Consider the following 72,089-nt stretch of genomic DNA (forward strand, 5'->3'; position numbering starts at 1 on the left):
TATAAATATTGTCCCCAGGACACCGGGGAGAACTCCCCCTGCTCTTCTTCGAAATAGTGGCCATGAGATCTTTTACGTCCACCTGAGAGAGCAGACAGGGCCTCGGTTTAACGTCTCATCCGAAAGACGGCACCTCCGATAATGCGGCGCTCCCTCAGCACTGCACTGGGAGTGTCAGCCTGGATTTTTTATGCTCAAGTCCCTGGAGTGGGATCTGAACTTACAACCTGCTGACCCTGGAGGCGTGAGTGATACCCACTGAGCCATGTGGCTGACACCTGGTTGGGGAAGGACTGGGCAAACGAATTGTCAGGAGACCCGGCTTTGTTTCACAGCAATGTTTCTCAGCTTGCTCCAATGAACATTTCAAAGAGATGAAAATCTCTGGAAGAGGCATTATTCAGATATGTTTTTCCGTGTACAGCTGAGCTGATAATGGTAATTTTCAGGGCAAGGATATTTCGCAGAGTAGCACAGTGATGCCGGGTTCATTTTTGGCAGCATTACTGACACAAATGATTGTACTTCTTTGGCTTTGAGCACCCCTGGTAATTGACGAGGGCTCCCGAATTTAAAATGCCAATTACGCCAAAACTACCACTTTAGGACTTTATATTTTGCTCCCTATGTGCAATAATTATAATTCGAAGCAGGTCTAATTGCTGCAACATCACACATCATTCTAAAACATCCTGGCATTTGAGGAAGAAGTTGCAGTTGCCAGAGATCAGCAAGACCATGAAGACAAGGAGGAACAAAGCCCAGAACTAAGGCGATTTAGCTGAAGAATTAACGACCTAGCATTACCTAGCACGCGATAGTCAAGTGCAGACAGCGGAAGGAGTGTACGACAGACCAGACTCCCCACCCGCCCATCCCTTCAACCACCATCTGCCCCACCTGTGACAGAGACTGTAGGTCCCGCATTGCTCTCATCAGTCACCTTAGAACTTAGAACTTATGGTTAGTGTGGAAGCAAGTCATCCTCAACTCCGGGGGACTGCCTATGAAGAAGATTATTTGAGGGACAATATGTATGGAGCCTCAGTCTCACGAGGGAAGTATTCATTGCAATTTGAAAAACACTGCCTATAGATTTAAAAGGGGTCATTTTGACTTTCTGTGCTTGTGCATGTAATGTATGAACCTGTGAGTATGCTCACGGGTTTGTAGAGCTGTTGCATTGTGAGTGGCTTAGCCAGTCACAAGGTATTCACAAGACTCAATAAAACCCCAGCCAGTTGGGTCGAGGGGATCCATGATGAGGCAGGTGGTTGTGAGCCTGGTGGATGAATTGGTAACATGTAGTGTGATTGTTAATAAACCAACTAGTCAATTTGCGTACAGCAAGCTCCCACAAACAGCAATGTGATGATGGCCAGATAATCTGATTTTGTTCTGTTGATTGAGGGATAAATATTGGCCCCAGGACACCGGGGCTAACTCCCCTGCTCTTCCTCAAAATAGTGCCGTGGGATCTTTTACATCCACCTGAGAGAGCAGATGGGGCCTCGGTTTAACATCTCATCTGAAAGACAGCCCCTTCGACAATGCGGCACTCCCTCAGCACTGCACTAGGAGTGTCAGATTAGATTTATGTGCTCAAGTCTCTAGAGTGGGACTTGAACCCACAACCTTCTGACTCTAGAGGTTTAGGGTGCTACCCACTGATCCATAGCGCTGTCATATGTTCAACTATCATTGTAACCCATGTATAAGCTGACCTAAGTTGTATACCTTGAGAACACTGACCACCGGGGGTGAACTTGTGGGAGACACTCCAAACCTGGACTTTCCGGTATAAAAGGGGACGCTCCACTCACCGTCTGCCTCTTAAGGCTTTGGTAATAAAGGTAACTGGTCACAGAGTGATCTTTTCTCAAGTATGGGCCTCGTGTGCATTTATACTGTATAGTAAGGACATATAAAGCTCTGTAGAAGGGGCAGCTAGATTGATATCGCCCATTTTACACTGATGCACAAAGTCAAAGTTACACATTTTTTTTGCCACACATTCTGTCCAAGTGTCTCGATGAGACAACAGTGCTGCTCGAAGCCCCGAGCCCATCTGAATTCGGGAAGTGACAGATGCAGTGCTTTGATTGCTGGCAGGTTGATCCATTTCTCTAGCAGTGCAGAGCAGCAGATGTACTTGGTATATTTTGTGCTTTAGCTGGATTCCCAAGAGTACCAGTATGACGATGGTTGTACCGGCATCAAAATGTGGACTCAATCAGTCAACCCAAAGGCGTGCATCAAGGGTCACAGTCTTAGAATAAGGGGTCGGCCATTTAAGACTGAGATGAGAAGAAATTTCTTCATCAGAGATTGGTAAATCTTTGGAATTCTCTGCCCCAGAGGGCTGTGGAGGCTCAGTCGTTGAGAATATTCAAGATAGAGATCGATAGATTTTTGGATATTAAGGGAAGCAAGGGATGTGGGGATCGGGCGGGAAAGTGGAGTTGAGATCGAAGATCAGCCGTGATCTTATTGAATGGCGGAGCAGGCTCGAGGGGCCGAATGGCCTACTCCTGCTCCTATTTCTTATGTTCTTATTATCAACCACATGGATTTTCAATTGGCTTAAATTATAGAGTTTGTGATGTCAAAGTGACAGAGTAATTTCTGGGTTAAACCGTAAACTCTTTCACCTGATCCAGTTCTTTGAGCCTTGAAACAGGAGGTCCATCTGCAACTGGGGATGATTTTAACCTGAATCGCTCAGCAGAGACCTGGCAGGCGGGCAGTTAAAACCGCCCTGGCTCTTTACCTGTCCGAAAGCCGCCACATTCGCAACATCTTATTGAATTTTAACCTGCTCTCCTGAGCGGGCAGCAAGGACAGGCGCCCGGAGCCAACAGGGTCCTTCTTTACATGTGCATGTCGCGTGCCGATGACATCATTGAGACCTGACTGTAATTTTAACTCAGGTCTGAGTAAGGAATCCGCCTGGGGTTAAAATCGGGGCTTGGGGACCAAGGATACGGATAGAAAGAGACAGAACTTGCATTTCTGTATCGCCTTTCATGACCTCAGGGTGCCTCAAACCACTTTGCAGTCGACGGAGTACTTTGGAAGCCAATTTGCACACAGTAAGATCCCATAAACAGCGAAGAGACAATGACCAGATAATCTGGGGGGGGGGGGGGTTTGGAAGTCTTAGCAAAAGCGCATGAATCCTCAAAACTGATTGAACACCAACTGGACCAGGTAGACACACACAAAGGACTAATGTTCCTCTATGGACACCATGCTGATCACTCAGTGAGTGCAGCAAATCTCCACAATGCCTGTCCTGTGCTCAGCGGGCTCCCATGGACGATAATTATACGAGATTACGGTCATTTAAAAAAGAGTAATCAAAACAGTTTGCTAAAGAAAGAAAGACTTGCATTTATATATCATCATCATAGGCAGTCCCTCGGAACTGAGGAAGACTTGCTTCCACTCTAAAAGTGAGTTCTCAGGTGACTGAACAGTCAAATACGGGAATTACAGTCTCTGTCACAGGTGGGACAGACAGTGGTTGAAGGAAAGGGAGGGTGGGACTGGTTTGCCGCACGCTCCTTCCGCTGCCTGTGCTTGCTTTCTGCATGCTCTCAGCAACGAGACTCGAGGTGCAGATATAGTGCCTTTCATGACCACCGGACGTCTCAAAGAGCTTCACAGACAATTAAGTGCTTTTGGAGTGCAGTCACTGTTGTAATGTTGGAAACGCGGCAGCCAATTTGTACACAGCAAGCTCCCATAAACAGCAATGTGATAATGACCAGATAATGTTTTTTTGGTTATGTCGATTGAGGAATAAATATTGCCTAGGGTACCGGGGAAAACTCCCCTGCTCTTCTTCGAAATAGTGCCATGGAATCTTTTACATCCACCTGAGGGAGCAGACTGAGCCTCAGTTTAACATCTCGTCCAGATGACGGCACCTCCGACAGTGCGGCGCTCCCTCAGTACTGCCCCTCCGACTGTGCGGCGCTCCCTCAGTACTGCCCCTCCGACAGTGCAGCGCTCCCTCAGTACTGCCCCTCCGACAGTGCGGCGCTCCCTCAGTACTGCCCCTCCGACAGTGCGGCGCTCCCTCAGTACTGCCCCTCCGACAGTGCGGCGCTCCCTCAGTACTGCCCCTCCGACAGTGCGGCGCTCCCTCAGTACTGCCCCTCCAACAGTGCGGCGCTCCCTCAGTACTGCCCCTCCGACAGTGCGGCACTCCCTCAGCACCGCACTAGGAGTGCCAGCCGAGATTTATGGGCTCAAGTCGCTGGAGTGGGACTTGAACCCACAACCTTCTGACTCAGAGGCGAAGGTGCTGCCCACTGAGCCATGGCTGGCACTCGGAAGGTTGTGAACCCGTGCTGGAGGTGAGGGTAAAGATTGGAGAGTCCAAGTGGGGACGGAAATCGGACAGACTCTACAACGAGCGGGCGATGTGCTCCACACAACCGATGAAGGTGACAATTATCCCCCACCTGCTACCCCTCCCAGCAGTCTCACCCTTAGCAGAGAAAGAGTGGGAAAAAATAAATCCAGAGATTGTTTACACTTTGCTGTTAGTGTTTGTGGCATCATCAGAATCTTTAATTGAATTCGAATCATTGCCAGTCAGCTAATACTCAACTCGAAGTAAATCAGCCAGTCAGCCAATTGGTCTCAGTGTTGTGCATTACAAGGTCAGATTTCCAAAAGAACAATTATTTTCTAATGAGGTTGCCGTTTTTTTACTTCACACGGAGTCTTGGGGACTTGGAGCTGAGCGCAGCACAAAACTAAGTTCTGGGATTAACCATCAATCGTGCTGCAGTATTTCCCATTACCTTAACACGTAGGCGACTGGGGGGAAAAGTTATTTTCGCGGCGAGCGGTTAGGATCTGGAATGAACTGCCGGAGTGGGAACGCCTGGGAAAGCGGGCAGTCTGAGCTGTCCCGGCGGCGGTGACGGAAGGAATGTCCGCGTGAGCTAAGCGTGATTGCGTTTTTTTTTTTTGTTTCGTTTTTTGCGATTTATCTTTACATCGGGTGAGCAAGGTCTTGGGAACGTTTTTTGGTGTTTTTTTAGGCAATTTTTTTTCACCCCCGGGGAAGCCTCTCTCAGGGCCCTCCCAGGCCGGCTGTTTAGCTCGGGGATTTTCAGTCGCTCAGCCGGCCTAGCGCCCGAAGAGAGGTGTGTAATGCCCCCGCCCCACACTCAGGGCCCAGCTGCTGAATTTTGTGGCTGCCGTTGTAAATCATTTCCCGGCGCAAAATTTACCGCCCCGCCGCCATTATCGCCCGAAAAAGCCTCCATCCGAAAATCCAGCCTTAGTGGTTTATGCCTACGCAGCAAGGCCACGATGTTTCTCTGTGTTGTTGTTGATGTAGACTTGTGTCTCTGGACTATGCAGTAGCCTGCTCCAGTGAGATAAGGAAATAGTGTATCAATGTAAACCTTTTCCTTTGTCCGAGAGTACAGAGATATCCGTGCCTCGGTACACCTGTTCCACCTGTGACTGTACTCTGCTTGCAAATTGCTTTTTATGCTGAAGTTAAAGAATAAAAGTTCTGATAACCTGAAGACTGAACTTGTTGCTGCTCAAGTGAACAAACAGAAGTTTGTTTGAAGGCAACAGATACCACAACAAGATCTCAGATTGGATGGTTCCTGGATTGTTTGCAAGGCTGGTTGGGTTAATGTTTGAATGAAACCTGTGACTGGCAGAACAAGCTGGGGAGTTGCCATTTTACTGTCAGCATTTCCCCCTGAATGCGTGGGTGTTTACGGGAGTGGCAGTGTCGTGGTTGCGTTACTGGACCAGTAATGCAGGGGCATGGACTAATGATCTGGAGATCCGTGTTCAAATCCCACCACGGCAGCTGGGGAATTTAAATTCAGTTCATTAAATAAATCTGGAATTTATTTTTTTGAAAAGCTACTATCAGTAATGGTGACCATGAAACTGTCGGAAAATCCCACTGGTTCACGAATGTCCTTTAGAGAAAGGAAATCTGCCATCCTTACCACTTAACGTACTTACCCGGTCTGGCCAATATGTGACTCCAGACCCACAACAACATGATTAATAATTAATGTAATGTATTTGTTTCTTTGCTTAAGAATTCATAGCAACACATTGCTATTAAGAACGAGTTGGTTTATTAACAAAGGTTTAACAATCACACGACACATTACCAGTTCATCCACCAGGCTCACAACTGCATACCTCATCGTGGATGACCTAGACCCAACTGGTTGGGGTTTTATTGAGTCTTGTGAACATCACATGACTGGCTAAACCACTCCCAACTCAACAGCTCTACAACTATTTTAGTGTAAAACAATACACCAAGTGCCCCCGTGTTAAAGGGACACTAAAACCAACAAATTAAACTTTTAACAGTAAATGGATCAAATTAAAATTTGGTTTCCAGGGGTGATGATGCACTCCAGTCCCTCCGGCACCCAACTCTCGCGGAAGGCCGCGAGCGTACCGGTGGACACCGCGTGCTCCATCTCTAGGGACACCCTGGCTCGGATATAACCGCGGAAGAGAGGCAGGCAGTCGGGCTGAACGACCCACTCGACCGCCCGTTGCCTGGACCGATTAATGCCCAGGAGCAGTCCTACGAGGAGGCCTTCCGACCTGCCCGCTCCCCTCCGCACAGGATGCCCAAAGATTAGGAACGTGGGACTGAAGTGCAACCAGAATTTGAGGAGTAGCCCCTTCAGATATTGGAGGAGGGGCTGCAACCTGACACATTCAATAAAAACATTTAACACGGACTCTTCCAGACCGCAGAAATTGCAAGCAGCCTGGGAGCCCTTGAACTGACTTAAAAACTTATTGCACGGGACTGCTCCGTGAACCACCCTCCAGGCCAAATCCCCAATAAATAGAGGGAGGACTCCCGCGTAGAGTGCACTCCATTGGGGACCCCCTGCCTCCTCCGGACGGCAAGATGGTGCGCCATGGCGTGTCCGGATGCAGACGAGGATGGCAACGTAAAGAGTGTGCAAGAGCAGTCAGTACAGGAATCCCCTCCGTGCAGAACTGAAAGGCACGGAGGGGATTTAGAAACATAGAAAATAGGTGCAGGAGCAGGCCATTCAGCCCCTTCGAGCCTGCACCACCATTCAATAAGATCATGGCTGATCATTCACTTCAGGACCCCTTTCCTGCTTTCTCTCCATAGCCTTTTAGCCGTAAGGGCCACATCCAAATCCCTCTTGAATATATCCAACGAACTGGCATCAACAACTCTCCTGCGGCAGGGAATTCCACAGGTTAACAACTCTCTGACTGAAGAAGCTTCTCCTCATCTCTGACCTAAATGGCTTACCCCTTATCCTTAGACTGTGACCCCTGGTTCTGGACTTCCCCAACATCGGGAACATTCTTCCTGCATCTAACCTGTCCAGTCCCGTCAGAATTTTGTATGTTTCTATGAGATCCCCTTTCATCCTTCTAAACTCCAGTGAATAAAGGCCCAGTCGATCCAGTCTCTCCTCATATGTCAGTCCAGCCATCCCGGGAATCAGTCTGGTGAACCTTCGCTGCACTCCCTCAATAGCAAGAACGTCCTTCCTCAAATTAGGCGATTAAAACTGAACACACTATTCCAGGTGAGGCCTCACTAAGGCCCTGTACAACTGCAGTAAGACCTCCCTGCTCCTATACTCAAATCCTCTAGCTATGAAGGCCAACATACCATTTGCCTTCTTCACCACCTGCTGTACCTGCTTGCCAACTTTCAATGACTGATGTACCATGACACCCAGGCCTCGTTGCACCTCCCCTTTTCCTAATCTGCCGCCATTCAGATAATATTCTGCCTTCGTGCTTTTGCCCCCAAAGTGGATAACCTCACATTTATCGACATTATATTGCATCTGCCATGCATTTACCCACTCACCTAACCTGTCCAAGTCACCCTGCAGCCTCTTAGTGTCCTCCTCACAGCTCACACCACCACCCAGCTTAGTGTCATCTGCAAACTTGGAGATATTACACTCAATTCCTTCATCTAAATCGTTAATGTATATTGTAAAGAGCTGGGGTCCCAGCACTGAGCCCTGCGGCACTCCACTAGTCATTGTCTGCCATTCTGAAAAGGACCCGTTTATCCCGACTCGCGGCTTCCTGTCTGCCAACCTGTTCCCCATCCACGTCAGTACATTACCCCCAATACCATGTGCTTTAATTTTGCGCACCAATCTCTTCCCGGAGGAGGCTCAAGGTGTGAGGCGCCGGCTCCCGACGGAGGTTTTCGGGGCGTGGCGCCGATGAGTAATTCTGTCCGGAAGGGGGTCAGTTCGGACGGGATCGCCCCCACGTGCTTGAGCCTCCTCGACGCTCCGAACGGAGCAAGGGCCCAGTGCTGTTTTTATCGACTCGATGGCATTGGCCGCGAGCTGGACATCGGCCCAGGAGAGGCGCCGTGCCCGCTCTTCCAGCGCCTCAATGGCTCTACAACGGCTGTGCGCATACTCACCGGTGCACACATTACACTGGCCGGGGTTTTATTGAGTTTTGTGAACATCACGTGACTGCCTAAGCCACTCCCAACTCAACAGCCCGGCAAACCTGTGAGCATACACTTAACTGCCCTCTGAATTGTACCAAACTGCCACAGAGAGGTATCACCACACGGACTGTCGCAATTCAAGGCGGCGGCTCACCACCACCTTCTCGAGGGCAAGTAGCGATGGGCAATAAATGCCGGCCTTGCCGGTGACATCCACATCCCGTGAATTCATCTTTTTTTAAACATCTGTGATTATTAAGCTGGAGGATAACAGGTCTGCAGAATGAAATGTTGTGCGTTGACTAAGCTCAGCTCAGGCATGGCATGGCCCCATATGCTTTGCGGGTGCGGAGACACCCTTTTATGTTTCCTCGACCAGCACAAAACTCCCCAATTCTCAGCTGGCCAAATAGCCTCTCTATCTCAGCATGTGGCTCTTCCAATTCCCCAAATACCTATTCCCGTGGCCTCCCTGACCCAGATTTCAGTGTTATGCCTAATGTGCAGAAGCGATAAAGGCAATTTTGTGCTGGAGATTCACTTTCAGTTTAAGCTGTAACCGGTTAATCAGGCGAGATGTAAATGGGAAAGTGCTCACCGCACATTTAATGTCGGCTAATAGAAAACAGAACTGGAGATAGGCGGAACAATTATTAACACTTTGAGGATGGCAGTGGCCTTCTTCTCGTCAATTTAAAATGTTGCTCTTCATTGAGAGAACACTGTCTCACTCTTTGATGCATTTTATACTTTTTTTGCTTATTCTCAAGATGTGGGCTTCATTGGCAGGGTAAGGTCATTGGTAAGGTGTAAGGACACTACATTTGGCGACGAGAAACGGGAATCAACGACCCACGAGGATGGCCACCGGTAGCAGAGAAACGGTACTGTGTTGGTAAGGACTGGGACGATTTCATTGAGAGGTTCCAGCAGAGCTTTGCCACGAAGGACTGGCTGGGAGATGCAGTGGCTGACAAGCGAAGGATGCATCTACTGACCAGTTGTGGATCCGAGACGTACGCGCTGATGAAAGACCTGCTCGCACCCGAGAAGCCGGCGGACAAGTCCTTTGAAGAGCTCAGCACACTGATTGGTGAGCACCTCAAACCAGCGAGCAGTATACACATGGCCCGGCACCGGTTCTATACACACCGGTGTCGGGAGGGACAAAGCATATCGGACTTCGTTGCAGACCATCGGCGTTTGGCCAACCTCTGTAAGTTCACAGATGCCTGCAGGGGGGAGATGTTAAGGGATTTCTTTATTGAGGGTATTGGTCATGCCGGGATTTTCAGGAAGCTTATTGAGACCAAGGACTTGACTTTGGAATGGGCAGCGTTGATAGCTCAGACCTTCATGGCAGGGGAAGAGGAGACCAAGATCATTTATGCGCGCGGCCCTGGTTCCAACGTGGCGATGGACCAGGGAGTTAACATTGTAAAAGCGACTCAGAACCCCCCCAGGCAGGCAAGGGCAGTTCGACACCGCCCAGGCAGCAACAGACTCGAGGGTGGGCCAACAACAGAGACAATGGCATGGGGATCAGCAATTCATGCCATCACAAGGGACAATGCATCCTGGGATGGGACCATTGACACTCACCAACAGAGTGCTCAGGAGTAATCAGAGGGACAATCAGAGAGGAATGCCTGGTAACAGTTCCTTTGTTCACAACAATCTCAGCTCATGCTGGAGGTGCGGTGGCAGACATGCTGCGAAAACCTCTAGGTTTCAACAATTTATCTGTAGAAACTGTAACTTCAGTGGACATTTGGCCAGAATGTGCAGAAAGCCCAAAGCGAGGCTAGTTTACGAGGCAGAGGAACCAGATGAGGGGTCTGCAAGGCAGGTTGATGCTTGGGGCAAAACTATGGATGCTGAAGTCCAGCGGGTTCATGTGGCAGATGTCCACAGCTCGTATACCAAAACGCCACCTATCATGATGGAAGTCCTATTAAATGGCATCCCGGTACGCATGGAGCTGGACACATCCATGGAGAGATCATCCCAATGCTAGGCAGTGCAAACTTGGTGGTCACATACAACGGATCGGAGAACCGGCTGCCACTCTAGATTGTCCCAGGGAATGGTCCCGCGCTCTTGGGGAGGAGCTGGTTAGCTGAGATGAACTGGAAATGGGGGGATATGTATGCCATTTCATCTGTGGAGCGAAGTTCATGCTCACACGTCCTACAGAAATTCGAGTCACTTTTTCAACCAGGTGTCGGGACTTTTAAGGGCATCACCCCGGATGCCAGACCAGTGCACCACAAGGCCAGAGTAGTGCCGTATGTGATGTGTGAGAGAATTGAGAGTGAGTTGGACAGGCTGCTAAGAGAGGGCATAATTTCGCCTGTTGAATACAGTGACTGGGCAAGCTCCATCGTTCCTGTCCTCATGGCTCGGTCAGGATTTGTGGCGACTACAAGGCCACCATCAACCGAGTGTCACTACAGGACCAATACCCACTTCCGAGAGCGGAGGATTTTTTGCCACGCTGGCAGGTGGCAAGCTGTTCACCAAGTTGGACCTCACTTCAGCCTACATGACTCAGGAACTGGCTGAAGAATCCAAGCTTCTGACCACCATCACGACACATAAGGGGCTATTTGTCTACAACAGGTGTCCGTTTGGCATTCGTTCAGCGGCCGCTATCTTCCAGAGGAACATGGAAAGCTTGCTTAAATCCATTCCTGGAACAATCGTATTCCAAGATGACATCCTAATCACGGGTCGAGACACCGAGGAACACCTCCACAACCTGGAGGAGGCGCTACGCTGACAGGACCGGGTAGGCTTGCGACTAAAGAAGTCCAAGTGCGTGTTTTTGGCCCCAGAGGTCGAGTTTTTGGGCAGGAGGGTTGCCGCAGACGGGATCTGGCCTACCGAATCCAAAACGGAGGCGATCCATCGTGTGCCCAGGCCCAGCAACACATCGGAGTTGCGGTCATTCCTGTGACTCTTGAAATACTTCGGGAACTTTCTGCCGAACTTAAGCACATTGTTGGAGCCACTACATGTGCTCCTGCGTAAGGGTTGCGAATGGTTTAGGGGGGACTGTCAAGAACGGGTTTTCAATCGGGCACGGAACCTGCTTTGTTCTAACAAGTTGACCATGTACAACCCCTGGTTTTAACATGTGATGCATCATCCTATGGGGTTGGGTGTGTGTTGCAGCAGAGTAATGATGAGGGCCAACTCCAACCTGTGGCTTATGCCTCCAGGTCGCTCTCCCAGACAGAACGGGGATATGGAATGGTTGAAAAGGAAGCACTCGCATGTGTCTACGGGGTGAAAAAGATGCACCATAGAAACATAGAAACATAGAAAAATAGGTGCAGGAGTAGGCCATTTGGCCCTTCGAGCCTGCACCACCATTCAATAAGATCATGGCTGATCATTCCTTCAGTACCCCTTTCCTGCTTTCTCTCCATACCCCTTGATCCCCTTAACCGTAAGAGCCATATCTAACTCCCTCTTGAATATATCCAGTGAACTGGCATCAACAACTCTCTGCGGCATGGAATTCCACAGGTTAACAACTCTCTGAGTGAAGAAGTTTCTCCTCATCTCAGTCCTAAATAGCCTACCCCTTATCTTAAGACAATGTCCCCTGGTTCTGGACTTCCCCAACATCGGGAACATTCTTCTCGCATCTAACCTGTCCAATCCCGTCAGAATCTTATATGTTTCTATGAGATCCCCTCTCATCCTTCTAAACTCCAGTGAATAAAGGCCCAGTTGATCCAGTCTCTCCTCATATGACAGCCCAGCCATCCCTGGAATCAGTCTGGTGAATCTTCGCTGCACTCCCTCAATAGCAAGAACATCTTTCCTCAGATTAGGAAACCAAAACTGAACACAATATTCTAGGTGAGGTCTCACCAAGGCCCTGTCCAACTGCAGTAAGACCTTCCTGCTTCTATATTCAAATCCCCTAGCTATGAAGGCCAACATACCATTTGCCTTTTTTACCGCCTGCTGTACCTGCGTGCCCAATTTCAGTGACTGATGAACCATGACACCCAGGTCTCGTTGCACCTCCCCTTTTCCTAGTCTGCCGCCATTCAGATAATATTCTGCCTTTGTGTTTTTGCCCCCAAAATGGATAACCTCACATTTATCCACATTATACTGCATCTGCCATGCATTTGCCCACTCACCTAACCTGTTCAAATCACCCTGCAGCCTCTTAACGTCCTCCTCACAGCTCACACCGCCACCCAGTTTAGTGTCATCTACAAACTTGGAGATATTACACTCAATTCTACATCCAAATCGTTAATGTATACTGTAAAGAGCTGGGGTCCCAGCACTGAGCCCTGCGGCACTCCACTAGTCACTGCCTGCCATTCTGAAAAGGACCCGTTTATCCCGACTCTCTGCTTCCTATCTGCCAACTAGTTCTCTATCCACATCAGTATATTACCCCCAGTACCATGTGCTTTGATTTTGCACAACAATCTCTTGTGCGGGACCTTGTCAAAAGCCTTCTGGAAGTCCAAATACACCACATCCATTGGTTCTCCCTTGTCCACTCTGCTAGTTACATCCTCAAAAAATTCCAGAAGATTCGTCAAGCATGATTTCCCTTTCATAAATCCATGCTGACTTGGACCGATCCTGTCACTGCTTTCCAAATGCGCTGCTATTTCGTCCTTCATGATCGATTCCAACATTTTCCCCACTACTGATGTCAAGCTAACCGGTCTATAATTACGCGTTTTCTCTCTCCGTCCTTTTTTAAAAAGTGGTGTTACATTAACTACCCTCCAGTCCATGGGAACTGATCCAGAGTCGATATACTGTTGGAAAATGATCACCAATGCATCCACTATTTCGAGGGCCACTTCCTTGAGAACTCTGGGATGCAGACTATCGGGCCCCGGGGATTTATCGGCCTTCAATCCGTTGAGGCTTTCGACACCGCAGGCTCCCCCATCACAGGCCACCAGATCAAAATCTGGACCAACAGAGATCTCCTCCTATCCCTGATAAAGAAATGTGTCCTGACTGGGGATTGGGCGCTCGCACACGGAGCATGCCCCGACGAGCTCCGACCGTTTCACAGACGGACGGACGAGCTCTCCATCCAAGCCGACTGCCTGCTATGGGGCAGCCGGGTAGTCATGCCACAGAAAGGAAGGGAAGCATTCATCATGGAACTCCACAGCGAGCACCCAGGCATCGTGCTAATGAAGGCCATTGCCCGGTCACATGTATGGTGGCCAGGAATTGACTCAGACCTGGAACACTGGGTTCGCAGGTGCACGACGTGTGCTCAGCTGGGAAATGCCCCCAGGGAGGCCCCACTCAGCCTGTGGCCCTGGCCCACCAAGCCATGGTCACGTATTCACATAGACTATGTGGGCCCGTTCATGGGGAAAATGTTCCTGATTGTTGTCAATGCATACTCGAAATGGATCGAGTGCATCATGTTGAATGCGTGCACGACATCCACCACTGTGGAATGTCTGCGTACGGTCTTTGCGACCCACGGCTTGCCGGACATCCTGGTTAGCGACAATGGCCCGTGTTTCACTAGCTATGAGTTCCAGGAGTTTATGTCGGGTAATGGTATCAAGCACGTCAGGACAACACCGTTCAAGCCGGCTTCCAATGGCCAGGCGGAACGTGCGGTTCAAATCATAAAACAGGGCATGTTCCGGATTCAAGGACCCTCCCTTCAGTACCGCCTATCGCGCCTCCTGCTGGCCTATAGGTCCCGCCCGCATTCGCTCACGGGAGTCCCGTTCATGGAACTACTCATGAAACACACGCTTAAAACGCAGCTGTCCCTCGTTCATCCAGCCCTGTCAGACATTGTTGAGGGCACGCGCCAATCCCAAATCGAGTGCCACGATCGCAACTCAGTGGGGAGATGCATAGAAATTGATGACCCTGTATTTGTTCTCAATCATGCTTTGGGACCCAAGTGGCTTGAGGGTACTGTAATTGGCAAAGAGGGGAATAGAGTCATAGTGGTCAGACTTAACAATGGCCAGATATGCCGCAAACATCTGGACCAAGTAAAGAAAAGGTTCAGCATGGACACTGAGGAACCTGAGGAAGATCATGAGATGTTACCTACACCACTGCCAGTGAACGAGCAACAAGGACATTCAACAGCATGCAGAGTCCCTGCGGCCAGCCCGGACAGGCCGGAATCACCTCAGGCGACAGAGATGCATGCCAAGGCTCAACCACCAGAGCCCCAACTGCGGCGCTCCACGAGAGAGCGTCGACCGCCTGAAAGACTCAATCTTTGACCCAAAGATGTTGGGGGGAGGGTGATGTCATGTTTGTACCCTTCACATAACTGTAACCTTTATTAACAACACTGTACACTGTATACACCTGAGTAATGCACACCTTGGCCACAGGGGGTGAACTTGTGCGAGACACTCCTCACCTGGTCATCCAGGAATATAAAAGGAGGTCCCACGCAGGGTCATCACTTCTTGGTCCTGGGAATAAAGGTTCAGGTCACGTAGTGACCTTGTCTGCAGTACATGCCTCGTGTGATTCTATAGTAAGGTGTAAGGACAGTACAAAGAGCGTCCCTGATAATAAGGTGTTGTGACAGAAAAGGCCACATTGCAGGAAGGCAACATATTGCAAGTCACTGAGAGTCCAGGTGAGATAAACAAGGTTAGAAATGCCTTTTTAAGATCATTTGCAACAATCTTATTTTGAAAGCAAGAGCATACGTACTTTGAAAGACTTTCATAAGAACATAAGAATTAGGAGCTGGAGTAGACCACTTGGTCCCTCGAGCCTGCTCCGTCATTCAATAAGATCATGGCTGATCTTCGACCTCAACTCCACTTTCTCCATTATCCCTCGATTCCCCGAGAGTCCAAAAATCTATTGATCTCAGCCTTGAATATACTCAACGACTGAACATCCACAGCCATTCCGAGAATTTCAAAGAATCACAACCCCTTTGAGTGAAGAAATTCCTTCTCATCTCAGTCTTAAATGGCCGACCCCTTATCCTGAGACTGTGTCCCCTGGTTCTAGACACTCCAGCCCGGGGGAAACAACCTCTCAGCATCTACCCTGTCAATCCCCTTCGGGATCTTATATGCTTCAAGTAGATCGCCTCTCATTCTTCTAAACTCCAGAGAGTATAGGCCCAATCTACTCAATCTCTCCTCATAGGACAACCCTCTCATTCCAGAGACCAATTTAGCGAATCTTCCCTGCACCGCCTCTGAGGCGTGTGTGTCCTTTCTCAGATAAGGAGACCAAAACTGTGCACCGTACTCCAGGTGCGGCCTTACCAAGGCCCGGCACAATCGTGCTACTTGTAGGTTTGATTGAATCCCACCAGGAAGCTGAGTCACGTCGTACTTTGATTGTGGCCTGGGAATAAAGTTGCTGCATCCCGAAAGGGATTAACACCGGCTTGGCCTTGCGCGTGTGAGAGAAACTGTGAGAGAGATGTTAGACGACAAGTAATGGGAAAACCTATTACCCAGTCTGTAACCATTACCAGAAATCACAGACGTTTATGCATAGAGTCTTAGCAAATTCATGTGAGCCGCACTTGAGTTCAGAGGAAACAGGGTAGTGCTATTTGACACTTGAATAGTAATTGTGTCTGCTAATGTAGCCAATTAACCCCAGTAATGAGGTAATCAGCTGTGTAAAACCTGGGTAAAATCACAGAGACGGTATGATGAATGGAAATGTACAGAAGACGTCCGATAAAAAGAAGAGCTTTATTGCTTCAGTTAAAATGGCACTGTCTTCCCGAGCACTGGCGATAATTTATCATCGGGAGGCTTGACAGCGCCAGACTCTGATGAGTATAAGGCGGCAATAAACTCATCATAAAATGATTACTCGGGAATGTTTCTACAATTAAAATGACTTTGTGTATCAGTGTCACTGGATGGCGATCATCATCATCACAGGCAGTCCCTCGGAATCGAGGAAGACTTGCTTCCACTCTAAAAGTGAGTTCTCAGGTGACTGAACAGTCCAATACGGAAATTACAGTCGCTGTCACAGGTGGGACAGACAGTGGTTGAAGGAAAGGGAGGGTGGGACTGGTTTGCCGCACGCTCCTTCCGCTGCCTGCACTTGCTTTCTGCATGCTCTCGGTCATGAGACTCGAGGTGCTCAGTGCCCTCCCGGATGCTCTTCCTCCACTTAGGGCGGTCTTTGGCCAGGGACTCCCAGGTGTCGGTGGGGATGTTGCATTTTATCAGGGAGGCTTTGAGGGTGTCCTTGAAATGTTTCCTCTGCCCACCTGGGGCTGGCTTGCCATGTAGGAGTTCCGAGTAGAGCGCTTGCTTTGGGAGTCTCGTGTCGGGGCATGCGGACAATGTGGCCCGCCCAGCGGAGCTGTGGTCGAGTGTGGTCAGCGCTTCGATGCTGGGGATGTTGGCCTGATCGAGAACACTGACGTTGGTGCGTCTGTCCTCCCAGGGGATTTGCAGGATCTTGCGCAGACATCGGTGGTGCTATTTCTCCAGCGATTTGAGGTGTCTACTGTACATGGTCCATGTCTCTGAGCCATACAGGAGGGCGGTAAGGAAAGACACGCCAAGTGTTCAGTGGAAAAGGTACAGTCAGCGAGATAAGCAGCCCATTGGTCTTTAAAACACGGCTTCCCTGAATTTGCGGTTGGAGGTGTAACTCCGGAGTAAGAAAGAAAATATTTGCATTTATATAGCGCCTTTCACAGCCACCAGACATCTCAAAGCGCTTTACAGCCAATGAAGTACTTTTGGAGTGTAGTCACTGTTGTCATCATCAGAGGCAGTCCCTCGAAATCGAGGAAGACTTGCTTCCACTCTCAAAGTGAATTCTCAGGTGACTGAACAGTCCAATACGGGAATTACAGTCTCTGTCACAGGTGGGACAGACAGTGATTGAGGGAAAGGGTGGGTGGGACTGGTTTGCCACATGCTCTTTCCGCTGCCTGCGCCTGGTCTCTGCTGTTGTAATGTGGGAATGTCATACGCCTCGGACCCGGGAAATATTTCCGAGCTTACCTTCTTGGCGTCCAGGCTGTGGACAACTGCTCTCCCATCCCAGGAATCAGTCTGGTGAACCTTCGTTGAACTCCCCCGATGGTAAATATGTCCTTCCTTAGATAAGGAAATCAAAACAGTACGCAGTACTCCAGGTGCGGTCTCACCAAAGGCCCTGTACAATTTCAGCAAGACTTCCTTAATCTTGTACTGCAACCTCCGTGATGGCAATGGAATTCTCCTTTGTGATTGGAGGACCGGGCCCGCGTGGTCACGGGTACGCCTCCACATCGCCCACCTCGCTGGGATCCGAGGACCCTTACGCTGTCCTCCGCCTTAAGACCACGGACTGCGACTCTTCGCAGCCTGGCCGCCAGCAGTTGCCTTCGCAATGGTTGTGCGGCTTGGACTCCGGAGGTACGCCTCCGGCCGCAATCTCTCGGCCAATGCTTTTTTCCTTCTGATCGCAAATTATTTCAAAGGTGATTTAAGAACACAAGAACATAAGAACATAATAAATAGGAGCAGGAGTCGGTCACTTGGCCCCTCGAGCCTGCTCCGCCATTCAATACGATTATGGCTGATCTGATCATGGACTCAGCTCCACTTCCCTGCCCGCTCCCCATAACCCTTTACTCTCTTATCGCTCAAAAATCTGTCTATCTCCGCCTTAAATATATTCAATGACCCAGCCTCCACAGCTCTCCGGGGCAGAGAATCCCACAGATTTACAACCCTCTGAGAGAAGAAATTCCTCCTCATCTCAGTTTTAAACGGGCGGCCCATTATTCTAAGATTATGCCCCCTAGTTCTACTCTCCCCCATCAGTGGAAACATCCTCTCTGCATCCACCTTGTCGAGCCCTCTCATTATCTTTTATGTTTCGATAAGATCACCTCTCAATCCTCTGAATTTCTAAGGGCTTTGATTTCTTTATACAAGAAGCAAAGTCTCTCCGTCTGAGAGGTGATCATATCGAAACGTATAAGATTATGAGGGGGCTCGACAGGGTCGATGCAGGGAGGATGTTTCCACTGATAGTGGAGTCTAGAACTAGGGGGCATAGTTTCAGAATAAGGGGTCGCCCATTTAAAACTGAGATGAGGAGGAACTTCTTCTCTCAGAGGGTCATGAATCTTTGGAATTCTCTGCCCCAGAGAGCTGTGGAGGCTGGGTCATTGAATATAGTTAAGGTGGAGATGGACAGATTTTTGAAAGATAAGGGAGTCAAGGGTTAGGGAGAGCACGCAAGGAAGTGAATTCGAGGCCAAGATCAGATCAGCCATGATCTTATTGAATGGCGGAGCAGGCTCGAGGGGCCAAATGTCCGACTCCTGCTCCTATTTCTTACGTTCTTGTGTCTGGGCTGACAAAAACTATCGGACAAATGGACAGCACGTACTAATGCAGAGTGAGCAACTAATGCGGGAAATAGGTGGAAGATGTCGATCGTGATAATCGTTAAAAGGGACTGGCAACTCTAAGCCCATTCTACATCCTTGCACATCAATTATTGGTTATAACAGCAGGATTCTGATGTGAAGGAACAACCCCCCCCCCGCCCCCCGCGGTCCCTCCCTCCCCTCCCTGGTGCCTTAAGACTTCAAGATGCAAGAGTGAGATTTCAAAGGAGGAGGGAGCTCTTGTGTGTACGAACGGTGGTCCGTTTATTAACTCCTTCCCCACACAGCACTGTGGAGACAACACTTTTCAGAGGCCAGCTGCATCCACTCTGCACAGATGCATCAATTATGTTGCTTGGCATGTCCCAAAGCGAAAATAACAGTACGTTCGATACTTATGGCCCAATTTGCAGTTATTTTCACCGCAGTCGTTGCTCTGGGGGCGGGGGTTGGCGGGGGGAGAGAGATGCCAAAGGCTAGATAATTGTTTCCTCTGCACAGAGTGGCTAAAGCACGGGGTTGTGCGATTAAATGGATGTTCTGGAGTTTGGCTCACCGGCCTTTGGATTGGGGCAGAGAAGCTTCAGGAGGAAAAGAAAGATATGCCTTTATATAGCACCTTTCACGAACACCGGACATCGCAAAGCGCCTTACAGCCAATGAAGTACTTTTAGAGTGTAGTCACTGTTGTAATGTACAAACTGCATTCCCTTGCCACTCTCCCCAACTCCCGTCTGAGGCTGAACCAGACTGTTCGCAACCTAGGTGTCATATTTGACCCTGAAATGAGCTTCCAGCCACATACCCGCGGCATAACTAAAACCGTCTATTTCCACCTCCGTAACATCGCCCGAGTCCGCCCTTTGCCTCAGCTCATCCGCTGCTGAAACCCTCATCCGTGCCTTTGTTACCTCTAGACTTGACTATTCCAATGCACTCCTGGCTGGCCTCCCACATTCTACACTACGTAAACTAGAAGTTATCCAAAGCTCGGCTACCCCGTGTCCTAACTCGCACCAAGTCCCGCTCACCCATCACCCCCACTGTGCTCACTGTTCTACATTGGCTTCCAGTTAAACACCACCTCAATTTCAAAATTCTCATGCTTGTTGACAAATCCCTCAATGGCCCTTGCTCCCTCCCTATCTCTGTAATCTCCTCCAGCCCCACAACCCCCCAAGATCTCTGCACTCCTCTAATTCTGCCCTCTTAAGCATCCCTGATTATAATCGCTCCACCATTGGTGGCCGTGCCTTCTGTTGCCTGGGCCCCAAGCTCTGAATTGATTCCAGAGTTGAGGGTTTTGACTTATGAGGAAAGGTTGAGTTGGTTGGGCCTCTATTCATTGGAATTCAGAAGAATGAAAGGTGATCTTATCGAAATGTATAAGATTATTAGAGGGCTCGACAAGGTGGATGCAGAGAGAATGTTTCCACTGATAGGGGAGACTAGAACTAGAGGGCATAATCTTAGAATAAGGGGCCGCCCAGTTAGATGAGGAGGAATTTCTTCTCTCAGAGGGTCGTAAATCAGTGGAATTCGCTGCCTCAGAAAGCTGTGGAAGCTGGGGTCATTGAATTAATTTAAGACAGAGAAAGACAGTTTCTTAACCGATAAGGGAATAAGGCGTTATGGAGAGCGGGCAGGGAAGTGGACCTGAGTCCTTGATCGGATCAGCCATGATCGTATTAAATGGCAGAGCAGGCTCGAGGGGCCATGTGGCCTACTATTGCTCCTATTTCTTATGTTCGTATAGAAACACAGAAACATAGAAACATAGAAAATAGGTGCAGGAGTAGGTCATTCGGCCCTTCAAGCCTGCACCGCCATTCAATAAGATCATGGCTGATCATTCACCTCAGTACCCCTTTCCTGCTTTCTCTCCATACCCCTTGATCCCCTTAACTATCAGGGCCATATCTAACTCCCTCTTGAATATATCCAATGAACTAGCATCAACATCTCTCTGCGGTAGGGAATTCCACAGGAGCCTCGGCAGACATCAAAGCCATCACACTAAATATGACTTTACACACATCATAATTCTGAGAGTGCACTACATAAAAGGCAACAGCCACCGGTGTGCATGGCGCCCTCTGTAAGAATACCCATCAGTGTAGCATAAATGTTGAAGCTAATTAAGACATGATAGTGGCGATGCCTGTTCTGTAAACACCAAGGGACATCAGTGCACAGGCATGTTGATGAGTTGCTGCTAAGATGCTGGGCATCAGTGAGTACAATCAGACAGCTCTCTTTGCAGCCAGCAGAAGACAAATACAAAAGCAAAGTACCGCAGAGGCTGGAATCTGGAATAAAAACAGAGAATTGCTGGAAATCTCAGCGGGTCAGGCGGCATCTGTGGAGAGGAAGCAGAGTTAAAATTTCGGGTCGATGACCCTTCGTCAGAACTGGAGAGTGTTCGGAAAGAACAGATTCTTAAGAAGCACTGAAAGGGGGAGGGGGAAGAAAGAGCAAAAGGGAAGGTCTGTGATAGGGTGGAAGACAGGAGAGATTAGAGAGACAAAAGGGATGATGGCTCAAATCCAAATGGTAATGCCAGGAGTTGGAAAAACATTAGTCAAGGTAGGGTGTGAATGGTGGGATAATGTCCAACTGCCATTAGAGACAAGGAGAAAAAAAGAAAGAAACAGACTCTGAGGGAGGGGAGGGGAGGGGGGCTGGTGAAGGGAGCCAAAGATGGGCAGAGGTTACACTCTGAAATTGTTGAACTCGATGTTGAGTCCAGAAGGCTGTAAAGTGCCTAAACGAAAGATGAGGTGCTGTTCTTCGAGCTTGCGTTGAGCTTTGTTGGAACAGTGTAGGAGGCCGAGGACGGAAAGGTCAGAGTGGGAGTGGAGCAGGGAATTAAAGTGACAGGCGACCGGAAACTCGGGGTCACAGTTGCGGACTGAACGGAGGTGTTCCGCAAAGCGGTCACCCAATCTCCGCTGGGTCTCCCCAATGTAGAGGAGACCACACCGTGAGCAGCGAATACAGTAAGACGAATATGCTGATGCAGCAGATCAGGGGAAGGAGACATCAGTTGATTGCAATCACCGATCCCACACTGCCTGTACCCTGCTTTCTCAGGTGACAGATATTGTCCCCCTTACCACCCAACATCAATTATTGCATTTATATAGCGCCTTTAATGTAGTAAAACACCCCAAGGTGCTTCACAGGAGTGATTATCAAACAGAAATTTGACACCGAGCCGCAAAAGGAGGTATTAGGACAGGTGACCAGAAAGTTTTTTTTTAAAAGGAGCGTCTTAAAGGGGGAGGGAGAGGCAGGGGAGGTTTTGGGAGGGGAAAGCCCAGAGATTGGGGCCCAGGCGGCTGAAGGCACGGCCACCGATGGTGGAGCGATGAAAATCAGGGAGGTCAGAACTGGGGAAGCGCAGAGATCCTGACGCTGACTGACCACGGGTGGACCTAGTGCCAATTCCTCCTGCACAACACCACCGCTGTCATGGTACGGACGTGGGCCACATTCACACTGCGCCCTCAGTCCTGGTGCGCAGATTGAGCAGAGGCCGCCCAAGGCACAGTCGCGGCACATAGCCCGTAAACCCTAGCAACCGGCCGTCCAGACTTTGCTGCCCTTGGAAGAGCTCAGTGAGGCCCAGTACCGCACTGATCATATCACAGAATCGTAGAAATTTACAGCACGGAAGGAGGCCATTTCGGCCCATCGTGTCTGTGCCGGCCGACCAAGAGCTATCCAGCCTAATCCCATTTACCAGCTCTAGGTCCATAGCCCTGTAGGTTACGGCACTTCAAGTGCACATCCAAGTATTTTTTAAATGTGGTGAGGGTTTCTGCCTCTACCACCCTTTCAGGCAGTGAGTTCCAGACCCCCACCACCCTCTGGGTGAAGAACTTTCCCTTCTTATCCCCTCTAAACCTCCTACCGATTACTTTAAATCTATAGCCCCTGGTTATTGACCCCTCTGCTAAGGGAAATACCGCAGAGAGTTGTTGATGCCAGTTCATTAGATATATTCAAGAAGGAGTTAGATATGGCTCTTGCGGCTAAAGGGATCAAGGGGTATGGAGAGAAAGCAGGAACGGGGTACTGAAGGAATGATCAGCCATGATCTTATTGAATGGTGGTGCAGGCTCGAAGGACCAGATGGCCTACTCCTGCACTATTTTCCATGTTTCTATGTTTCTATGTCCTTCCTATCCACTCTATTTAGGCATCTCATAATTTTATACACCTCCATCAGGTCTCCTCTCAGCCTCCTCTGTTCCAAAGAAAACAGACTCAGCCCATCCAATTTTTCCTCATAGCTAAAATTCTCCAGTCCTGGCAACATCCTGGTAAATCTCCTCTGTACCCTCTCCAGTGCAATCACATCCTTCCTGTAATGTGGTGACCAGAACTGCACACAGTACTCCTGCTGTGGCCTAACCTGTGTTTTTTGCAGTTCCGGCATAACCTCCCTACTCTTGTATTATATGCCTCGACTAATAAAGGCAAGCATATGCCTTCTTAACCACCTTATCCACCTGGCCTGCTACCTTCAGGGATCTGTGGACCTGATGGCCTGACATCAAGAAGGAGTCAACAACAGCTGAGTACTAGAACCATAGAAGAGGCTCGCGGGGCCCGAAATTGATGGACTTGCCGTCCATTGCCCATCGAGTTTTCTCGGCAGTCTCGTTGGTTGCTGGGCGATCTCACCGCCGAGCGAGTTTGCTGGAGTCCTCACGCCGGCGGGGTGAGAAGAATGCTGGGTACCGTCCGCGGGCGTGCGCCGCCCAGCAGAGTCCTCCCGCCCGCTGCGTTGCCAGTTTGGTCCGGGCGGCCCTCCGTTCCAGCCGGGGAAAAGTCCGCCACGTGGAGGCAGGTCTGACCTCAACGGTAAGTATGAAGGCTTGCAAGAAAACGGTTAATCACTTCTTTTCTTTAATTGTTTTGCTGGGATTCAGCTGGATGGGGGTCCCCTGATTTGTAGTGTTTTTTTTTTAGATGTTTTGAACATTTTTTATTTGATCAGCTCCCCCCCCCCAATCCCTAGGGTCGACTCAATCCTCGGTGGTACTTTGCCGAGGATCACATTTGCCAACCAGAATGGGAGCTACCGCCCGCTACCACCCAGAATCGGCGTGCAAGGCCCATTTTTGCCGCCGGGCGGTCTTTCCCAGATTTTTCCATCAAACTTCCACCCAAAGTCAGGATCTCAGCGGTCCTTTGGTCTGTACTTGTGTGGAATTTAGCTTTCACCAAACTCGGGGCCCCTATAGAATCTTACAGCACAGAAGGAGGCCATTCCACCCATCACGCCTGTGCCGGCTCTCTGAATGAAAGAAAGAAAGACTTGCATTTATATAGCGCCTTTCACGACCACCGAATGTCTCAAAGCGCTGTAGAGCCAATGAAGCACATTTTGAAGTGTAGTCACTGTTGTAATGTGGGAAACGCAGCAGCCAATTTGCGCACAGCAAGCTCCCACAAACAGCAATGTGATAATGACCAGCTAATCTGTTTTTGTTGTGTTGATTGAGAGATAAATATTGGCCCAAGACACCAGGGATAACTCCCCTGCTCTTCTTTGAAATATTGCCGATAAGGGGATAAGTGGTTATGGGGAGCGGGCAGGGAAGTGGAGCTGAGTCCATGATCGGATCAGCCATGATCCTATTAAATGACGGAGCAGGCTCGAGGGGCCATGTGGCCTACTTGTGTTCCTATTTCTTCTGTTCTTCTGTTCTTATGAAGTAAGGTATCAGGTGGACTGAGTTGAAAGCAGTTCATCAGAAAATGGCATATTGTCCTTTATTGCAAGGGGGTTGGAGTATAAGAGTAAACCTGGAGTACTGTGCACAGTTTTGGTCTCCTTATCTAAGGAAGGATATACTTGCCTTGGAGGCGGTGCAACGAAGGTTCACCAGACTGATTCCTGGGGATGAGAGGTTGTCCTATGAGGAGAGATTGAGTAGAATGGGCCTATACTCTCTGGCGTTTAGAAGAATGAGAGGCGATCTCATTGAAACACATAAGATTCTGAGGGGGATTGACAGAGTAGATGCAGAGAGGATGTTTCCCCTGGCTGTAGAGTCTAGAACCAGGGGTCACAGTCTCAGGATAAGGGGTCGGCCATTTAGGACTGAGATGAGGAGAAATTTCTTCACTCAGAGGAATCTTTGGAATGATCTGTCCCAGAGGGCTGTGGAGGCTCAGTCTGAATATATTCAAGGCTGAGATCGATAGATTTTTGGACTCTAGGGGGATTCAAGGGATACGGAGATCGAGAAGTGGAATATGTCCGCAGAGTACCGTCACTTGGAAACTCAATGTAACCAGGGATCATTAACGAGGTACGGAGTTTAGGGGGAAATATGGGACAAGCTGGTTAGACTTATTGTAGGAAAGTAGAGGGGAAAAAAATAGTTTACAGACAAAACATTTGCTCCATGGGTTGAAAGAATGCAGCTGTGAGATCCTTTGGTAAACTTGACAACTTGAAAAGATGAAGTAAATCAAAGTGGCATTTCATTTTCCTTTGAAGCTAAGACACAGCTTGAAATATACATTTATTGTTTCTGTTCTCTCTCTTGCTCTCTTTCTTATTCATTAAGTTTCCATATAAAGCAACCAGCTTGGCCACAAGGAGCCTCTCTTTTGCACAAAGATAGGGCTGATCCACTTAATTAAAACCCTCTATTTTAAAGCTTCCTAATAACTTTGATCACGGACTGTGTATAATTAGGCGGCGGTCTCGGATTCACAGGCGTTTTTCTTCTCGCCGACTCTCGCTTTGAACTGGAGGAGGCGTTGAATCCTCCGCAGTGCGCGCACACAGTGCGTTCAAGTCCCGAGATCTCCTTTGAAAGCGCGACTATCTATTTCCCCCAGACGGTTTCGTGTTTGTTGCCCCACTGACAGCGATTAAACGGAGCTCACCCCCACACACCCCCACCCGCTGTGGGCAGACGGAGTGAAGCGTGGAGATAAGGTGGCCTTCAATCTCCAGAGCAAGGCACCAGGCCCTCATCACAGGCAGCCTAATTGGAAGCCATTTAGCCAAATGCAAAGGAAATATTGGGGTAATTACTCGACACCAGGAGGGGGTAAGAACCAGCCAGAGGATTTAGAGCGAGGAAGGCGGAATGGTTTCTGAACTCCCTCGGAGGATTATCTGCTCCTCAAGCTGTCAAGACTTTGAAATAATAACAGTCACTTAAACTCGTTGCTTACAGAGGCAGTCCAACTTTATACAGACTATTAACTCCTTGCAGTTCACACTCTCAGCCTTTTCTAAACTTAGTTCAGTCAGGGCATACAATCGAAATGATTAATAATTAAACTGTCCTTTCATATTGTTTACATTCACACAGCTCTGTCGCCTGTCTGTGTCAGTGGCTCGGAGAGCAGCGCTCCCGCCTCTGGTGCCAGAAGATTATTGGTTCATTGTCCCAGCTCCAGAGGCTTGCGCAAGCTATTGCACCCGAAGCTTTGCCTGGATATCCAACTTGGATATTGAGGTTTGATTTGCGCTTTGTTACTACCATACCGAAGAAGAAAGAAGAAGAGACTTGAGCACATAAATCTAGGCTGACACCCTCAGTGTAGTGCTGAGGGAGTGCCGCACTGTCGGAGGGGCAGTGCTGAGGGAGTGCCGCACTGTCGGAGGGGCAATACTGAGGGTGCTCCACACTGTCGGAGGGGCAGTACTGAGGGAGCGTCGCACTGTTGGAGGGACAGTACTGAGGGAACACCGCACTGTCAGAGGGGCAGTACTGAGGGAACGCCGCTCTGTCGGAGGGGCAGTACAGAGGGAGTGCCGCACTGTCGGAGGGGCAGTACTGAGGGACCGCTGCATTGTCGGAGGGGCAGTACTGAGGGAGCGTTGCACTGTCAGAGGGGGAGTACTGAGGGAGTGCTGCACTGTTGGAGGGGCAGTACTGAGGGAGCGCCGCACTGTCAGAGGAGCAGGACTGAGGGAGCGCCGCACTGTCGGAGGGGCAGTACTGAGGGAGCGCTGCACTGTCGGAGATGCCGTCTTTCGGATGAGACGTTAAACTGAGGCCCTGTCTGCTCTCTAAGGTGGATGTAAAAGATCCCATGGCACTATTTCAAAGAAGAGCAGGGGAGTTCTCCCCGGTGTCCCGGGACCAATATTTATCCCTCAATCAAAAAAACAGATTATCTGGTCATTATCACATTGCTGTTTGTGGGAGCTTGCTGTGCGTAAATGGGCTGCCGCGTTTCCCACATTACAACAGTGACTACACTCCAAAAGTACTTCATTGGCCCAAAAGTACTTCATTGGCTGTAAAGCGCTTTGAGACGTCCGGTGGTCGTGAAAGGCGCTATATAAATGCAAGTCTTTCTTTCTTTTGTTTTCAGATGAGCTGAGGCAGGGGCGGAGATGGGCGACGTGACAGAGGTGGAAGTAGGTAGGGTCTTGGTGATGGAGCGGTTATGGGGGTCTGAAACTCAGCACAGGACTTCCTGCTGCCCCGCTGACCCCACTGCACCCACAGGCAGGAGTGGGTGGGTCTCGATCGGGACAGGTTTTGTGGTTGGTGGCTTCCCGCGGACGGAGGCCTCCGACCTGAAAAAAAAATCTATAGACTTATCCGGTCGCCCGGGAGATTCGGTGACCTACGGTCCTGGTCCTCCCAGTGTCGGCCTGCATCAAGGCCCACATATACCGGGGGCACAGGTGCTTTGCAAGTGTCCCTGGGGTCACATGGGCTGGCCCAACCAATGAAAGCAGGGGATTCCCATTCATACAGGGCCTTGGTGAGGCCACACCAGGAATACTGTGTTCAGTTTTGGTCTCCTAATCTGAGGAAGGAAATTCTTGTTATTGAGGGAGTGCAGCGAAGGTTCGCCAGACTGATTCCCGGGATGGCAGGACTGACATATGAAGAAAGACTGGATCGAATAGGCTTATACTCACTGGAATTGAGAAGAATGAGAAGGGATCTCATAGAAACAGATAAAATTCTGACGGGATTGGGCTGGTTAGATGCAGGAAGAATGTTCCCGATGTTGGGGAAGTCCAGAACCAGGGGTCACAGTCTAAGGATAAAGGGGTAAGCCATTTAGGACCGAGATGAGGAGAAACTTCTTCTCTCAGAGAATTGTGAACCTGTGGAATTCTCTACCACAGAAAGTTGTTGAGGCCAGTTCGTTAGATATATTTAAAAGGGAGTTAGATGTGGCCCTTACAGCTAAAGGGATCGGGGGTATGGAGAGAAAGCAGGAATGGGGTACTGAAGTTGCATGATCAGCCATGATCATATCGAATGGTGGTGCAGGCTCGAAGGACTGAATGGCCTACTCCTGCACCTATTTTCTATGTTTCTGTGTTTCTATACTTAATGGTGAGTTCCGTTTGTACGGAGCTGCTATAGGCATGAATGAGAATACCCCCAAAATACACAAACACGTGAAATACATTTATTTTTTTTAAACATAGTTTAAATTAATTAAACTGATTTAATTAAATATTTTATTCTTATTTTTATTATTATTAATAAACATTAACAATGCTAAAAATAAACTTACCTTAATGGACAGGGTTTTTAATAGATCAATGAGTGAAAAAAAACTATCTTGCTCTTTTTCTAAACTTTTACGCTGGTAAGAACAAGCCCAACGCCTGCTGTTACCAGGCATAAGAATTTCACGGGCATTCGCTGGGCAGCAGTTGGGCAAATAGCCCAACTCTCCGCCTGCGGAGGCCCTTTTCCTTCGCATGCCTGCGATCTGCCAAGAGGATTCTTGACAGATCACAAGTTTCGGGTTTCAGCGCATGAGCACTGCACCTTGTACCAACCTACAGGGGGCCGCAAATTCAACCCATTGTTTGTTTTCGGTTCCCGAGCAACTGAAACCTTATAGCCCTGATAGCGAAAAGTAATTTCACAGCTTTGCTCTGGCTTCTTTGATTCTCCCGAACTTTCGTTCACACTCAGGAGCTACGAATCTACATTCCTCTTCCGGTAGTTCTTGACTATTGGTGTATCCAGTCATCATCATCATCATCATCATAGGCAGTGCCTCGAAATCGAGGAAGACTTGCTTCCACTCTAAAAGTGAGTTCTCAGGTGACTGAACAGTCCAATACGGGAATTACAGTCTCTGTCACAGGTGGGACAGACAGTGGTTGGAGGAAAGGGTGGGTGGGGAGTCGGGTTTGCCGCACGCTCCTTCCGCTGCCTGCGCTTGTTTTCTGCACGCTCTCGGCGACGAGACTCGAGGTGCTCAGCGCCCTCCCGGATGCTCTTCCTCCTCTTAGGGCGGTCTTTGGCCAGGGACTCCCAGGTGTCGGTGGGGATGTTGCACTTTATCAAGGAGGCTTTGAGGGTGTCCTTGAAACGTTTCCTCTGCCCACCTGGAGCTCGCTAGCCGTGCAGGAGTTCCGAGTAGAACTCTTGCTTTGGGAGTCTCGTGTCGGGCATGCGGATAATGTGGCCCTGCCCAACGGAGCTGGCCGAGTGCAGTCAGTGCTTCGATGCTGGGATGTTGGCCTGGTCGAGGACACTGAAGTTGGTGCGTCTGTCCCCCCAGGGGGTTGCAGGATCTAAGTGGAGGCTTCGTTGGTGGAATTTCTCCAGCGATTTAAGGTGTCTACTGTATATGGTCTACGTCTCTGAGCCATACAGGAGGGCGGGTATCACTACAGTCCTGTAGACCATGAGCTTGGTGCCAGATTTGAGGGCATGATCTACGAACACTCTCTTCCTCAGGCGGTCGATGGCTACGCTGGCGCGCTGGAGGCGGTGTTGAGCCTCGTCGTCGATGCCTGCCTTCCTATTGGTGTATGCAGTACTTAGGCAAAGGCCTCGGATTCTACAGGAGCCTCGAGGGCCAAACCTTCCAAGACTACTTTCACAGCATGCAGCGCTTCTCCGCCAGAGCACAGCTTGCAGAGTTGGAAGAAGCTGTCACCACATTGGATTCCTGATGATCCGGTCATCAAAAGTGAAAGGCCATAAAGTAGGAAAAAGCATAAATTGAGGTCGCCCAACTCCACATCTGATTCCCCAATCGACACTCAACAACAACATGTATTGATATAGCGCCTTTAACGTAGTGAAACGTCCCAAGGTGCCACAAAGGAGTATTACGAGATTTAAAAATTTGACACCGAGCCGCATGAGTAGAAATTAGCGCAGGTGACCAAAAGCTTGGTCAAAGAGGTAGGTTTTAAGGAGCGTCTTGAAGGAGGAAAGAGAGGGAGAGAGGCGGAGAGGTTTAGGCAGGGAGTTCCAGAGCTTGGGGCTCAGGCAACAGAAGGCACGGCCACCAATGGTGGAGCGATTATAATCAGGGATGCTCAGGAGGGCAGAATTAGAGGAGCACAGACATAAAAACATAAGAAGTAGGAGCAGGAGTCGGCCGTTTGGCCCCTCGAGCCTGCTCCGCCATTCAATAAGATCATGGCCGATCTGATCATGGACTCAGTTCCACTTCCCTGCCCGCTCCCCATAACCCTTGACTCCATTATCGTTCAAAAATCTGTCTATCTCCGCCTTAAATATATTCAATGACCCAGCCTCCACAGCTCTCTGGGGCAGAGAATTCCACAGATTTACAACCCTCCAAGCGAAGGAATTCCTCCTCATCTCAGTTTTAAATGGGCAGCCCCTTTAACTGAGACTATGTCCCCTAGTTATAGTCTCCCCTATCAGTGGAAATATCCTCTCCACATCCACCTTGTCGAGTCCCCTAATTATCTTATATGTTTCGATAAGATCACCTCTCATTCTTCTGAACTCCAATGAGTATAGGCCCAACCTACTCAACCTTTCCTCATAAGTCAACACCCTCATCTTCAGAATCAACCTAGTGAACCTTCTCTGAACAGCCTCCAATGCAAGTCTATCCTTCCTTAAATACAGAGACCAAAACAGTACTCCAGGTGAGACCTTACATCTCGGGGTGTTGTGGGGATGGAGGAGATTACAGAGATAGGGGGGGGGGCGAGACCATGGAGGGAATTGAAAACAATTTTGAAATCGAGGCGTTGCTTAACCGGAAGCCAATGTAGGTCAGCGAGCAGAGGGGTGATGGGTGAGCGGGACTTGGTGCGAGTTAGCTGCACTCCCATTCAACTATGCTCCACACTGGGAGTGGGGCGATGATACCTTGCAAATTTTGGCTTTCTCTGCGCGGTACCTTGACATTTTCTGCGCAGCTAAGCACAGGCCAAGCTTGAGAAGAAACATTGGAGTGAAGTGGAGTCTCGCAAAATTTATCTTCAGCTATCTTAGATTTCACCGCAAAACTTCTCAACAGCTCCAAAGTTCTCTGAAACTGTTGTGACAATGCTTTACAAAAAAAAATCTAAACGAAAACAAAGCTAGCAAATTCTCTTGGCAGGAGATAATAATTGCACTCGAAAGGAATAAGCAGCATTTCACGAAGCGTAGAAAATTTAGGGCAGATCAAAGGTAAAACTCACTCCTGAAAATCCGAAATACTAAACAAGAAATACTATCCATCATCATCATCACAGGCAGTCCCTCGGAATCGAGGAAGCCTTGCTTCCACTCTAAAAGTGATTTCTCAGGTGACTGTACAGTCCAATACGGGAATTACAGTCCCTGTCACAGGTGGGACAGACAGTGGTTGGAGGAAAGGGTGGATGGGACAGGTTTGCCGCACACTCCTTCCGCTGCCTGCGTTTGTTTTCTGCATGCTCTTGGCGACGAGACTCGAGGTGCCCAGCGCCCTCCTGGATGCTCTTCCTTCACTTAGGACGGTCTTTGGCCAGGGACTCCCAGGTGTCGATGGGGATGTTGCACTTTATCAGGAAAGCTTTGAGGGTGTCCTTGAAATGTTTCCTCTGCCCACCTGGGGCTCGCTTGCCGTGTAGGAGTTCCGAGTAGAGCGCTTGCTTTTGGAGTCTCATGTCAGGCATGCGGACAATGTGGCCCGTCCAACGGAGTTGGTCGAGTATGGTCAGTGCTTCGATGCTAGGGATGTTGGCCTGAGCGAGAACACTGGCGTTGGTGCGTCTGTCCTCCCAGTGGATTTGCAGGATCTTGCGGAGACAGCGTTGGTGGTAGTTCTCCAGCGGTTTGAGGTGTCGACTGTATATGGTCCATGCCTCTGAGCCATACAGGAGGGCCGGTATCACTGCAGCCCTGTAGACCATGAGCTTGGTGCCAGATTTGAGGGCCTGATCTTCAAACACTCTCTTCCTCAGGCAGCCGAAGGCTGCACTGGCGCACTGGAGGCGGTGTTGAACCTCATCGTCGATGTCTGCCCTCGCTGATAGTAGGCTCCCGAGGTATGGTCCATGCAGCACAGAAGGAGGCCATTCGGCCCATTGTGCCAGTGCCAGTGCCAGCTCTTTGAATGAGCAATCCAATTAGTGCCACACTCCCCCCTGCTCTGTCCCCTCATAGCGCTGCAAATTTTTCCTTTTCAAGTATATAATATAATCTCCTTTTGAACATTACTGTTGAATCTGCTTCCACCGCCCTTTCAGCCAGCGCCCTTCAAGGAGACAGACTTAACGTTCTGGTCACCTTACTTGCCCTCCTGTATGGCTCAGAGGCATGGACAAGTTTTGGTCACCTTACTTAAGGAAGGATATACTGGCTTTGGAGTGGGGTACAGAGACGATTCACTAGGCTGATTCCGGAGATGAGGGGGTTACCTTATGATGATAGATTGAGTAGACTGGGTCTTTACTCGTTGGAGTTCAGAAGGATGAGGGGTGATCTTATAGAAACATTTAAAATAATGAAAGGGATAGACAAGATAGAGGCAGAGAGGTTGTTTCCACTGGTTGGGGAGACTAGAACTAGGGGGCACAGCCTCAAAATACGGGGGAGCCAATTTAAAACCGAGTTGAGAAGGAATTTCTTCTCCCAGAGGGTTGTGAATCTGTGGAATTCTTTGCCCAGGGAAGCAGTTGAGGCTAGCTCATTGAATGTATTCAAATCACAGATAGATAGATTTTTAACCAATAAGGGAATTAAGGGTTATGGGGAGAGGGCGGGTAAGTGGAGCTGAGTCCACGGCCAGATCAGCCATGATCTTATTGAATGGCGGAGCAGGCTCGAGGGGCTAGATGGCCTACTCCTGCTCCTAATTCTTATGTTCTTATGTTCTTATGAAATGCTAACCCATCTTTTCCCTTTATCCATCTGGGCCAGGGGGTTGCCAGCCCTCCAGGGTTGCCCTGGACTCTCCAGGAATTAAATATTATGGGCTGGATTCTCCAGTCTTCTGCCGCCCCTCGTAGCGCCCCACAGCAGCGGCAATGGCGATGCTAAGCACTTGTGGGCGGGCCGCCAGCTTGCAATGCCCCGCCGGGACATTCGGTGCCGGTATTGACGGGGGGGGGGGGGGGGGGGGCGGATGGGGGGGGGGCGGAGCAGTACCGCCCAGGAGCGGCGAGCCGGTGTGCAACGCCCCCTGGTTGCAACGCCGGCTCGATCTTTGGCTCCCGCCCGACCCGCAGTGCTCGTAGCGCCCCCTGCTGGGACCACCTGTGGAAGTGGGCGGTCCGAGCTGTAACAGCCGCAGTGAGCTAAGTAACGCCGGCCACAAGTAACTGTGATTGTTTTTTGTTTTTAAATTTGTTCCTTTTGCGATTTATGTTGTGGTGGCGTGAGCTATGTATTGGGAATGTTATTGGTGGGTTTTTTCTTTCCCCCCCCCCCCCCCCCAGGCCTCTGTTACGGCGCTCCGAGGCCGGCTGTTTAGCTCGGGGATTGTCCCTTGCTCAGCCGGCCTAGTGCCCTGAGAGAGGTGTGCAACACCTCCCTTAGCACCCCGCCCCACACCCCGGGCCCAGCTGATGAATGTTACGGCGGCAGACGCAAACCATTTGCCGGCACAAAATTTACCGCCCCGCCCGGGACACCGCCCCAACTGAGGCGTGTCCGAATTTAATGAGTGTGTTTTTATTAATTCTCTTTCAACATTTCTTAATTATAAAGATATTGGAAATGCGAAGAAGGCTGTTTGACTGAGCGGGGTGGGTGGAGGCAGTGCATCATGTGGTGAAACTGCCAGGAATACGACCTAACATAATGCGAAACCCAAATGCTGACAGACCTGCGGTACATTCACTACAGGGCTGTAGTGATACCCGCCCTCCTGTATGGCTCAGCAGACACCTCAAGTCACTGGAAAAATACCGCCAACGATGTCTCCGCAAGAACCTGCAATTCCCCTGGAGGACAGACGCACCAACGTTAGCATCCTCGCTCAGGCCAACATCCCCAGCATCGAAGCAGTGACCACACTCGACCAGCTCCGCTGGGCGGGCCACATTGTCCGCATGTCAGACACAAGACTCCCAAAGCAAGCACTCTAGTTGGAACTCCTATACTGCAAGCGAGTCCCAGGCGGGCAGAGAAAACGTTTCAAGGACACCCTCAAAGCCTCCTTGATGAAGTGCAACATCCCCACCGACACCTGGGAGTCCCTGGCCAAAGACCGTCCTAAGTGGAGGAAGAGCATCCGGGAGGGCGCTGAGCACCTCGAGTCTCATCGCCGAGAGCATGCAGAAATCAAGCGCAGGCAGCGGAAGGAGCGTGCGGCAAACCAGACTCCCCACCCACCCTTTCCTTCAACCACTGTCTGTCCCGCCTGTGACAGGGACTGTAATTCCCGTATTGGACTGTTCAGTCACCTGAGAACTCACTTTTAGAGTGGAAGCAAGTCTTCCTCGATTCCGAGGGACTGCCTGTGATGATGATGCATTTCCAACATTTCTGAGGGTTTCTTTTTAATTGAAAATTGAGTCAAAGGCAAATATTCTCATTACATAGGATTACATGGGATATACGGCACAGAAACAGGCCATTCGGCCCAACCAGTCGATGCCGGCATTTATGCTTCACTCGAGCCTCCTCCCGTCTTTCCTCATCTAAATCTATCAGCATAACCCTCTATTCCCTTCTCCTTCATGTGTTTATCTAGTCTCCCCTTAAATGCATCGATACTATTCGCCTCAACCACTCCCTGTGGCAGCGAGTTCCACATTCTCACCGCTCTCTGGGTACAGAAGTTTCTCCTGAATTCCCTATCGGATTTCTGGGTGACTATCTTATATTGATGGCCTCTAGTTATGCTCTTCCCAACAAGTGGAAACACTCTCTCTGTATCCGCTCTATCGAAACCTTTAATAATTTTAAAGACCTCTATTAGGTCACCCCTCAGCCTTCTTTCTTCAAGGGAGAAGAGACCCAGCCTGTTCATCCTTTCTTGCAATGTGTACCCTCGTTTTTCTGGTATCACCCTTGTAAATCTTCTCTGCACCCTCTCCAAGTGCCTCTGTATCCTTTTTATAATATGCGACCAGAACATGTCTTGCTTTATCTCAAGACAAATGTGCAGATCTAGAAGAACCTGACAAGAAAAGCAATGTAACCATTGTCTCTGCACAAACCAGATCGTCGAACACCGCGATGACATTTCAGTCCTGAAGGTTATTGAAAAAACCACAACAGTCGCTGAAACAAATGTCACGATGAATTTCACTGATGAAGTTCATCAAAAAACAATCTGGAATTTTTATCCGCACAGTAGGAATGTAATCGGATACAGCGAATTTAAAAGGCTTGGCTGGAATACAAATGACGGCTTAAAACAACCGAGGTTGTTTATTTTAAATGAAACAAATTAAGGATGCTTACAGTGACAGATTTTACAGTGTTACGGAGACCTCTTTTAATCTTTCCCGACAATTAATTCTGCTTTTCATAAAGCAGTTCTAATATTTTGAAATCGGTGAGTTTTGAAATATTGCAACTTTCATGGCAATTTTTTCCCTTTCATCAAAATTATTTTTCTGTTGGAAGGGCTTCAAGGGATCTTTACTTAAATTATCGTGTTTATTTTGGGTCGTAATTTTGATGCTTTTCTTTGTGTCAGCAGTGGTTCAGTTGGTTCTGCATCAGTCTCAGTCAGGAGGTTGTGGGTTCGAGTCCAACTCCAGGGACTTGAGCACAAAAATCTAGGCTGACACTCCCAGTGCAGGGCTGAGGGAGTGCTGCACTGTCGGAGGTGCCGTCTTTCGGATGAGACGTTAAACTAAGGACCCGTCTACTCTCTCAGCTGGTCATAAAAGATCCCACGGCACTATTTCGAAGAGCAGGGGGAGTTATCCCCGGTGTCCTGGGGCCAATATTTATCCCTCAATCAACATAACAAAAACCAATGATCTGGTCATTATCACATTGCTGTTTGTGGGAGCTTGCTGTGCGCTAATTGGCTGCCGCGTTTCCTACATTACAACAGCGATTACACTCCAAAAAGTACTTCATTGGCTGTAAAGCGCTTTGAGACGTCCGGCGGTCGTGAAAGGCGCTATATAAATGCAAGTCTTTCTTTTATTTCTATATAAATCCAAATCTTTGTTTCGGATGAGACGTTAAACCGAGGCCTTGTTTGCTTGTTCAGGAGGATGTAAAAGGCCCCATGGCTCCATTCAAAGAAGAGCAGCGATGTCCTGCTGGTGTCCAGAGCAACATTCATTCCTCAACATGCTGTGTGTACCTAGACTGCCGAATCTACCTCATCATCATCATAGGCAGTCCCTCGGAATCCAGGAAGACTTGCTTCTGCTCTTAAAATGAGTCCTTAGGTGGCTGAACAGTCCAATACGAGAGCCACAGTCCCTGTCACAGATGGGACAGACAGTTGAGGGAAAGGGTGGGTGGGGAGTCTGGTTTGCCGCACGCTCCTTCCGCTGCCTGCGCTTTGTTTCTGCATGCTCTCGGCGATGAGACTCGAGGTGCTCAGCGCCCCCCCCCCGGAAGCACTTCCTCCACTGAGGGCGGTCTTTGGCCAGGGACTCCCAGGTGTCGGTGGGGATGTTGCACTTTATCAGGGAGGCTTTGAGGGTGTCCTTGAAACGTTTTCTCTGCCCACCTTTGGCTCGTTTGCCGTGACGGAGTACGTATCGGTGACTACGCTTCAAAAGTATTCGATATGGAGTACTTTGATACATCTTGAGGACGTGATACGGTCCTTATAGAAACATGCAGCACAGAAGGCAGCTATTCGGCCCATCATGCCTGTGCCGGCTCCCTTGGTAGGGTTTCTAATTATAGTCCCATTGCCCCTGCCCTTTCCCCCATAGCCCTGCAAATATTTCCTTTCTTTGTATTTATCCAATTCCCCGTTTGAAAGTTACGGTTGAATCTGCTTCCACTCCCCTTTCAGGCGGCACGTTCTAGATCATAACATCTAGCTGAGTAAAAGAAACATCTCTGATTTTATAGTCTTCAGCAATTTTCATGGTGCAAAATATATAGATAAGCAAATAGTCTTTATGAATAGAAAGAAAGACTTGCATTTATATAGCGCCTTTCACGACCACCGGATGTCTCAAAGCGCTTTCCAGCCAATGAACAGTGTACCCTTTTGGAGTGTAGTCACTGTTGTAATGTGGGAAACGCGGAAGCCCAACTTGCGCACCGCAAGCTCCCACAAACAGCAATGTGATAATGACCCGATCATCTGTGTTTTTGTTATGTTGATTGAGGGATAAATATTGGCCTCAGGGCACTGGGGATAACTCCCCCTGCTCTTCCTCGAAATAGTGGCCATGGGATCTTTTACATCCACCTGAGAGAGCAGACGGGGCCTCGGTTTAACGTCTCCTCCGAAAGACGGCACCTCCGACAGTGCAGCGTTCCCTCAGCCCTGCACTGGGAGTGTCGGCCTAGATTTTTGTGCTCAAGTCTCTGGAGTGGGACTTGAACCCACAACCTTCTGACTCAGAGGCGAGTGTGCTACCCACTGAGCCATGGCTGATATTTGGGCCGTGTTTTCTCATTGCTGTGTAAATATAGATATGTAGATGTCCTGGAATAATATACACACCCACTGGAAGAATAAAATGTGATTCATTCACCTCTGAATTCAAGGGAACAACAGTTTGGTGGAGTGTTACTTGCAATCTTGCACTTTACACAGTGAATTAATTACAGGTATAATGCGCAAGTTATAAATCATGCATAAACTAGCACTTAAACATATGGCCACAATTACTCCAAAGCTTTCTGCAGAGGTCTCAACTCTCTTGGTAGATTATGCTGGATTTATGAAAACCTAGATCTTTTTTAACAGATAGAATTGTTCAGTTCTTGATGCGTCAAATATCCTTGCTCTTATTGATTTACTTTTTAATATCGCTAATCTGTGCCCTCGTCAGCTCCAGTGTTGATTTCTCCAATACTTACCTTTGCTCTGCCCGCTGCAATTGGCACAGAATTCCGACACTTGAGACATCTCTGGCACCAAGCTCCATGTGATACCATTAGACCCCACCACGCAAGCTCATGGTCGACAGGGCTGTCGCAATACCCGCCCTCCTGTATGGCTCAAACGGGATGAGGTCCTATGAGACGAATTTAGGGAGCTAGGAGCTAAATTAAAAAGTAGCACCTCAAAAGTAGTAATCTTAGGACTGCTACCAGTGCCACGTGCTAGTCAGAGTAGGAATCACAGGATAGCTCAGATGAATACGTGGCTTGAGCAATGGTGCAGCAGGGAGGGATTCAACTTCCTGGGGCATTGGAACCGGTTCTGGGGGAGGTGGGACCAGTACAAACCAGACAGTCTACACCTGGGCAGGACCGGAACCAATGTCCTAGAGGGAAATTGTGTTGGGGAAATTGATGGGATTGAAGGCCGATAAATCCCCAGGGCCTGATAGTCTGCATCCCAGAGTAGTTAAGGAGGTGGCCTTGGAAATAGCGGATGCATTGACAGTCATTTTCCAACATTCCATTGACTCTGGATTAGTTCCTATGGAGTGGAGGGTAGCCAATGTAATCTCACTTTTTTAAAAAGGAGGGAGAGAGAAAACAGGGAATTATAGACCGGTCAGCCTGACATCGGTAGTGGATAAAATGATGGAATCAATTATTAAGGATGTCTTAGCAGCGCATTTGTAAAGAGGTGACATGATAGGTCCAAGTCAGCATGGATTTGTGAAAGGGAAATCATGCTTAACAAATCTTCTGGGATTTTTTGAGGATGTTTCCAGTAGAGTGGACAAGGGAGAACCAGTTGATGTGGTGTATTTGGACTTTCAGAAGGCTTTCGACAAGGTCCCACACAAGAGATTAATGTGCAAAGTTAAAGCACATGGGGTTGGGGATAGTGTTCTGATGTGAATTGAGAACTGGTTGTCAGACAGGAAGCAAAGAGTAGGAGTAAATGGGTACTTCTCAGAATGGCAGGCAGTGACTAGTGGGGTACTGCAAGGTTCTGTGCTGGGGCCCCAGCTGTTTACATTGTACATTAATGATTTAGACAAGGGGATTAAATGTAATATCTCCAAATTTGCGGATAACACTAAGTTGGGTGGCAGTGTGAGCTGCGAGGAGGATGCTATGAGACTGCAGAGTGACTTGGATAGGTTAGGTGAGTGGACAAATGCATGGCAGATGAAGTATAATGTGGATAAATGTGAGGTTATCCATTTTGGTGGTAAAAACAGAGAGACAGACTATTATCTGAATAGCGACAGATTAGGAAAAGGGGAGGTGCAACGAGACCTGGGTGTCATGGTACATCAGTCATTGAAGGTTGGCATGCAGGTTGCAGGTACAGCAGGCGGTTAAGAGAGCAAATAACATGTTGGCCTTCATAGTGAGGGGATTTGAATACAGGGGCAGGGAGGTGTTACTACAGTTGTACAGGGCCTTGGTGAGGCCACACCTGGAGTATTGTGTACAGTTTTGGTCTCCTAACTTGAGGAAGGACATTCTTGCTATTGAGGGAGTGCAGCGAAGGTTCACCAGACTGATTCCCGGGATGGCAGGACTGACATATCAAGAAAGACTGGATCAACCGGGCTTGTATTCACTGGAGTTCAGAAGAATGAGAGGGGATCTCATAGAAACGTTTAAAATTCTGACGGGTTTCGACAGGTTAAATGCAGAAAGAATATTCCCAATGTTGGGCAAGTCCAGAACCGGGGGTCACAGCCTAAGGATAAGGGATAAGCCATTTAGGACCGAGATGAGGAGAAACTTCTTCACCCAGAGAGTGGTGAACCTGTGGAATTCTCTACCACAGAAGGTTGTTGAGGCCAATTCACTAAATATATTCAAAAAGGAGTTAGATGTAGTCCTTACTACTAGGGGATCAAGGGGTATGGCGAGAAGTTGTATGTTCAGCCATGAACTCATTGAATGGTGGTGCAGGCTCAAAGGGCCGAATGGCCTACTCCTGCACCTATTTTCTATGTTTCTATGTAAGCTTGCTGGGCCTGGAGGTAATACTCCTGTTCCTCCTGACCCACAGGCAGTGCTGTGAAGGTATTTACCTGATGGGTAATTGATCCCTGCACCAACATCTGGTCATTATCACATTGCTGTTTGTGGGAGCTTGCTGTGCGCAAATGTGGCCGCTGCGTTTCCCACATTACAACAGTGACTGCACTTCATAAAGTACTTCGTCGGTTGTGAAGTGCTTTGGGACATCCTGAGGTGGTGAAAGGGGCTATATAAATGCTACTTTCAATTTTCCCCCACTGTGAGCATCGACCATCCTCCCCACCTCTCACAGCATCTCCGCCCTCACTGCCTCCCTCACCAAGATCGTTTCCCTTCTCCCATCCCTGCACCGTAACTCCTCGTCCTCAGTGAGTTCAATCAGTAACTAAACTCCTTTCTGTTCCTGAGTTCCCGTTCCACTCATCCTCACGTAATCTCGGCCCTCTCACATGACCAACACGTTTGGCCAGCCCTCCGACCTCGCCATCTCTTGTGGTGACTTCCCATCAAAGGCCTCAATCACTGATAAAACCATCTCTGACTGATCACTCCCTTGTTTCCCATAACAACCACATCCGACCCTCCTCGAACCCCCTTGCCTTCAATTGTAGGGTGGGAGGAGGTTACAGAGATGGGGAGGCGGGAGAGACCAGGGAGGGGCTTCAAAACAAGGATGAGAATTTAAAAATGGAAGCTTTGCCAGACCAGAAGCCAATGAGGGTCAGCGAGCACAGGGGTTGATGGGTGAGCGGGACTTGGTGCGAGTTAGGACATGGGGCAGCGAGCACAGCGGGTGATGGGTGAGCGGGACTTGGTGCGAGTTAGGACACGGGGCAGTGAGCACAGTGGGTGATGGGTGCGAGTTAGGACATGGGACAGCGAGTACAGGGGGGTGATGGGTGAGCGGGACTCGGTGCGAGTTAAGACACGGAGCAGCGAGCACAGGGGGTGATGGGTGAGCGGGACTTGGTGAGGGTTAGGACATGGGGCAGCAGAGTTTTGGATTAGCACAAGTTTACGGAGGGTGGAAGGTGGGAGGCCGGCCAGGAGAGCGTTGGAATAGTCGAGCCTAGAGGTAACAAAGGCACGGATGAGGGTCTATGGGGAAACTGGATAACCACACGAGGGAGAAAGGAATGTGCTGAGGGGATTTGAGTACATGGGGCATGGAGGTGTTACTACAGTTGTACAGGGCCTTGGTGAGGCCACACCTGGAATATTGTGTACAGTTTTGGCCTCCTAATCTGAGGAAGGACATTCTTTGAGGGAGTGAAGTGAAGGTTCACCAGACTGATTCCCGGGATGGCAGGACTGACATATCAAGAAAGACTGGATCAACTGGGCTTATATTAACTGGAGTTCAGAAGAATGAGAGAGGATCTCATAGAAACGTTTAAAATTTTGACAGGATTGGACAGGTTTGGTGCAGGAAGAATGTTCCCAATGTTGGGGAAGGCCAGAACTAGGGGTCACAGCCTAAGGATAAGGAGTAAGCTATTTAGGACCGAGATGAAGAGAAACTTCTTCACCCAGAGAGTGGTGAACCTGTGGAATTCTCTACCACAGAAAGTTGTTGAGGCCAATTCACTAAATATATTCAAAAAGGAGTTAGATGTGGGCCTTACGGCTAAAGAGATCAAGGGGTATGGCGAGAAAGCAGGAATGGGGTACTGAAGTTACATGTTCAGCCATGAACTCATTGAATGGCGGTGCAGGCTCGAAGGGCCGAATGGCCTACTCCTGCACCTATTTTCTATGTTTCTATGTTTCTTTGAGACATGGACCGTCTAGACACCTCAAGGCGCTGGAGAAATACCACCAACGATGTCTCCGCAAGATCCTACAAATCCACTGAGAGGACAGATGCACCAACATTAGTGTCCTCGTCCAGGCCAACATCCCCAGCATTGAAGCACTGACCACGCTTGATCAGCTCTGCTGGGCGGGCCACATTGTCTGCATGCCAGACACAAGACTCCCAAAGCAAGCGCTCTACTTGGAACTCCTTCACGGCAAACGAGCCAAAGGTGGGCAGAGGAAATGCTACCAGGACACCCTCAAAGCCTCCCTGCTAAACATGCAGCATCCCCACTGACACCTGGGAGTCCCTGGCCAAAGACCGCCCGAAGTGGAGGAAGAGCATCCGGGAGGGCGCTGAGCACCTCGAGTCTCGTCGCCGAGAGCATGCAGAGAAAAGCGCAGGCAGCGGAAGGAGCGTGCGGCAAACCTGTCCCACCCACCCTTTCCTTCAACCACTGTCTGTCCCACCTGTGACAGGGATTGTGGTTCTCATATTGGACTGTTCAGCCATCTAAAGACTCATTTTTAAGAGAGGAAGCAAGTCTTCCTCGATTCCGACGGACTGCCTATGATGATGATGATGATTACGCAAGTTCACACACTTACAAGATGGCTTTGAAAAGAACTGTGTCACGTGACCTTGCCACATGACCTTTTACTGTTATTACATCAGTAGTTGTTGATGCGGCCTTGGACAACGTGGACCATTTTGCATACCTCGGGAGCCTGTTATCAGCAAGGGCAGACGTTGATGATGAGGTCCAATACTGCCTGCAGTGCGCCAGCGCAGCCTTCGGTCACATGAGGAAGAAATTGTTTGAAGACCAGGACCTCAACCCGGGCACCAAGCTCATGGTCTACAGAGCAGTAGTGATATTCGCCCTCCTGTATGCTTCAGAGACATGGACCATATACAGCAGGCACCTCAAAGCACTGGAGAAGTACCGCCAACGCTGCCTCCGCAAGATCCTGCAAATCCATTGGCAGGACAGACGCACCAACGTCAGTGTCCTCGCTCAGGCCAACATCTACAGCATCGAAGCATTGACGACGCTTAATCAGCTCCAATGGACGGGCCACATCGTCTGCATGCCCGATACTAGACTCCCAAAACAAGCGCTCTACTCGGAGCTCAACACGGCAAGCGAGCTCCAGGTGGGCAGAGGAAACATTTCAAGGACACCCTCATAGCCTCATTGAAAAAGTGCAACATCCCCACCGACACCTGGGAGCCCCTGGCCCAAGACTGCCCTAATTGGAGGAGAAGCATCCGGGAGGGCGCTGAGCACCTCGAGTCTCGTCGGCGAGAGCAAGCGGAGGCCAAGCACAAATGGCGGAAGGAGCGTACGGCAACCCAGGCACCCCACCCACCCGTCCCTCCAACCACCGTCTGCCCCACCTGCGACAGAGACTGTGGGTCCCGCACTGGACTCTTCAGTCACCTGAGAACTCACATTAGTGTGGAAGCAAGTCATCCTTGGCTCCGGGGGATTGCCTAAGAAGAAGGTTTTACTTTCCTCTACCCTCTGCAGTAATTCCAGAAGTCCGACACTTGTGACGTCTCTCACACTGAGCTCCATGTGATATCTTTGGAGACCACTACACAAGCCCACACACACTTACAAGATGGCGTCCAACAGAACTGTGTCTGACCTTGCCACATGACCTTTTGTTGTCATTATATCAGTAGTCCACTAGGTGGCGTTCTATTACACTCCCGTCCGTCCTTGTCCCGACTGTAAGGGGGTATCATATTGTAAGGGGATAAAATACTGTCACCAGAGTGGAATTAGATATTCGCTTATATGCATGTAAAGCTTGCTTATAAAACTCACTTACAAATGGGTTTTAAAATGGAGAGCAGCTAAAAAGCAAAGCTTGCAGGTAAATGCGTTGAACCCTAACACAGACTGCTGGAAGATTTAGTACAGAACAACACTTGCCAAGGACAGTAGAGTAAGCTGTTTGGGGAACATCGATTATAGTACTGACTGGTAGTCTTGACTAAAGTTCTTGGGAGAGGGATCAGGAGGCACCACCCTGGGAAACAAAGTTAATCGACACACCATGAGGAACTGAGGCAAAGTTGACGCCACTGAACCACACATTCCATAAGACTGGCGGGTGATGGACAGGTGGGGGGGGACCACTCAGAGCCAGTCTGATAAGGGTCAACGAATCAATGTAACTTCGCTGATGGCAGTCAGCCAATCGGTGTTTTTTGTAGGAAACAGAAACATAGAAAATAGGTGCAGGAGCAGGCCATTCAACCCTTCGAGCCTGCACCACCATTCAATATGATCATGGCTGATCATTTTTGCAACATTTGTACCCCATCCTGCTTTCTCTCCATACCCCTTGATCCCTTTAGCCGTAAGTGCCACATCTAACTCCCTTTTGAATATATCTAACGAACTGGCATCAACAACTTTCTGTGGTAGAGAATTTCACAGGTTCACAATTCTCTGAGTGAAGAAGTTTCTCCTCATCTCGTTCCTAAATGGCTTACCCCTTATCGTTAGACTGTGACCCCTGGTTCTGGACTTCCCCAACATTGGGAACATTCTTCCTGCATCTAACCTGTCCAACCCCGTCAAAATTTTATATGTTTCTATGAGATCCCCTCTCACACACCTCAGAAAATGTATAACTGTCGATACAGAAGCCTCTTCTTAGAAGGGTTCATCGGAACCCTTCCCCTGCATGCTTGAACAAAAACCAGTTGAAGCGAGATTTGGTCTGAGTGAATCCATAGACGCTATACGGGTGGGGATACGGGCGGCTGTCGATTCCTTATATCAGGGAGTACACCTTGAAGAAGAGAAATCTTCCTTTTATCCCAACACCAAACTTCATTGGCTCTGCTTCTTGAGGCGTGCACCTCATCTCACGACCTCTGCTCCTCCTCGCCCTCCAGCATATTCCTTGCCCCAGTTCTCCCACTCCACCATCAAGCACCAGTCCTTCAGCCCGAAGTCACTCCATGGGAGGATTGGGTGCATGAGCTCGGATGACAAGAGAGCATTGAGCGGGAATCTGACAATGCTACTGGCTTTTCAGGAGGAAGATTAGAAAGTCGCCTACCTTGGTGAATGATGAATCAGTGAGCTGTTAGATCGGTCCATGCTCCACCGATAGACTGGTGTTGACTGGCTGGCCTCCCATCTTCCACCCTGCACAAACTGGAGCTCAAAACAGACAAAATTCTCACTGGGCTTGACAGGGTAGATGCAGGGAGGATGTTTCCCCCCGGGCTGGGGAGTCTAGAACCAGGGGTCACACAGTCTCAGGATAAGGGGTCGGCCATTTAGGACTGAGATGAGGAGAAATTTCTTCACTCAGAAGGTGGTGAATCTTTGGAATTCTCTGCCCCAGAGGGCTGTGGAGGCTCAGTCTTTGAGAATATTCAAGTCAGAGATCGTTAGATTTTTGGATATTAAGGGAATTAAGGGATATGGGGATAGTGCAGGAAAGTGGAGTTGAGGGCGAAGATCAGTTATGATCTGATTGAATGGCAGGGCAGGCTCGAGGGGCCGAATAGCCTGCTCCTGCTCTTAATTCTTATGTTCTTAAAACTCTATTGCTGGTATCCTAACTCGCACCAAGTCCCATTCATCCATTACCCCCTGTGCTCGCTGACCTACATTGGCTCCTGGTTAAGCAATGCCTCGATGATAAAATTCTCATCTTTGTTTTCAAATCCATCCAGGACCTCGCCCCTCCCTATCTCTGTAATCTCCTCCAGCCCCACAACCACACCGCCCTCCTCCCCCCCCTCCCCGGGCCCACCCTGAGATGTCTGCGCTCCTCTAATTCTGCTCTCCTGCGCATCCCTGATTATAATCGCTCAGCCATCGGTGGCCGTGCCTTCAGCTGCCTGGGCCCCAAGCTCTGGAACTCCCTCCCTAACCCTCTCCACCTCTCTACCTCTCGCTCCTCCTTCAAGACGTAAAACATACCTCTTTGACCAAGCTTTTGGTTACCCGCGCTAATGCAGCTCAGTGTCAATTTTTGTTAATGTCATAACCCTCCTGTGAAGCGCCTTGGGACGTTTCACAACGTTAAAGGTGCTATATAAATACAAGTTGTTGTTGTTGTTGTCTAGCCTAACCAAGCCTTTCATAGTCATAGTCGTCTGTCAGGCCACGCCTCAGCCTTTTCCAGAGGAAACAGCCCCAGTCTGTTGAACCTTTCCCGATGAGTATATCCTCTCAGTTCTGGTATCTACCTTGTGCACCTTCTGCAGTGCCTCGATATCCTTTTTGTAATATAGAGACGGAAGGGCATGCCACACATGGCCAATAGCTAATTATCACTGCTGTAATGTATTTATAAGAACATAAGAAATAGGAGCAGTAGTAGGCCATTCGGCCCCTCGAGCCTGCTCCGCCATTCAATAAGATCATGGCTGATCTGATCATGGACTCAGCTCCACTTCCCTGCCAACTCCCCATAACCCCTTTAATCCCTTATCACTCAAAAATCTGTCTATCTCTGTCTTAAATATATTCAATGACCCAGCCTCCAGAACTCGATGGAGCAGAGAATTCCACAGATTTACAACCCTCAGAGAGAAGAAATGTCTCCTCATCTCAGTTTTAAATGGGCGGCCCTGTACTCTGAGCCTATGTCCCCTAGTTTTAGTTTCCCCTATGAGTGGAAACATCCTCTCTGCATCCACCTTGTCGAGTCCCCTCATTATCTTATAAGTTTCGAGAAGATCACCTCTCATTCTTCTGAACTCCAATGTGTATAGGCCCAACCTGCTCAACCTATTCTCATAAGTCAACCCCCGTGGGTTCTTTGCTTAAGAATTCATAGCAACACATTGCTATTAAGAACTAGTTGGTGTATCAGCAAAAGGTTTAACAATCAGACGACACATTACTAATTCATCCACCAGTGGTAGAGGTTGTTTGCAGGTCAGAGTCCAACAGAGAGTTCAACTCTGATACCGCCACCCTGGAGAAGGAGAACCGGCAAAGTCAGTTTACCGCTGACTTTCCCAGGTAGGTGTGACTGGGTCTGGAGACGCAGCTATGTGTTTCAAGATCAGATTTCCCCTGCCGTTGAACCTGCCTCATGCCTCTCATTTCATTCTCCTCTTCCTCCTCCAAACAATCATCATCATCATCATCATCACAGGCAGTACCTCGAAATCGAGGAAGACTTGCTTCCACTCTAAAAATCAATTCTCAGGTGGCTGAACAGTCCAATACGGGAATTACAGTCTCTGTCACAGGTGGGACAGACAGTGGTTGAAGGAAAAGGTGGGTGGGGAGTCTGGTTTGCCGCACGCTCCTTCCGCTGCCTGCGCTTGTTTTCTGCATGCTCTCGGCGACGAGACTCGAGGTGCTCAGCGCCCTCCCGGATGCTCTTCCTCCACTTAGGGCGGTCTTTGGCCAGGGACTCCCAGGTGTCAGTGGGGATGTTGCATTTTATCAGGGAGGCTTTGAAACATTTCCTCTACCAACCTGGGGCTCGCTTGCCGTGTAGGAGTTCCGAGTAGAGGGCTTGCTTTGGGAGTCTTGTGTCAGGCATGCGAACAATGTGGCCCACCCAGCGGAGCTGGTCGAGTGTGGTCAGTGCTACAACCCTATAGACCATGAGCTTGGTGGCAAATTTGAGGTCCTGATCTTCGAACACTCTTTTCCTCAGGCGCAACAATAAAAGACCATTTGGTCATCAACCGGAAACGTTAACTCTGTTTTTCTTTCCACAAATGCTGAGATTTCCAGCATTTTCTGTTTTTATACCCCAAGGTTAATGTCCACTCTCATGTATATCATAAATAATAACCTGCCCATTCTTGAGCTTGATGATAAATAATCTGTTACCCTACTTGGCCGTAACAGTACGGGAAAGCCCCGGAGCATCACAATTTGTAAAAAGACTGTTACTAATATCTTAAAGGGGGATATTGTCAGGTATGTATGGTTGGGGTTACTAGCCACCAGGTGGCGTGACTGTCGGAGGTCACGTGTGTGCAGCCCAGGTATAAAAGCCAAACCACCATGTAATATAATAACTTTGGGCCCTAATAAAACAGAGCCAGGTTTGTACCTGTGTGAGTTTACAGTATTCAGTCTATCGAGTTATTACATACATAACAGTTACCATCACCGAATCACCCACCATTAACATCCTGGGGGTCACCATTGACCAGAAACTTAACTGGACCAGCCACATAAATACTGTGGCTACAAGAGCAGGTCAGAGGCTGGGTATTCTGCAGCAAGTGTCTCACCTCCTGACTCCCCAAAGCCTTTCCACCATCCAAAAGGCACAAGTCAGGAGTGTGATGGAACACTCTCCACTTGCCTGGATGAGTTGCAGCTCCAACAACACTCAAGAAGCTCGACACCATCCAGGTCAAAGCAGCCGCTTGATCGACACCCCATCCACCACCTTCAACATTCACTCCCTCCACCACCAGCGCCCCCTGGCTGCAGTGTGTACCATCTACAAGATGCACTGCAGCAACTCGCCAAGGCTTCTTCGGCAGCACCTCCCAAACCCACGACCTCTCCCACCTAGAAGGACAAGGGCAGCAGGCGCATGGGAACACCACCACCTCCACGTTCTCCTCCGAGTCACACACCATCCTGACTTGGAAATATATCGGCCGTTCCTTCATCGTCGCTGGGTCAAAATCCTGGAACTCGCTCCCTAACAGCACTGTGGGAGCACCTTCACCACACGGACTGCAGCGGTTCAAGAAGGCGGCTCACCACCACCTTCTCAAGGGGCAATTAGGGATGGGCAATAAATGTGCACCTTGTCAGCGATGCCCACATACCAGGAACAAATAAAAATAGTTTTTGTTTTTGAATGATCATTAGTGTCAGCTGTGGTTCAGTGGGTAGCACTCTCGCCTCCGAGTCAGAGGTTGTGGGTTCAAGTCCCCATCTCCAGGAACTTCCTGACCCCCTTTCTCATCCTACCACCCCCATCCCTGGCAGCCAAGTAATAAGAACATAAGACCATAAGAAATAGGAGCAGGAGTAGGCCATACGGCCCCTCGAGCCTGCTCCACCATTTAATATGATCATGGCTGATCTGATTATGGACTCAGCTCCACTTCCCCGCCCGCTCCCCATAACCCCTTATTCCCTTATCGGTTAAGAAACTGTCTATTTCTGTCTTAAATTTATTCAATGTCCCAGCTTCCACAGCTCTCTGAGGCAGAGAATTCCACAGATTTACAATCCTCTGAGAGAAGAAATTTCTCCTCATCTCAGTTTTAAATGGGTGGCCCCTTATTCTAAGATTATGTCCCCTAGTTCTAGTCTCCCCCATCAGTGGAAACATCCTCTCTGCATCCACCTTGTCAAGCCCCCTCATAATCTTTTGGTTTTGATAAGATCACCTCTCATTCTTCTGAATTCCAATGAGTAGAGGCCCAACCCACTCAACCTTTCCTCATAAGTCACACCCCTCATCTGTGGAAGCAACCTAGTGAACCTTCTCTGAACTGCCTCCAAAGCAAGTATATCCTTTTGTAAATATGGAAACAAAAACTGCACGCATTGTATAACTGTAGCAAGACTTCCCTGCTTTTATACTCCATCCTCTTTGCAATAAAGGCCAAGATTCAATTGGCCTTCCTGATTACTTGCTGTATACTAACCTTTTGTGTTTCATGCACAAGTACCCCCAGGTCCCGCTGTACAGCGGCACTTTGCAATCTTTCTCCATTTAAATAATAACTTTCTCTTTGATTTTTTTCTGCCAAAGCGCATGACCTCACACTTTCCAATATTATACTCCATCTGCCAAATTTTTGCCCACTCACTTAGCCTGTCTATGTCCTTTTGCATATTTTTTGTGTCCTCCTCACACATTGCTTTTCCTCCCATAGTCAGCAAACTTGGCTACGTTACACTCAGGTACCTTCTTTCAAGTCGTTAATATAGATTGTAAATAGTTGGGGTCCCAGCACTGATCCCTGCAGCACCCCACTAGTTACTGGTTGCCAACCAGAGAATGAACCATTTATCCCGACTCTCTTTTCTTTGTTAGTTAGCCAATCCTCTATCCATGCTAATATATTACCCTCAACCCCGTGAACTTTTATTTTGTGCAGTAACCTTTTATGTGGAAGAGGCAGAAAAAATCTGGGGGGGGAAAAAAACCAGGGCCAATAAGGGAAGAAAATATTCTGGATAATCCCTCTCCAACCCAGTCCTGGAGATCCAGGCATGCAGCAAACCAGTTAAAAATTACCACGGTTCCATTTGCCTTTTTGATGTACAATTATTCCTGACTCCAGCGATTTGACTCCACAAGTTGAAACAATCAGCAAAGTGTCACTTGAACAAAGACAAACCATTTTTGCCTGTCGTCCTCGCGCCTGAATGATGCATTTTTTTTTAACAGTGACTTTACATTGACCTTTTACAGGGCTCTTTTCTCAATTGATAAATAATAAATTGTATTTCAAAAACAAATATGCAAGGCAGGTGAGAACTGTCAGAGCCTATTAGTTAGAGAGCTGGCTTCACCGTGGTTGAGTTCGACATCAGCTTTATCTGTCTTTCCAGCTTCATCATGTCTTTGTGGTGAGGCTTCACTGACCATGAACTTTCCCCGCACCCCCCCACCCCCGCTTTCCGCACTCGTCTTTTTTGCACTCTGAGCTTTAACACCCTCACCTCCTGCTATCCGACGATGTCTGGGACTGGCACAGAAGAAAGCACATCGAGTGTACAGCACAGAAAAAGGCCATTCGGCCCACCTTCCCGTGACGATGGTTATGCTCCATACCAACCTCCTCTCACCTCATTTAACCTCACCCAACTCCAATGTTCTCTCTCATTTATTTTTGGCATGTGCGACCCATTTAGTGTCAGCAGTGGCTCAGAGGGTAGCCCTTTCGCCTCTGAGTCAGAAGGTCGTGGGTTCAAGTCTCCATTCCAGAGACTTAAGCACAAAAATCTAGGCTGACACTTCCAGTGCAGTACTGAGGGAGCGCCGCACTGTCGGAGGGGCAGTACTGAGGGAGCGCCGCACTGTCGGAGGGGCAGTACTGAGGGAGCGCCGCACTGTCGGAGGGGCAGTACTGAGGGAGCGCCGCACTGTCGGAGGGGCAGTACTGAGGGAGCGCCGCACTGTCGGAGGGGCAGTACTGAGGGAGCGCCGCACTGTCGGAAGGGCAGTACTGAGGGAGCGCCGCACTGTCGGAGGGGCAGTACTGAGGGAGCGCCGCACTGTCGGAGGGGCAGTACTGAGGGAGCGCCGCACTGTCGGAGGGGCAGTACTGAATGAGCGCCGCACTGTCGGAGTGGCAGTACTGAGGGAGTGCCGCACTGTCGGAGGGGCAGTACTGAGGGAGCGCCGCACTGTCGGAGGGGCAGTACTGAGGGAGCGCCGCACTGTCGGAGGGGCAGTATTGAGGGAGCGCCGCACTGTCGGAGGGGCAGTACTGAGGGAGCTTCCTACTGTCAGGGGGCAGTACTGAGGGAGAGCCGCACTGTCGGAGGGGCAGTACTGAGGGAGAGCTGCACTGTCGGAGGGGCAGTACTGAGGGAGAGCCGCACTGTCGGAGGGGCAGTACTGAGGGAGAGCCACACTGTCGGAGGTGCCGTCTTTCGGATGAGACGTTAAACCGAGGCCCCGTCTGCTCTCTCAGGTGGACGTAAAAGATCCCACGGCACTATTTCGAAGAAGAGCAGGGGAGTTATCCCCGGTGTACTGGGACCAATATTTATCCCTCAATCAACATCACAAAAAAAACCCAGATTATCTGGTCATTATCAAATTGCTGTTTGTGAGAGCTTGCTGTGTATCAGTTGGCTGCCGCGTTTCCCACATTACAACAGTGACTACACTTCAGAAGTACTTCATTTATCATAAAGCACTTTGAGACATCCGGTGGTCGTGGCAGGCGGTATGGAAAGGCGCTATATGAATCCAAATCTTTCTTTCTTTCCTATGGGCTGCGTGGGCCATTCAAAATTCCGCCCATGCACGATTATTTCCATTTACAAACCAGCGGCAGCTTGAAGCGAACATCGCCGAACACCATATCATGAAATTACATTGAATTACATGAAATTTACAGAGACAGGCCATTTGGCCCAGCTGGTCCGTGCCGGGGATTAAGCTCCACACGGGTGTCCTCCCACCTTACTTCATCTCACCCTATCAGCCTCTATAAATTTCTCCCTCGTGTACGTATCAAGCCTCCCCTTAAAGGCCCTGACGCTATTCGCCCACCGTTACAACCAGAGTCGTCTATTCTCTGCTAATCGTGATTGGGTTTTATGGCAGCTCAGTTCTCTAACGCCGAGTCTGGGGACCGACTCCTGAAGCTGTCGGGGTAGCCACACACAACACCACACGATCCGCAATCTTTTTTACTTCTTTTTTTGGACATTGACACAATCTGAAATTAACCGGAGCGTCAATTTTTCTTTTTTGCGACGGTCCAACACTTTATTCATGTGGAAGGCATTTAACAGTCTTAACAGCGTTGCGCTTTCCAAGTGCTGAGTGGCATTAAGCACAAGTCCTTCGACCTGAAACATAGAACGAGGGAATGGGAGCAGATTAAGTTCAACCCCATATATTACTGTCTGCTTCTCCACAGTCTTGGGTGGAGCAAAAAAGCTGGTTTGCTCAGCGTTTTGCTGGTTTTCAGTCCACAGGCTGAAATAGATTTCTCCTCAGATAATCGGGCAGTCCATGCCCGCATACAGGAAAACTTACACAACATTCAGGCTTGGGCTGATAAGTGACAAGTAACATTCGTGCCACACAAGTGCCAGGCAATGACCATCTCCAACAAGCGAGAGTCTAATCACCACCTCTTGATATTCAACAGCATTACCATCGCCAAATCCCCCACCATCAACATCCTGGGGGTCACCATTGACCAGAAACTTAACTGGACCAGTTACATAACCGATGTTGGGGAAGTCCAGAATCAGGGGTCACAGTCTAAGGATAAGGAGTAAGCCATTTGGGACCAAGATGAGGAGAAACTTCTTCACTCAGAGAGTTGTGAGTCTGTGGAATTCTCTGCCACAGAAAGTTGTTGAGGCCAGTTCGTTGGACATATTTAAAAGGGAGTTTGATGTGGCGCTTACAGCTAAAGGGATCAGGGGGTAGGGAGAGAAAGCAGAAAAGGGGTACTGAGGTTGCATGATCAGCCATGATCATATTGAATGGCGGTGCAGGCTCGAAGGGTTGAATGGCCTGCTCCTGCATCTATTTTCTATGTTTCTATGTTTCTATAAATCCTGTGGCTACAAGAGAAGATCAGAGACTGGGTATTCTGCGGCGAGTGTCTCACCTCCTGACTCCCCAAAGCCTTTCCACCATCTACAAGGCACAAGTCAGGAGTGTGATGGAATACTCTCCACTTGCCTGGATGAGTTGCAGCTCCAACAACACTCAAGAAGCTCGACACCATCCAGGACAAAGCAGCCGCTTGATCAGCCCCCCACCCACCACCTTCAACACTCACTCCCTCCACCACCGGCGCACCGTGGCTGCAGTGTGTACCATCTACAGGATGCACTGCAGCAACTCGCCAAGGCTTCTTCGGCAGCACCTCCCAAACCCACGACCTCTACCACCTAGAAGGACAAGGGCAGCAGGTGCATGGGAACACCACCACCTCCACGTTCCCCTCCAAGTCACAGATCATTCTGACTTGGAAATATATCGGCCGTTCCTTCATCGTCGCTGGGTCACAATCCTGGAACTCCCTCCCTAACAGCACTGTGGGAGCACCTTCACCACACGGACTGCAGCGGTTCAAGAAGGCGGCTCACCAACACCTTCTCAAGGGGCAATTAGGGATGGGCAATAAATGCCGTCCTTGGCAGAGACGCCCACATCCCGTCAACGAATAAAAAAAGGTTCCAGGCATTGAAAGGGGTGAGGCACTGATTCACAAAGTCAGCTGGAAGTTCCAATTAGGAGACAGTTAAAGACCCTGAAATTGCCCAAGTTGACCGTGTTAAAAATGCCCTTCCCTGCTGCGGAATTCATGAACCAGTTAGGTTTTTAAAAATCAGCTGCTTTCATGGCCATTATTTCAGGTGGCAGCTCGCAATTCTACATTTACTGAATTGATTTTCAAGAATTAACCAGACTTAACAACTCCAAGGTACTGCTGCCTGGCCTCCCACATCCTACCCTACGTAAACTAGAGGTGATCCCAAACTTGGCAGCCCGCGTCCCAACTTGCTCCAAGTCCCGCTCACCCATCACCCCCTGTGCTCGCTGACCTACATTGGCTCCCGGTTAAGCAACGCTTCGCTTTCAAAATTCTCAACCTTGTTTTCAAATCTCTCCATGGCCCTCACCCCTCCCTATCTCAGTAATTTCTTCCAGCCCCCCAAACGCCCCCCCCGGCCCACTCCGAGATGTCTGCGCTCCTCTAATTCTGCCCTCTTGAACATCCCTGATTATAATCGCTCCACCATCGGTGGCCGTGCCTTCTGTTGCCTGGGCCCCAAGCTCTGGAACTCCCTCCCTAAACCTCTCTACCTCTCTTTCCTCCTTTAAGACGCGCCTTAAAACCTACCTCTTTGACCAAGCTTTTGGCCACCTGCGCTAATTTCTCCCGATGTGGCTCGGTGTCAAATTTTTTAAAATCTCATGACACTCCTGTGAAGCGCCTTGGGACGTTTCACTACGAAAAGGGCGCTATATAAATACAAGTTGTTGTTGTTGTTGAATTGCTATAATGTGATTCAAACTCAGCTGCGGGCTGTTCCTCGAACACCCAAACCCACTGCGCCACTGCATTACTGTAGCGGTTATGGTACAGGTGCAGCGTCCAAAATCCGGAGTTCCGGAATCCGTAAAATGTTGCGGAATCCGGACCAGACGACCCTGCCCCCCTCGGGGCCTCCTCGCCGGCCTGCCTCAACACCTCCTCGGCGGGCCCCCGTCCGACAACAACCTCCTCGCCGGCCTGCCTCAACACCTCTTCGGCGGGCCCCCGTCTGACAACAACCTCCTCGGCGGGCCTGCCTCAACACCTCCTCGGCGGGCCTGCCTCAACACCTCCTCGGCGGGCCTGCCTCAACACCTCCTCGCCGGCCTGCCTCAACACCTCCTCGGCGGGCCTGCCTCAACACCTCCTCGCCGGCCTGCCTCAACACCTCCTCGGCGGCCTGCCTCAACACCTCCTCGGCGGGCCCCCGTCCGACAACAACCTCCTCGGCGGGGCCGGACGTTCCGAACAGTTCTTCGGCGGGAATTCCCCCCTCCCACTGCCCCCGCTCCCCCCACCCACCCTCCCCACCCCCGGCTTTCTGACGTTACGAAATCCGGAAATACCCAAACCTGGATTCGACTGTTTCTGGATTCGTGACGTCAGAAAACAAATCGAGAATCCGGAAAAACCCGGAATCCGGAATGGCCTCGGTCCCGGGGTTTCCGGATTTTAGGTGCTGCACCTGTGCAGGACTCGTTAGCTACGAGACACAAAGCTCTGTGGGGTGCGTGTAACAATTGCGGGTAGCGGGGGCAGGGGGTGCTAGCTGACCCTACCACATGATGCTTTCGTCCAGACTACAGCGGCGTGTAATTGGTATTGCAAACAAAGATACCTTTCTACAATTTTCAGTCCCGTCATTTTTTACCTCTTTTATGGCCTTAAAGTTTTGTCATGGTATTTGAATAAAATTATCTTTACAAATTTTAAGGCCATAAAAAAAGCAAACCAAGTACTAGGGTTTATTTCTGGAGGTGTAGAATTGAAAAGTAGGGAAGTTATGCTAAACCAGTATCGAACCTTGGTTAGACCACACTTGGAGCACTGCGTACAGTTCTGGTCGCCATATTATAAAAAGGATAGAGAGGCACTGGAGAGGGTGCAGAGAAGATTTACGAGGATGATACCAGAATGCGAGGGTATACATATCAGGAAAGGATGAACAGGCTGGATCTCTTTTTTCTTGAAAATAGAAGGCTGAGGGGTGACCTAATAGAGGTCTTTAAAATGATGAAAGGTTTTGATAGAGCGGATACAGAGAGAATGTTTCCACTTGTGGGGAAGATCATAACTAGAGGCCATCGATATAAGATAGTCACCCAGAAATCCAATGGGGAATTCAGAAGAAACTTCTTTGCCCAGAGAGTGGTGAGAATGTGGAACTCGCTGCCACAGGGAAGGGTTGAGGCAAATAGTATCAATGCATTTAAGGGGAGGCTGGACAAGCAAATGAGGGAGAAGGGAATAGAGGGTTAGGCTGATAGAGTTAGATGAGGAAAGGCAGGAGGAGGCTCGAGTGGAGCATAAACACCGGCACGGACTGGTTGGGCCGAGTGGTCTGTTTCTGTGCCGTATATCCTGTGTAATCTTGTGTAAAAATTGATTATTTCCACCCATGTGCTTAGGTAGAAACTGGGCAGGTTTTCATCTCCAATTGTAACTGTAAGGTTCCCTGATGATGAATACACTCACAATTTGCCAATGAGGTAATGCAGGCTGGGAGGTTTGATTTGCAGACGACAAGTCCGTGGATCTTTGCTGGGGGTGAAGGTGCAGATGCAACATGGCTTCAGTGTTCCCAGTCTCAGAGGGGAGAAGATTGGCCAGGGTTCCTGCTCCTGTTTACAATGAGCGACCATTGCTTGGAACTGGACATTTGAACAGCTTGGGGATTGCCTGTGCTTACTGACTCTCACACACACTCAACCTCGCTCCCTCGCACACTAGCTCACCCACTCCCTCGCGCACTCTCACACTCACTCACTCACACACACACTCTCTCCCTCACACACTCTCTCCCTCGCACACTCATTCGCTCACTCACTCCCTCGCACACTCACGCATACTCACTCCCTCGCACTCTCTCTCCCTCGCACACTCACGCATACTCGCTCCCTCGTGCACTCACTCCCTCACACACTCACGCATACTCGCTCCCTTGCACACTCACTCCCTCGCACACTCTCTCCCTCGTACACTAGCTCACTCGCTCCATTGCACACTTGCTCCCTCACTCCCTCACTCCCTCGCACACTAGCTCACTCACTCCCTTGCACACTCTCACGCTCACGCATACTAGCTCTCTCACACACCTGCTCCCTCACACACCCACTCACTCACTCATATGCTCCCTTGCACCCTCATTCACTCTCACATTCACTCAACCTCAGTCCCTCGCACAGTTACTTGTTCCCTCGGACACTCGCACATGCACTTGCTCGCTCACTCACTTGCTCACTCATTCTCTTATTCGTGCACGCACTCAGTCGCTCGCTCACTCGCTCTCTTATTCGCTCACTCGCACACTCTCTTACGTACTCTCTCACTCGTGCACTCGCTCAGTCTCTCAGTCGCTCGCTCACACAGACTCCAGTACGCACTGATGCTCACACTGCTGTTTGCGTGGGAGCTTGCTGTGCACAAGTGGGCTCCCATGTCTCCTGCATTACAACAGTGACTACACTTTCAAAAAGTTCTTCTTGGGTAGTAAAATGCTTTGCGATGTCCTGAGGTGATGAATGGCGCTGTGTCGATACAAGTTCTATCTTGCTGTTTGTAAATGCCGAGGATTGCCCGAGAGTTGCCCCAGCTCACCTGCCATGACCAGAGTGGTAGGCGGTGACTAGTGGGGCACCGCAGGGCTCAGTGCTGGGACCCCAGCTCTTTACAATATACATCAATGATTTAAACGAAGGAATTGAGTGTAATATCTCCAAGTTTGCAGATGACACTAAACTGGGTGGCAGTGTGAGCTGCGAGGAGGCTGCTAAGAGGCTGCAGGGTGACTTGGACAGGTTAGGTGAGTGGGCAAATGCATGGCAGATGCAGTATAATGTGGATAAATGTGAGGTTATCCACTTTGGTGGCAAAAACAGGGAGGCAGAATATTATCTGAATGGTGACAGATTAGGAAAAGGTGAGGTGCAACGAGACCTGGGTGTCATGGTACACCAGTCATTGAAAGTTGGCATGCAGGTACAGCAGGCGGTGAAGAAGGCAAATGGCATGTTGGCCTTCATAGCTAGAGGATTTGAGTATAGGAGCAGGGAGGTCTTACTGCAGTTGTACAGGGGCTTGGTAAGGCCACACCTTGAATATTGTGTGCAGTTTTGGTCTCCTAATCTGAGGAAGGACATTTTTGCTATTGAGGGAGTGCAGCGAAGGTTCACCAGACTGATTCCCGGGATGGCAGGACTGACATATGAAGAAAGACTGGATTGACTAGGCTTATATTCACTGGAATTTAGAAGAATGAGAGGGGATCTCATAGAAACATATACAATTCTGACGGGATTGGACAGGTTAGATGCAGGAAGAATGTTCCCGATGTTGGGAAAGTCCAGAACCAGGGGTCACAGTCTAAGGATAAGGGGTAAGCCATTTAGGACCGAGATGAGGAGAAACTTCTTCACTCAGAGAATTGTGAACCTGTGGAATTCTCTACCGCACAAAGTTGTTGAGGCCAGTTTGTTGGATATATTCAAAAGGGAGTTCGATGTGGCCCTTACGGCTAAAGGGATCAAGGGGTATGGAGAGAAAGCAGGAATGGGGTACTGAGGGAATGATCAGCCATGATCATATTGAATGATGGTGCAGGCTTGAAGGGCCTAATGGCCTACTCCTGCATCTATTTTCTATGTTTCTATGTTTGCCGAGGGGGTTTTCTGACGAACATCCATTGAAGTTACAACGGTGAAGCTAGAGAGAGGGCAACTGGGGCAAGGCCCTGGAGTGCTCCCAGAACCTGTCTTTTAACCGATTTTAACTCTGGGCGGATTTCCCGCTCGGGGCCTGAGTTAAAATTACAGTCGGGTCCCACTGATGTCATCGGGCCGCGACATGCGCGTGTAAAGAAGGACCCCGTTGGATCCAGGTGGGTGCCCTTGCTGCCCGCTCGGGAGAGCGGGTTAAACGCGCAGATGTGGCGATTGTGGCGGGTTTAGGACAGGTAACGAGCCCGGGGCTCACCCGCCATGTTTCTGCTGAACGAGTCAGATTAAAATCGCCCCTGTGATCTAAGCCAAAGCCATCGTTGTCAGGAGAAGAGGGAGGAAATGGGGAAAAAACAAATGGAAAACGTCGAGAGCGTTTAGTTTTTTTGCACTGTGCCTGGAGTTTAGAGTGACCGTCTTCCTGCAATCGTATCGGAGAGAAGAAGAAAGTGCTTACAGAATTCCCATGAGCACAACGTCAACTTAACAACTTGTTTTGAACTCCCGCTGAATGTGCCTTGACTCTTGAAAGTTCACCCAGTTCGAACTTGAGTGTGCGATGAGTTCCGATTAATCGGATCTTAAATTTACGTTGGCGGTGGCTGCATCCCTTACCTCCCTCGTCCTGACTGGTGTTTTTAATTAGTGAGAAAGAATCCTCGTGAATTGTCAACATATAGTTTCAAGTGGGTGTAAATTGGTTCTGTCGCCGCCTCTGTTCGCTCCCCGGAGGGGCGGTAATGGCGGCGGAATCGATTTCCGGGCGGCCGGCCAGCTTCCAGCACCCCGTCGGGACATTGGGTAGCGGTTTTGCGGGGGGCACGGAGCAGTGCGGCCCGGGGAGAGGCGAGCCGGTGGGCAACGCGCTCCGGTTGCGACACCGTTCTTTAATTTGCTCTCTGGGGGGGGGGGGGGACCCGTAGCCCCCCCCCCCTAGCACCCCCTAGTGGCAGCGCCTGGGAAAGTGGGAGTTCCGAGCTGTTCCGGCGGCTGTGAGGGAAGGAATGTCTGCTTGAGGTAAGCGTGATTGGTTTTGGTTTTTTGCGAGTTATGTGTACGTGGGGTGTGCAAGGTATTGGGAATGTATTTGGTGGGTTTTTTTTTGCCGATTTTATTACCCCGGGGAGGCTTCTCTCAGGGCACTCAGAGACCGGCTCTTTAGCTCGGGAATTTTCAGTCGCTCAGCCGGCCTAGCGCCCTGAGAGAGGTGTGTAACGCCTCCCTTAGCGCTCCGCCCCACACTCGGGGCCCAGCTGGTGAATCTTGCGGCTGCCGACGCAAACCGTTTCCCGGCGCAAAATTTACCGCCCTGCCGCCAATAGCAGCTAAATTAGCCCCGGCCGAATTTCCCCCCCGATGTTATACAGCAGAGCTAACAAGGAACTTTGAAAAGATTGTGTCACTAGATTATAGCAGAGCCGCCCGTGTTTGTGCGAAGACTCAAAGCGTGAACCCAAAGTGCAGACTCTGCCTTACCCAGGCGTGGCGGAACATGAGCTGCTGGTTGGGGTTGCCAACCCTTTCCCTGGAGTCTCCGGGAATTGGAGATTAATCCCCAGGACACTGCCGCGAGATCACCCCGGGACAACAATCACAGGGGCACTCGGAAATTGGGGGGAGTTTTTAATTTTCTTTAAACGTTTGTGTCTATTAGTTATAATTATATTGGAGATCGGGGGGGGCCAAATAGGTTTTCTGACCGACAGTCAAGAATAGAACATAAGAACATAAGAAATAGGAACAGGAATAGGCCATACGGCCCCTCGAGCCTGCTCCACCATACAATACGATCATGGCTGATCTGATCATGGACTCAGGTCCACGTCCCTGCCCGCTCCCCATAACCTCTTATTCCCTTATCGTTTAAGAAACTGTCTATCTCTGTCTTAAATTTATTCAATGTCCCAGCTTCCACAGCTCTCTGAGGCAGCGAATTCCACAGATCTACAACCCCCTGAGAGAAGAAATTTCTCCTCATCTCAGTTTTAAATGGGCGGCCCCTTATTCTAAGATCATGCCCTCTAGTTCTAATCTCCTCCATCAGTGGAAACATCCTCTCTGCATCCACCTTGTCAAGCACCCTCATAATCTTTTGGTTTTGATAAGATCACCTCTCATTCTTCTGAATTCCAATGAGTAGAGGCCCAACCTACTCAACTTTTCCTCATAAGTCAAATTCCTCATCTCCGGAATCAACCGGAACTACCTCCAAAACAAGTATATCCTTTGGTAAATATGGAAACCAAAACTGTACGCAGTATTCCAGGTGTGGCCTCACCAATCATCCAATCGGGTATCAAAGAGTCCGTTCACTTTCTGATTGGCCGTGGGGAGACGGTGCGGCGCGAGGATGGACATGTCGGGCGACCAATGGCGGGAGTGTGGGGGCGGGGCAGTTGGAGGCAGGAGATCATGTGATGAAACCTCCAGAAATATATCCAACCAGAGTTAGGAACATAAAAATTAGGAGCAGGAAGCTGGATAAACACATGAGGGAGAAGGGAATAGAAGGATATGGTGATGGGGTGAGATGGAGAGGGGTGGGAGGGGGCTGGTGTGGAGCATAAACCCCGGCACGGAAAGGTGGGGCCCTATGGTCTGTTTCTGTGGCGTATCTTCGATGTAATTCCACGTGAGAGAGATTGGTCCGCGCCTCTGTTCCGGCGTTAACCCAGGCGGGGCGGTAATTTTAGCGCCTGGGTAAAGTTTGCGCCTCCCGCCCAGAAATTTGTCAGAATGGGTTGAAGAGCTGACAGGGGCAATAATTCAGCCGTTGCACACCAGAGCTGGGGGGGGGAGGTGAGAACAAAAGTTTGGTCGGTACATTTTGCGGGCCCATTGCGCTGACGTGGAACTCCGAATCAGATCTCAGAAAAAGCCGAGTCTTAAAGATGCGGCAGAGTAACGCATCCATTAAAGTTTCCAAAATCACTCGTTTCTAACCCACGCTGGAATATCTGTCTGCTGCTGCACACTGGGAGGCTCACGCACCGTGCTGTGTGTAAACGTTGCACTGACTGTGACCTCCCAGGGAAGCGCTTCCTCATCCCTTTAAGTAGCCGCCAGTTAACGACTCTGCAAGCCTGCGCCCACTGTGTTTCCAGACATTGTTATTGGCGGACGCTCAATGAGGCAGCCACACCGAATTTACCGACCGGGACGCCAGCGTAGGCAATGCACCAGGACTGACGTCAGGATCGCAGCGATCGTCAGCAGCCGGGCGCTACGGGTTTGTGCCCCCGGTGAGCCGCGAATGGATTTTCGGTCGGGGCGCTAATCGCTGCACTCCCGGTCGGTAACCTGTAACGCTCCCATTAACGCTCCCTCTGGCCGCTAACTGAGGTGTTAGACAACCGAGAATCCAGCCCTTGTATACGAGGGTGTAAACACAGGAGGCCATGCACTATTAACACGTTCCTGACTTGTAGTTCTCCCTTTCATTAGGAAACTAATTTCTGCAGTTCTTGTTCACAGACCCAGTGGAAGTCTTGTGTTGCTCAGCGAGGCAGTGCCGTCATCACTCCCGATTGCACTGAGGAAATGATGGATTTTTGCGAAGGGCGACGCGGAGAATGTGGATTGCTCGAAGCGACGCTCTCGATGTAAAGGAAGGTGCGGTCTGTTATGTCTGTAATGTACTTATGAATGACTCCACGAGGCAATGTGTTATACTCAAACTGTAGCAACCTTGGTCCTTTATTCGTAACTCCAGAGTGAGGCACAAACATGGTGGGCAGCCTTTTATACTGGGCCTTGCACACCTATGCAGGTGACCCTCAGGTCTCCCACCGCAGTGCCCTCTGGTGGACAGTCTCTGCCACAGGGGCAGGAAACCCCGGTCTCCACCAGTTGCATCCTCTAGTGGTGCCAGCATAGTATATACAAATGTTGATACGGATTCTTTTCCCTCAATCTGTTTCAGCGAATACAATGACTCGAACACTTTAAAGTATAGTTCAGAGTAACTTTATTCAGGTTTCATCGATGAAGTGTCTTGCTCTGATAAAGGGGCACCGACTCCATGAGTCTGAGGAATCCACCAGAGCAAGCAAAAATCATTACAAAAATAAGACAGTTATACAGTTCACGATCGGTACAACCCCTTTTTCATTGTCCTATCACATCAACTACTGTGGCATAGATACAAGCTAAATTAGTCATTTACACAGTGAAGTAAGCAATGTCCCTAATCATGAGTGAAGATTAAGTCATCTCCAGCTTATCTTTGTTTTGCAGGCAAGGAATGCACAGTTCTGCTTCTCTGGATCTTCCTACAGTTTGGCCCCTACATCTGTTGCTACATTCCCATTATTATCAGACAGTTCCTCAAGGTTGTTTCACAAAAACAAGTTACTCATTGTTCTCCCCTATAGTGAGATCTGAAGAGTCAGCGATAACCATGAGCGGCCATTTTAGAAAGAGTTAATACATTTGAAATTAGTACGGATAATACATATAAAGTTAGTAGCTATATTGATACAGATTCTCATTCCCCCCTTTTATCATTTTATGATAACTCAGTATCTTAATCCAGGAGTATGGCATTTAATCTTTCACATTCTTGCTCCACGCGATCATAATCCTTATTTCCAGTAGAGTCCCCATTCCCCTTGGTCAGAAGCATCATCCGCGGGGTGCCTATGTTATTAAGGGAGTCTCCCATTTTGGCGAGGAGACATTTTACAAGGGTTAAACATATAAAGATACAAAGGATTCCAATGCCTAGGTACATTGCTATGTTGATCCCCCAATCGTACCAGCCACCAAAACCCCATTGGCTCCAATAATCCGTTTTCTTAATTTCTCAACTTCCTTTCGGATGTGCCCCACCAAGTCTCGGTTTCCGTTATCGCTCGTTTGGGTGGTAATGGTGATGGTCTGCTAGCGAGGGCAAGTGATGGATATATGGTACCACATATCACAAGTAACAGGATCCCACCCAATTCTGTGGGAGCCAGGGGTAGGCTTTATGGCCGCATATAAAATAGGTTCCATTGTACGGGGAATGGCGGTCACCCCCTATCGTTACCCATCCCTGGTTGAAGTTCTGGCCTGGATTGGTTTTGTTTGCGAATTTCAGAAAGCTCTGCACGCTCCCTTTGGTCATATTTACGTTTTGGTTACACATACATTTTCCCATTCCCTGCCCTCCGGTCTGATTTTTGATTAAGCACACTGATCCCTGGGGCCTTCCTGCCCCCGAAGTGTTAGTAAGGACCAGGAATGGGGGATTCAAGGTCTGATTATACGGGGGCTGGTACCACTCCAGAAAGGTGTTTAACCCACACCCCGCCGAGTGCCATTCAGCCTTTGGGGAGCTGACGTCCTCCTCTAGACTATTGGTCCTATCCTTGGTTGTGCGGTTCTGGCAGAAGAACCACTCTGCCGTTTCGGAATCACTGAGAGGAACCGGTCTCAAGGGAATTCCCCCTTTCGAGTGAGTGGGTACATGCGCACATATCCAACAGCTAGAGATGTTAGCTTCCTTGGTGTAACTATATGCCATGTACAAGAACGTATTCACATGTAGCTCCATATTGCAGAGGGGTAGGGTCAGACCCACAAGGATAATTAGTCCGAACATTTTGCGGAGTTCAAGAGTTCGTTTTTTTTTTCCTCTTTAGTCTATTGTCGGTACAAATGTTCGTCTATCATGCCGGGCGGGGATCCAAACTGTCTTCCTCGGGATTCACTCTGCCAATCGGAATGCCTCGAAGAAGGTCCTTATTCAGCTATGGAGAAGAGGAAGTCTGGAACAGAAAGAATGGTTAGAAAGGCTGATAGACTTTGATTATTAGGGAGTGATAAGCTTACAGTGATGCAGGTGAACCCAGGCGCTTCTTCCTTCGACCTTGATGGCGGTGGAGTGGTAAGCAACACCTGAAAAGGACCCTCCCATCGAGGTTACAATCCCTTCCGAATCCATACTTTCCTGGTGCCACGAGAGACGATTCAGGTAAGACAGGGAGGTCGAGGTGAGCATCTCGGACCTGGTTGTGGGCTATTCACAGAGCCTGAGTCAAGGCAAGAACGTAGGTAGTCATCTCCTCTGTCATATGGTGGAATTGGACAGTGGAGAGGACATTCTGATTCCAGGGGGTCCTAAGGGGCCGACCATAAATGACCTCAGCGGGGGTCAGTCTAGCCTTACCGGCGGGGGTAGTTCGGATCTGGAATAGGGCTATGGGAAGGAGTTTGAGCCAATTGAGTCCGGTTGATGCTACCAGTTTTGCAAGCTTGGTTTTAAGAGTTTGATTAGCACGCTCAACTAGTCCCGCAGCTTGGGGTCGGTAGGCACAGTGCAGCTGCTGGTTAATGCGCATCTGGGAACAGAATTCCTTGTTAACTTGGCCAATAAAGTGAGGGCCATTATCGGAACTCAGTCGAGCTGGGATACCATATCTAGGAACGATTTCCCTCATTAACACCTTAACAACAGGGTAGGGTAAGCCTCGATCCATTTGCTAAACACATCTACTATTACTAACACATATTTGTAACAGTGAACTCTTTGCAACTCAATGTAGTCCAACTGCAAGGTCTCAAAGAGTGAATTCTGGTAGGGGCATCTTACCCCAATCACAGGGGACTCCTTTCCCCGGATTATGCTGTTGGCAAACAAGGCAGTGACTACTGATGTTCTGGGCCAGCGCCTGGAGTCTAGGGTGCCACCAAGTGGCCAAAAGCGTATCACTTGTTGTCCTTGCTCCACAATGAGTAGCAAAGTACATTCAATAATCCATAGGGACGACTCATCAGACATGCAAGTCTGTTCCGCGGGAGTGGTCCAGAGTTTAGAAACATTGTCATAAGTACATCCATAATCTTTCCAGAACAGTTTATCTTTTTCAGGAGCATCCTCCTGTGCTTTAATGACATCTTGGATGGTTGGCATTGGTTTTTCCGAGGCTGACTTATCCTTTGCAGAGTTTTTAGTCTGACTCATCATTCTAGGCACCACCATCTGTTGTCCGCGAGAGGCCTGCTTGGCTTCTCTGTCAGCACAGCGGTTCCCTATGTCAACCGGGGACTTTCCGGTAGTGTGGGCATTGCATTTAACGACGGCAATAAGCTTGGGGAGCATGAGGGCCTGCAACAAGTCTGATACTAGTTGCCTATGGGATATCTCGTTTCCATTTGAGGTCAGGAATCCCCTATTTTTCCACAGTTGCCCAAAATCCTGGGCTACCCCAAAGGCATACCTAGAGTCGGTATAGATATTGACCTTGAGGTCCTTTGCTAGAATACAGGCTCGAGTGAAGGCGAACAGTTCAGCCTATTGGGCGGAATAGGCAGTCTCAAAGGCGGCAGATTCTAGGACCCGATTCTCCTGGTTTACTATAGCATATCCCGAAATTCGCCCGCCCTCCGGGTCAATGGAAGTGCTTCCGTCAACATACATAATACAGTCGGGGTCCGCCATTGGTGCATCAACTAAATCTTCCCTAACAGAGGTACTCTCTTGGGTCAATGACAGGCAGTCGTGGCTTGGCTGCTCTTCGGCTTGGAGTAGTTCGGTAAGGAAACAGGCTGGATTAATAGCCGTGCAGTGCCTAAATGTTAATAGGTAAATCTCATATCGACTTTGTCTGGCCATAGTAAGATGCTGGGTCTGTAGTTGGCCCAGAAGTGCGGCCACAGAGTGAGAGGTATACATAACAATATCTTGCTGGAGGGTCAGGTTGGCAGCGGATTGGAGACTTTTATATGTAGCAGTCAAAATTTGGATACACACAGAGTGTCCCAAAGCAACAGGGTCTATTTTGGAAGAATAGTAGGCAACAGGCCAATGCTTACCCCCATGTTTCTGAGTTAGGACAGCGGTAGCACAGTCTTTCAGGATTGTACAATACAGCTGGAATCGCCGGTCATATAAAGGTCGGCCCAAGGCTGGGGCCTCTAGCAGAGCCGTCTTTAATTCTTTAAAGGCTTGGATGTCCGCGGCTTCTACTTCAAATATGCCTTCCTTAGTGGTGTCGGGGGTGAGGTGCTTAGTCATCAGGGCAACGTTAGGTATCCAGGATCTACAGTAATTGATCATTCCCAACCATTGTCGCATCTGTTTGGCGGTACTTGGGACCGGAAATTGGCAGATGGGTTCAACTCGGCTAGCCTCCTGACAGAATAATCCCAAGAAATTTAACTTGGGACTGGCCAATCTTGACCTTCGCTGGGGAGACTATGTATGCCAGGGAGGACAAGTGGTTCAGCAACTGGTTGGAATCCTCCCGATTCCTTGGTTTGTCTGCGCTAGCTACGAATAAATCGTCCACATATTGGATCAAGGTGGATCCTTTAGTCAGAGTCAGAGACTGTAGTTGCTCCTGCAGACATCTTGAAAATAGTGTTGGAGAGCGAATGAATCCTTGAGGTAGCCTGGTCCATGTGTACTGCTGTCCTTGGTAGGTAAAGGCAAAGAGATACGGACTCGTCTGGGCCAATGGCAAGGCGGAGAACGCGTGTTGAAGGTCCACCATTGCGAAGACCTTGGCGTTTGCCGGGATCAATGACAGTATTTGTGCTGGGTTGGGAACCAGGGCATGTGTAGGGGCTGGACGATGACATTAATGGCTCGAAGGTTCTGGACCAAGCGGAACTGGTTTGGTTTGCCTGGCTTAGGGACTGCCAATATCGGTGTATTACATGGGGAGTGACATTGAACCAAAATCCCCTGTTCCACGAGGCCCTTGAATAATTTATAAATACTCGGTATTGCCTGTGGTTTCACTGGGTACTGACGAATGGAGGGCAAGTCCACATCACCTTGTACTAGGATCTCGATCAGGTCGATTGGAGTATAACCCACTTGGGTGGAGTTTTCAGCCCACACGTGAGGGTCCACATAGTCAGGTGCGTTGGCGCTGGTATGGTGGTGTAGTGTTGTCAGGACCTTCTTGGGGTCCCTGTGAAACTGGACCGTCCGGCCATGTCCCACAATCTGCAAGTCTGGACTAGTAGGGTCGGCCTCGTCTATGGCTTGACGTACCATGATTCCTAAATCTTTAGCAATGTGGGGGGGTAATATTTCACAAGTGACACGCGGTGCCACGGTCGGAGGCTGTCTCCACAGGGTCATACACATCTCAGTGAAATCTGCTTTGCCCTCCGGACCGGTCACTGTGGCTCGCGGCTGGATCTCCCATTTCTCCCCCTCGTGATCCCGATAAAAGTCTCGGAGTTTCTGGTTAGTACCACTAGGGTCGTATGCCAAGGTCACATGATAAGGCGCTTGCGGCAAGTCTAGGGACCACCATTGAGGGGTCCGAGTGGTGTAACAATGCCGTTTGAAAGTCCCGGGTCTTACAATAATACCTTCGTCTCCACATTCTAGGTGGAGCTGGAATTTACAGAGAAGGTTCCTAGCCATCAAGTTGCAGTTCAGATTGGTTGTAATGACAAATCGATGATCCACAGATTCTTCCTTGTAAACTACTTTAACTGGTTCTGACACAGGAAATGTAGAGACCTTTCCCAGGAACCCCGACAGTCCCTGAGGCTCGCTGGAGGTAAGGAGTTTAAGCTTCGACTGTACAGAGGACATGGAGGCTCCTGTATCTATTAAAAAGGATTGCCACTCATTTTGAATCTTTAATGATATCATCGGCTCCTCGTCCGATGAGGGTCCCTGTACAATCAAGCTACGTAGTCAGTACTGATGTTGGGGTTGCGGTTGGGCGAAGGAGTTTGTCTGGGAGAAGTTAGTGTAGGATCCCCGTCCTCTTCCCCCTTGCCATCCTCCTCTCCCTCCCCGTTGTCCTCTTCCTGGTCGGCGGGAGGGGCACTCTCTGCTCCAGTGTTCCTCTTGTCCACAATTAAAGCATGCTCCCTGATTCAGTCTGCCTCCCTTTGCCATGCTTGGTCGGGGACAATAGGGTGGTCCATAATTTGCCTGGACCATTTGGATGTTCAATATAGCCACAGCCCTGATTATCCACCCAGCCCGGCACACAATACTGAGGCTCCATCTGATGTCCTGTCGGGTCGGGTTTTGGTCCCGCAGCCTGGGGGAACTCCTCCTTCTTAGTTACAAATTCGGTTTTGACTCTAGTTGGGGGCACATTACCTCCTTCTCCCTTTCTTTCCTGCCAATAATACTTCACTGCTCTTTCCATTTGGGCCTTACTATTATCTGCCCAATTCATATTATTGGTCCGGATGACGTGAGCGATCGAATGAGGCCAGCACTGGAGCAGAATAGCACAGAATTGAGGTGAATTTCGTCCTGCCCAGAAGGCATTATCTCCCGACTGGCCTCCATAAATTTCAACGAATCTTTCCAGGAATTCATCTGCATTCTCATCTCGCTTAGGCTTTGTCTCTAAAACATTTGCCATGCTAATAGGCTTCTGAAGGGCAGTATCCAGTCAGCGAAAATGGCCCCTTGACGGGCTCCATTATTGTTATGCTGCGTTTGTAAGGCTGCATGGTCGGCAACATTTAAATGAGTCAGGAACCAGGCGTGCTCAATCGGGCTCAGGGTTTGATGGACCAAGGATCATAGGCCCCTAGAATCAGCGTTATAGACGGCTATCGTGGTGCGGAGAAAGTCCACGGACTTGACAGGTTCCCTTTTCCGGTCCGGCATTCCAGTCAATATGGCCATAATCTCGTTGGGCTTCCAAGGCATGTATACTTGAATCATCGGGTTAGCGACAGCCGCGGCAGGATCAGGGTTCGGCATGTCTCTTACCGGGAGCTGTCGTAGGGGCCTGGTGGTTGGCACAATCAGTGTCAGGCTCAGATTCCGAGTCTGATAGGGAAGGGGAGCCCAAGTCGGAGTCACTTGAGCTCTCAGAATCGGGGTGATGGGCTGAGCCCTGGAAGGCGCGCGACTGTAGCGATGGTTTTCGACTAGCTCCATGTTTCGGCGTCTCCCTAACGGCCGGAGTGAGGGACTTCTTATCCTTCTGTTTCATTTGCGACCTGGTCCAAGTAGCGACTGGGTCCACAAAAGTCGGAGGGGTCCAGGTAGGATCTGACCTACCTGCAAGGTCGGACCTAAATAAACAAAGGGCGTGGAGGGAGTCAAAACGCTAAGTTGGAGACCTGCCAGCGTAAAGGGTTGTTGGGGGACAGGGACAAGTCCGGGCGAGGTAGTCGAGACTGATACTAATACAGGGTGTGTAGCTGGCATAGGGAAGACTGTAGGGACCGTCTGGGGACCCACTGGTGTCACGTTTGATGGTGTATCAACGGGCACCGGTGGCGGCGAGGTTGGTGGGAGAGCTGAGGGAAGAACGTGATCTAAGGCTTGGGGATTTATGGCTGGTGGAACATTGCCTGTAGCCATCGGAATGGCTGGGTATATTCGATTATACGATGGAGGTTCAACGGGACCATGGGGCACCGGAGCAGTGGGACGTCACGTGAGCAGCCACTCTTCTATCTCATCGTCCGCCTCAGTCAATGCAAGGCCAACCATCTGACTACGTAGTCTATCAATACCTTTTTCAGAGGTCCGAGTGGAGCTCTTGGTACGTTTTTCGTGCGCGCTCTCTTTCTTTAATACATCTAGGGTTTTAACATGTCCTCCTTCCATTCATGAGAATCCTAACTTAGTGGCGTTTTCCTGCCAACTTGACAGAAGTGATTTATCTTTTAGTTTTTGACAATATTGTCTCCATGTGGCAATTAAGCTTTTATCCCTTTTTCCTTGTCCCTTTTTCAAAATTAATTCCTGTGCCCTTTTTGCCACCCCTACACTCTTAGTGCCTCCGAGGGGCCATTGATCATCTCCGAATAATTTGTTCAAGGCACTAGATAACTGTCTAAATTGCTCAGCCTTCTCAGGGAAATCTTCGCATAACTTCTGTAGCGGGCTGCCGGCATCCGTAGTACTGTCCAAGTGATTGCACATTCTCGCGTCGCCCCATGGTAAAAAGGTAGTTTATCTTATCCAGAGCCTAGGCGGGCCAAGTAATATACAAGGTCGACACCGTACCTGGCATAAGTACAAGTTAATTTTACATAATCCTTCTCATGTCGCCCCGCGGTAATCGTATCCCGGTTAGTCTGTTTAAGTCCAATCAGCGCCAAGATGGGCCAAGTGATATACAAGGTCGACATCGTACCTGACTTGGACACTTATTTTCTAAGTTTAAAAGGTATTCGCCAGATTGACCTGGATATCGTTCAGACGCTAGCTGAGAACCAGTGAGCGGCAAAACTTTCTTCAGACTTTTGGACTGGAGGAAACCGAAGTGGTATTTAAAAGGTACTCACTCCGATGGCCATTTTCCTCCTGTCTCGTCCAAGGCTAGTCCAGCTCTTAGTTCGCAAGTTCCCAGCGGTCGTCCGTTGAGATCCCACTTCTGACACCAAATGTTGATACGGATTCTTTTCCCTCAATCTGTTTCAGCGAATACACTGACTCGAACACTTTAAAGTATAGTTCAAACTAACTTTATTCAGGCTTCATCGATGAAGTGTCTTGCTCTGATAAAGGGGCACCGACTCCATGAGTCTGTCAAATCCACCAGAGCAAGCAAAAATCATTACAAAAACAAGACAGTTATACAGTTCATGATCGGTGCAACCCCTTTTCATTGTCCTATCACATAACTACCATGGTATAGATACAAGCTAAATTAGTCATTTACACAGTGAAGTAAGCAATGTCCCTAATCATGAGTGATGATTAAGTCATCTCCAACTTATCTTTGTTTTGCAGGCAAGGAATGCACAGTTCTGCTTCTCTGGGTATTCCTACAGTTTGGCCCCTACATCTGTTGCTACATTCCCATTATTATCAGACGGCTCCTCAAGGTTGTTTCACAAAAACAAGTTACTCATTGTTCTCCCCTATAGTGAGATCTGAAGAGTCAGCGATAACCATGAGCGGCCATTTTAGAAAGAGTTAATACATTTGAAATTAGTACGGATAATACATATAAAGTTAGTAGCTACATTGATACAGATTCTCACACAGTGTAAACCTTATTGATAGTACATCAGGTAACAAGTCTCCATCTTATGCAACTATACAGTGACTACACAGAGAGTATGTCTATAGTCTGCATATATATCACAATCCTTTCCCAGCTCGAGATGGGACTCATCGGAGGGCGAAGAACATGTTCTCCCGCTCTGAATCCTTGAAACACGATTAACTACAGAAAGCTGGACGTTTAAAACAAGGGAGTGCTTGAGCCGTGAAGGTCACTGATTGTAAATTCATGAGTGAGCGGTGTTTACAGCAGTAGCGTGGCTGGTGGGGAGATGGCCATGGGTTGGGGTAAGATGAACCAGCTGTAAGCATATCTGTACAGGTGGAACCAAACACACCTGTCGTCCGGTCTCAAACCCCATACTGCTCCTCAACAACAGCCACATGTTTTATATTTGCACAGATGACTCGGGGACCTTGTCTGAGGTAAAATATGTAAAATATGTTGCTGCACAGATTGACAATAGACAACTCTATGAGCGAGATGCACCACCTCACCTATGCCACGAATATGCCGTCTCCAGAGAATACAACCACTACACCAGCAAAGAC

The sequence above is a fragment of the Pristiophorus japonicus genome, chromosome 2, assembly GCF_044704955.1.
Source record: "Pristiophorus japonicus isolate sPriJap1 chromosome 2, sPriJap1.hap1, whole genome shotgun sequence".
NCBI classification, from domain to species: Eukaryota; Metazoa; Chordata; class Chondrichthyes; family Pristiophoridae; genus Pristiophorus; species Pristiophorus japonicus.